This window comes from Phyllopteryx taeniolatus, chromosome 19, assembly GCF_024500385.1.
Source record: "Phyllopteryx taeniolatus isolate TA_2022b chromosome 19, UOR_Ptae_1.2, whole genome shotgun sequence".
NCBI lineage: Eukaryota > Metazoa > Chordata > Actinopteri > Syngnathiformes > Syngnathidae > Phyllopteryx > Phyllopteryx taeniolatus.
Window position 1 is genome coordinate 8,122,087 of NC_084520.1, and position 72,089 is coordinate 8,194,175.

At 40.4% G+C, this 72,089-nt stretch overlaps 3 protein-coding genes across 9 annotated transcripts in view; 1 reads left to right on the forward strand and 2 right to left on the reverse strand.

Moving 5' to 3' along the window:
- Positions 1–15,226: 15,226 nt before the first annotated feature.
- On the reverse strand, positions 15,227–37,689 carry si:dkey-121b10.7 (heparan sulfate glucosamine 3-O-sulfotransferase 6). The gene is made up of 2 exons (XM_061756439.1): positions 36,952–37,689; positions 15,227–16,557 (listed from the first exon to the last, which is right to left on the reverse strand). The coding sequence occupies exons 1-2, from the start codon at positions 37,407–37,409 to the stop codon at positions 15,930–15,932; spliced, it is 1,086 nt and encodes a 361-aa protein (XP_061612423.1). The 5' UTR covers positions 37,410–37,689; the 3' UTR covers positions 15,227–15,929.
- A 16,925-nt stretch (positions 37,690–54,614) lies between these two features.
- On the reverse strand, positions 54,615–56,818 carry neurl2 (neuralized E3 ubiquitin protein ligase 2). 2 transcript variants are annotated; one of them, XM_061756419.1, is made up of 3 exons: positions 55,847–56,818; positions 55,658–55,763; positions 54,615–54,893 (listed from the first exon to the last, which is right to left on the reverse strand). In XM_061756419.1, exons 1-3 carry the CDS (start codon positions 56,607–56,609, stop codon positions 54,761–54,763), a joined length of 1,002 nt encoding a protein of 333 aa, XP_061612403.1. In that variant the 5' UTR covers positions 56,610–56,818; the 3' UTR covers positions 54,615–54,760. The 2 variants fall into 2 exon arrangements, with proteins under 2 accessions (XP_061612403.1, XP_061612404.1); XM_061756420.1 differs by having other exon boundaries at positions 54,615–55,763.
- Positions 56,819–58,499: 1,681 nt separating this feature from the next.
- Positions 58,500–72,089, forward strand: part of tex2l (testis expressed 2, like) — a 16,679-nt gene continuing 3,089 nt past the window's right edge. For 2 of the 6 annotated variants that reach the window (XM_061756416.1, XM_061756417.1), the window contains exons 1-8: positions 58,650–58,841; positions 61,460–62,833; positions 65,739–65,939; positions 66,545–66,881; positions 68,313–68,581; positions 68,686–68,835; positions 69,005–69,104; positions 70,343–70,475. In XM_061756416.1, the coding sequence (XP_061612400.1) occupies positions 61,499–62,833; positions 65,739–65,939; positions 66,545–66,881; positions 68,313–68,581; positions 68,686–68,835; positions 69,005–69,104; positions 70,343–70,475 (2,525 nt within the window). In that variant the 5' untranslated portion in view covers positions 58,650–58,841; positions 61,460–61,498. The other 4 variants (XM_061756415.1, XM_061756414.1, XM_061756413.1 and 1 more) reach the window with 4 other exon arrangements.

A 72,089-nucleotide genomic window follows, 5' to 3' on the forward strand; every position in this document is an offset into this window, starting at 1 on the left:
AATAGTATAATACAGCTGAGTTACTTAAAGTAGGTGTGAAACTCTTCTTTTCTATCTGCATGACTGTGTTACTATTATATGTTCAGAACTTTATTCTGTTCTAGTAAACATTTGACATTTTTTATCGTTTTACACTTCAATTACAGTACATGCATTTTTTTTTTTTCAAGACAAAATCCTTCTAAATTCTCATGAGACAGGGTGATCTAATAAAATGTTCGATTGATCCCATTGAATAAGGTTATTTGGCTAGTTTGTGTAAGGCATTGCTATCATCCAAGAGTTATGTACTGTGTTTGTAGGAATCAAATACATGTGAATATTGTGATAACATGGGTTAGTCAAATCAAATGTCCTCTGTGACCATTTATGACTTACAAGCTCTCAAGCTTGCATCAGATCATTTAAATTTTCCTAATTTCGCATCGCTGTCGTTGACATTTCACCTCTACATGACAATTCTCTTGGAGGTCTCAACCCCTTGAAGACCACCTCTGTGTTTACCTCCAGCCATCAGCATGCTAAACGAACATCAAGCTTGTCAATGAAATGTCAATCAAGTTCAATTCAGTGTCTTCAGGAGCAGACAAAGACACGAGCAGAGGGAGCAGTTGGCGGTGCAAGTTGTTGCTGAGTGGGGACGTGCCGATCCCAAATCTCGTCTCTCAATGTGGGGCACGCCCGTTAGATCAGCTGCAAGCCTCGGAGAGCATATTTTAGTTCAGACGTACAGCATGGAGGGAATCTAAATAGCTCCATCAGGACAAGAGCAATGTCTATTAAGTAAAATTTCATGACCTGTATGTCACCGTTTCAGCTCCTGTTCGTGATTACTTACGTCTGTGGTGGAAGCAGACTTATACTTGGCTTGTGACTGTGTAACCTGGAGAATTGAACATGTGCTTCAACATTTTATTTATTTATTTTTTAAAACTGCTTTCTATGACTTGATAGTGACCACACCAGCAGCTTGCTGTCTTCATCGCTGTCTTCCATTAAACCTGCAGACATATACTATATTTGTATTAGAGGATTTACCCCCTCCCGCTCTTTGTATCGGTCATTTATTTTGACCCCAAAGTCGTTTTCCCCTTCATTGTCGGTGACGTCATGCTCTGGACCACCAAAGTTGGACTTCTGCTCCTTCACTCTGGCTACCTTTAGGAAAAATGCTGCTGCTGCTTTTTTTTTTCTCTGCATGGTTATTTCTCAACAGTGCTTGATAAATTTGTAAACAGGTCTGAGTGAGTGTCAGTGTAATGCTGATATCAACAACATAGTCACCTTGTAATTGATTTCCCACGGGCCTCAGTGATCAGATCGATACTGAGACTGCGATGTGCTTGTTATAAAATGCCAAAGCAGGCAAGGATACATTTATGTTTAAAAAAAACAAAAAAAAAAAACAACATGCATTAACTCTCCTGCAGGTGCACGCATGGATGCTTGTGGCACACAGACACCCAAATCACATACAGCTGCTTACCATCCTCGTAATTGTGGTTCCATCAATATCATATTACCCGTTCCTTTAGCTGCCTATTGATCAATCCTACAGCTGCTGGTCATGTGCTGGTTACGATATGCTCCATTACCTGAGCTCAGATTGGGAATAGTGGAAAGTATGCACGTGGGGTGGGTTTGGATGGCTGAGCCTGTTTGAGTGATTATGATACAGGCTGTACATTGATCCAAAAGACTGCCGAGTGTTCCTGGTGCAGATGGACACCTTATGGCATGAGGAGCATGTTATGGTTGAGTATATAGCGTAAGGTTGCACCAGTATGGATTTTTAAAGGCCGGCACTAAAAGTGAGGTTTTGGTGTATAAATTATCCATTCAAATATCAATAACAATTTCAGTTATAATTCACAATCAATACTTTACTATACAGTGTGTTGTAAATTTCGATTATTACATCTATCAGTACTGACAGCTACACTAGTGGGTAGCAAATAACAATTATAAATACCAATATACTTGTAACACTTTATCATTTAAAACACATTTATTTATAAGCTGCTTATTTGTAGTTACCACATAACATTCATAATAAGGCATTCATAATAAGACAACATTTCTAGAATGGCAGTTTGTATTTTATATCAATTTGTCTGTATATTAGCAGGCTACTTCCTGGTTCATGCAATATGACGTAAAGACGAGAAGACTGTACCATTTTTTTTTATTCTGGGCCGTGGAATGTAATTTTATTATGACCCAAGCAGCCGAATGAGAATTCAATTAAGTGAATAAATTGTAGAGGTGCAGTATTTCTTTTAGTTTGTACCTGTATGTCTGGATAATAGATCACAGGCGTACTTCCTGGCTCACAAAAAACGTAAGATGACGACATTTTTTTTAAATTCTGTGGTGACTCAAACGGAAATAACAGTTGAAATTCCTCCCAAAAAAGTGAAATCTCATGCAGTATCATATTTGTATTTGTCTCTTTGTCAAGCCCAGTGCAGACATACTGATAATTGGGCCAATTTTGAGCCCCTTAAGATCAAAGTCAGCAAAGGCCCGATTGTTGGATGTCTGGAATGATTATGCTGACCAATTATCCAGTGGGCTATGTTTAGGGTGATAATTATTTTATTTATTTATTAATTTTTTTCGGGCGGCACGGTGGACAAATGGTTAGAGCGTCTACCTCATATTTCTGAGGACCGGGGTTCAAATCCCGGCCCCGCCTGTGTGGAGTTTTTATGTTCTCCCCGTGCCTGCGTGGGTTTTCTCCGGGCACTCCGGTTTCCTCCCACATCCCAAAAACATGTGTGGTAGAGTGATTGAAGACTCTAAATTGCCCGTAGGTGTGAATGTGAGTGTGAGTGGTTGTTTGTTTGTATGTGTTTGTTTCACACTATCTTTATACTGGCCCGTTTCCTCTCTTTGTGGCAATCCCTTTCTTCCTTGACAATCGCGCCATGTTTTTGTGGTTCAATAAAGACTAATACAGTCCTGCATATTGTATGTGGAGCCTTAAAACCCGATACAGGGTCGCAGTTTTTCTGTTGTAGCACATCTGTAGATAGTTCTCACTCGCTTGGTGGCTAATTTATGTTGCGATGGTCCATTTCGGCGGACCGTAGTTGGATGGCTTCTTTCGGTTTTGTAGACAGAACATTCTGTGGTTGGGGTAAAAGTTAAATGTTTGGCTGTGCCCGGTCCAGGGTGTACCCCAACTCTCCCGTAAATTCAGCTAGTATAGGCTTCAATGGGTTCTTTCTTTCTTTGTTGTTTGTTTAGGTTTTTTGCATAATGTTGCTTACAAATCACTCAATCAACTAAGAACAATCCAAGGGAGGAGCTGAGGTTCATGCCATCATATTCCCACTTTGGTTTTAGAGATAGTTGCGGGGCAGAAAGAGGACTCTGGCTTGAATTCATTGCTTCCTCAAGGGAGAAAAAGACTATCTTCTGTTTCAAAATATGTAAGTTAAAAAAAACAACCTTGATTTACATCTGGAAAGACTAAATCAGCGATTGACTCTTCCTGTGTGTCCCCATCATCTAATTTACTCATTTGAACTCGTACAAATTGTCTTGCAATAGGCCCCACTTCTTCACGACCTTGCACATGATAAGTGTGGTAAACATTTCATTGCCCCCATTACAGAAGGATGTAGTTTGGTACTATGGGAACGTAACAATCAAGAGTTTGTGCTGTAATTGGAGCATCATTTAGCTCAGGGGTGGGCAAATAACTTCCCAATGGGGTCATGCGAGAAATTGGAATGGTTGCCAAAGGCCATGCCTACATGGTAACCTTAGTTGTTCCTCATTAATTAAATGTACTGTATTTATATAAAGCATTAAATTGTATTGTTTTAATAAGATGCTACTTATGTAGGTAGGTATATGTTGTTACAATTAGGGAATCAAAATGGGAAACTAAGCAGTCAAGCAGTATTTTTACTAGACTGCGAGGACTGGTCAGAGACTGGGTCGGGTCGGATGTGGCTCGCAGGTCGTACTTTGCCCATGGCTGATTTAGCTCATAATGTAGACCTGCCCCCAGTAGAGAACAGACCTCTACTAAGGCCAAACATGCTTAAACATATCTGTATGACTTGTTTAATTCTGCAAGGCTGTTCAATTCTACCCCATAGGTCTAGCGCTACCTGGTGGATCTGGTTGGTCAATGCACGACCCGGCCCCAATGCAAGTGGATCATAACGGGGGGAAGGGAGAATACATTATTATATGCACATCTTTATTTTGGATCCTTCCCAAAATGTAATGGACTAGGAACATGTTGCGCCCCTCCATGAAGTTAAAGTTGAAAATTGATAATGTCGTTCTTGCGTACGCTGCAAGCAAACAAAATCCTCTTGCGCTCGTGCTTTGGGAGTTTGGCTGACAACTGTAAGTAAAACCTGAAGCAAAGACAAGGCGTAGGGAATGGGAAAGCCCTACTAAATAACAACACAGTTTTTATTTTTGGCAAAATAAAAATAGATTTGCAGCTTTTTTTCTTTATGGTTTGTGTTTCAGCTCAAACCAAGCATCGGTCCATCTGCCTCAGAGTAACAGGCATAGTGGGGAAAATAAGTATTTGCTCATTATGGTTGAAAAACAATGTTATAATTGTGGCAGATGAGTACTAATTATGACTACATTGTCAGTGAATTCATATGATTATTTTATTTTATTTTTTAAATAAAAACTCTTCGATTAGAGACGTGGATGATGACCACATCTGTTTGTAGTTAGTATAGGGATCTTCTATTTCAGCCCATGTGTTTCCTGTCATGGAGTGAAAGGAAAAGAAAGATGGAAAATGTGTGTGGCCAGCAATTTCTATTTTTTTCTTGGGAACGTCTTGTCTCCTGTCTCCCCTCTGATGTTCACGCGTGACCTGGACACTGAACTAATTCACGCTTCTTCTGCCCCTAAATTCAGTCCAATTGCTGTCGATCCCATGTTTTTGATCTCATTCATCACACTTCTGTCTTTTACTTTCACCATACATCCATTTGTATGTGCTCTCAGTGTCAGAAACTGTAAATCTTGGCATGTTCTGTGCCCATGATGAAACACTGTAAATCTCAGACCTGCTTGCAGCCTCTCAATAAAGTGTCCCGTTGCTAAATAATGAAACTTTGGGATGTGATCTGGTATTCTGTTAGGTCCTGGAGGGATGAGATGGGATATTGTTCCTATCTCTGGCTCCAATGAGGGAATTAAGTGTAGCCTGGCTTCCAGCACTACGCAAGAAGAGGACATTGTCCAATCTACTGGGGGCATTGCCGAAGATAATAAAGCTTGATGGTATTTTCTCATACTGACCGATAATATTTTCTCAGACTGAACTATTAAAAGTCAGGGAGGACAGTGAGTCACCATAAGAAAACATTGACCATTAAGTAAACTTTTTTTGGCAGTCCAATGGGTTATTTGCTACTGATTCAACATTGCAGATGGATGTGTGATTTTCTTCATTTTTTTAATAATGAGAATCACTTTGTGAAGTATTTTAAATATCAAATGTGCCATGCAAATAATTGCTGACTGATTTTGATGAAATGTATTGCATACATGAATAATAATATCAACAACAATAATAATAATCCTAATAATTTCATAAAATGGACTCTCATGGTGCTTAAAATATCATTGCATCATTTCATGTGATTAATGTTGCCCACTCAGCATCCATTGAAGCCTGGTCATCCTGGACGTTGGATCCCGTTGGATCTGTGATTCCTTCCAAGGTTTCTTCCTCCCCCTGCCAAAATTTGTTTTTTGCTGAGTTTTTCCTTGGCTGAATGGGAGTTTTTGACCAGGAGATGTCATTTATTTTTTGTGAAGTGTGGGCTTCTGAAACCCTGTGAGACTCTTTAGTGATTAGGGTTTATACAGTATACTGTAAATTCACTTCACTTGTCAGTAAAATGGCAACAAAATAGTATTTACCAAGATTATAGTAATGATAGCCAAAATCCTTAAAATATTTACATTCTTATAAAATCTGTTGGAGGAATTTTGTCACTAAACCAGTCGGTGCATTTGGATCAATTCACAATGTTGCAAATCAATTCTCATATACCCACTATAGAACAAAACAAAACACAAGTCACAATAATGTGGAAAAGAATTTGGGGTGGGGGAATTTTGAATAGGAATATTTGAACTTCCTCTGTGTCATTCTGTTAGCTTCTGAAAAGCGATCACGTACCTGAAGAGTTCCTCCTCACTGGGTGGAAGGGGAAACTTCGTCCCAGCTAAGTGAGTCCTCGGAGAGGGACTGGCGACAGAGGAGAGGAGACTTGACTCCCCTGACATCTGTTATGTGGAGTGGCATCTAATTTAGCCTCTGCTGCAGAGGGCAAAACAAAGGACGGGAGGTGAAGGGAAGCATACAATTAGGACAAGGAAGGAAGGAAGGGTCTTTATCTGTGTTTGTGTTGAAGTCCCTTTTAAACACTTGGGAAATTTAATACAAGGATGTTAGGTTACCTTTAGGATGAAATGAGTGAGAGCTGCTTTAAAATGAGATTGAGAGACAAATAAGTGTGACGAATAAACAATATATTTCTTTTAGAATGGCCCTCAGTAGAGCAACGGCCTCAACTCAATCCAGATAATCTTAATTCAGACAATTCCCTTCAAAGAAATTCACCTTCTGCATGTGCCAGAATTTTGTCAGTATGATTCATGCATTATTCACTGAGAAACTAAGTAAAATTTTCAAGAATGACCTGTGTCAAATGTAAACTCATTCACTGCCAGCTTTCCCAGTTAACATGGATATTTGACTTCTAAAGCTGTCAATGGCAGTGAATGTGTTAACTAATAATAATAATAATAATTTAAAAAACTGATTACACATTTATCTCGAATCCCTCCACATACTATGAGTAAAATTCATAGTTAACTTTGACTTTAGCAAATATTTTTTTGTCAACCGGTTCTGCGAATTGTATTTTATCAGTTAAGCTAGTGGTTCTCAAACTTTTTACACCAAGTACAACTGAAAAATTAGATTTAGCTCTCCAAGTACCACCATAATGACTAACATTCAAATACAGTAGAGGTGTAAGCCAAAGTGTTCATCAAAAATGAAACAGAGGTTTTATTCCTCTTATTTTATTCCTAAAAATTACAGCTGTATTTAATTATTGTAAGGCAACTGTGACATCATACACAGTTTGAACATTAATATTGGACTTAAAAATAAGTGAAAAAAATCCTACTTCATTCAATTGAAATGTATTGCACATAAGTTACATTTAAAAAAAACCTAAATGTTTAAAAGAAAAAAGAGTTGGTAAATATTAAATGCAAATTTATTGCATTATACAACCCCTATTCCAATGAAGTTGGGACGTTGTGTTAAACATAAATAAAAACAGAATACAATGATTTCCAAATCATGTTCAACCTATATTTAATTGAATACACTACAAAGACAAGCTATTTAATATTCAAACTGATAAACTTGATTGTTTTTAGCAAATAATCATTACCTGAGAATTTTATGGCTGCAACACGTTACAAAAAAGCTGGGACATGGTCATGTTTACCACTATGTTACATCACCTTTTCTTTTAACAACATTCAATAAATGTTTGGGAACTGAGGACACTAATTGTTGAAGCTTTGTAGGTGGAATTCTTTCCCATTCTTGCTTGATGTACAGCTTCAGCTCTTCAACAGTCCGGAGTCTCTGTTGTCGTATTTTACGCTTCATATTGCGCCACACATTTTCAATGGGAGACAGGTCTGGACTGCAGGCAGGCCATTCTAGTACCCGCACTCTTTTACTACGAAGCAATGCTGTTGTAACACGTGCAGAATGTGGTTTGGCATTGTCTTGCTGAAATAAGCAGGGGCATCAATGAAAATGACGTTGCTTGGATGGCAGCATATGTTTCTCCAAAACCTGTATGTACCTTTCAGCATTAATGTGTCTTCACAGATGTGTACGTTACCCATGCCATTGACACTAACACAACCCCATACCATCACAGATGCTGGCTTTTGAACTTTGCGTCCATAACAATCCCGATGGCTCTTTTCCTCTTTGGCCCGGAGGACACGACGTCCACAATTTCCAAAAACAATTTGACCACAGAACACTTTTCCACTTTGCATCGGTCCATCTTAGATGAGCTCGGGCCAGAGAAGCCGGCGGCGTTTCTGGGTGTTGTTGATAAATGCTTTTGCTGTGCATAGTAGAGTTTCAAGTTGCACTTACGGATGTAGCGCAAAACTGTATTTACTGACATTGGTTTTCTGAATTGTTCCTGAGCCCATGTAGTGATATTCTTTACACATTGATGTCGGTTTTTGATGCAGTGCCGCCTGAGGGATCGAAGGTCACGGCCTTAAACTGTTCGACTATTTTCTCACGCACTTGTTCACAAAGAGTTGAACCTTGCCCCATCTTTGCTTGTGAATGACTGAGCAGTTCAGGGAAGCTCCTTTTATACCCAATCATGGCACCCACCTGTTCCCAATTAGCCTGTTCACCTGTGGGATGTTCCAAACAGGTGTTTGCTTAGCATTCCTCAACTTTCTCAGTCTTTTTTGCCACATGTCCCAGCTTTTTTGTTGCAGGCATAAAATTCTAAGTTAATGATTATTTGCTAAAAACAATAAAGTTTGTCATTTTGAACATTAAATATCTTGTCTTTGTAGTGTAATCAATTAAATATAGGTTCAACATGATTTGCAAATCATTGTATTCAGTTTTTATTTATGTTTAACACAATGTCCCAACTTCATAGGAATTGGGGTTGTACTTAAAAGTTCAATAAAACTGAACAGTATTTTGAAAATGTGCTGCACTTGAAATGTAAAAAATGTACTGGACTGCATATGAAAAATAAAGAAATGTACTGGAGCATAAAAATACACATGCTGTCTCCATACCGTAGTTATAAATTTCCTTTTAATTCGTTTGATTTTATTTCCTATTTCAAATGTTGTAAATGTTTTATTTCATTCAGTGATTGTTTTCACGTACCACAATGGAGAGCCCATGTACCACTAACGTTCCTTGTACCACACTTTGAGAATCACTGAGTTAAGCAACATGAGCCAACATAATTCTCAAAGACAATGTTTCATTCATTTTATTCCATGTAATTCTACTATAATGACAATCCCCCAAAGAACAACAACAACAAATGTGGTGGTAAATTCTATTCTCTTGGTATTACACAGTATTATATTTCTATTTAAGTGTTTTTGATGGAACAAGATATATATATTTTGGAGTTACAGTATTTTGCTTCCCATATTTAACTTTGAGCTCTGAAACCTTCTGTATGTGTCTTACTTTCTGCAAATGTTCCCTGTGTTTTTAAATTGAACTCATTACCATAGTTCAATATTAAAGAAAGCTCCTCACTGTCCTGGATATAGGACTCCTACCCTGTCCAAGAACTTGCTATGCACTTGCCATGCACTTTAGGGGTCAAAGTTCATCCATAGATATCCACCACAGAGGTCAGCTTCATTAGGTGTTAATGATCCTCCCTGAGGGCAAGTTGTCGGCCGTGCTCCCTTCACTCCTCGGCCGACTCAGCCCTTTTTACATATTAGATGACAACCTGTTTCCAAGCATCAATAACATATTGAACCTATTCTTCAAATCAGCTTTTCTTTTTGTTCGCCTGGCCGCTTTTCTCTCCTTTCCCTGAAACGTAAATTAACCGAACCACCGAACACGTTGCAGCCGAAGCAACACGAATCCTCATTTGAACTGGCGCTCGGGTACGCTGCAATCAACGAGAGGGCCCGTTCATTTACCAAGCTGTCAGCAGGAGAGCGCTCAAATGGAAAGTAGAATATACAAGCATGCAGCACAGGGATTTGGATGTATTCCCAGTAATTATTGTATCATTTGAGTCTCCATTGCCGCCTTGATCTGCCAGGTTGAGAGGAAACGTCGGTGCAAATCTTCGACCCTTTGCAGGCGGGAATTTGCTCCAGAAGCCAGAACCAATCGCACAAAGTAAACCAGTTTGACTTTGAAACCAATTAAAATTGTGCCTGTTAAAGTAGAGTCGGACGCATAATTAAACCAATCTCATGCTGTGTAATTTGCTAGCCATTCAGGAAGCTATAATGAATAGACAGCAGCAGGATTGAGGGATTAAAGGTTTTTGAAGTTATGGACCTGAATTGATTCCAATTCCACTTGTGAGCTGAGATGGAAGCTAGGCAATGCCTTCGGATGAGAATTTGAGCTGATGACTCAAGCCCTTCCATTACTGTCTCGGCAACACAGATACATGTTGTCATGCGTGTTTGCCAACAATCCCACCATGATGAAAGAATTGTTTCAATCTGTCCATGATTCCAAATATTCGGCTTCAAGAGGTTTATCCTTAAATTGGATGATTTGAATGTGTGAGCCGGAATGTTCGCAGTAGAAAATAAGCAAAATTATGGCTTTAGGGCAGGTGTGGGTGAATTTTTACGCTCAAGGGACAAAGGCACATTTCATTTTTAACACAGAAAGATGGGCCAGGTCATTTATACATGAGTATAAGAAAAAAAAAAATCGAAAATGTGTATTTAAAATATTTCATTTTAATCACAAAATAATAATCATGTCTCACATAATCACTTAACCAATTATTTATAAAGTAGTAATAAATAAAAATGTTGAATGTATATGTTACATTGTTTATTTTACTAAAAGTGGTGACAGATATGACTTACGAGTTCTTCAAGACACAAGCCGTCGTTTGGCCAACCTTCTGCTTTGACCTGTGAGCAAGAATATTAAATACGAGCCTTGTATAGTGGCAGCGAACTCAGTTTGACTCACTTCACAACACGCAACAGTTTGGTGGAGAGTGAGCAATTCTTGTAAAAAAAGGTTTCAAGCTTTTTTTAATGTCACTCGCATTTGAAGTTTACTGTCAAACTGGACATAAAATAAAGATAATTAAATGTATTTAAAACAACCACATAAGCTAGCTAGCTTAATGCGACGACATAATGGGAAATGCCATGGATGGTGAATGAATAGCATCGGTGTCGAAGTGGTATAGCCCTTAAAGCAACAAATATTTGAACACAAACAGTGGAGCAACAATAATTAATAATGATAAAGACATTCTCATTTAGCAATTTTTTTTTAATACCACCTTGGTTTTATACTGTATGTCTCCCATGCTGAAACAGCCCTTATTATATTAAAGTCCTTTTTTCCAAAAGTTGCTGATGGTTTCAAATTTCAGGCATTCATTGTAAAACCAATCCTTATTGACAGAGCAAATGGTGGTGGCCCACTGAAGTACACTTTTTGCATAACGATAAAGACAAAAAGTGTGACAAAATTTAAATTTCATGTGCCAAAGTAAGGTTGTCAATCGGACTTTAGTATTTTACTGTTCGTCGTCATGGGCAACAAGGACCTTGCTATTGATCCATCCATACAAAGACCTTTTGATAGGCAGTTGTTATAATTAATTAAATGCTGTTTTACAGAGTGATACATTATTTTTTAGCTGACTGAAATCCTATGACAGTCAACAATAATGTCCTGTAAAAGGTTATGCAATTTCCTCCATAATCCTTAATCATTCATGGCATATTAGGTCAATACATATCGCCGCTGACAATTGGATATTACCTTTCCCAGTTTGAAAATAACTCCCTATGAGGTGTTAATGGGGGGGTCAAATGACCATAGGTGAACCCTCATGGTGGAATGCTTCATAACCTCTGACCTGTTGGGCAGGCCACTGGGCCTGATCGTGACCTCCACGGAGAGTGGCCAGTGTCAGAACGGAACGGTGCACAGTTGTTCAACTCCTGTTGTTTGGGCCGTGAGCATGCATTCGATGAACCCTGGGACTTTTTCAACGATGTACTTTTTAAACCCTTTTGTCCCAAATGGATTTTAAAGAGATGTCCTCACATCGACACCTTTGCAAGCTGTCAAGTGCATGCCGAAGCGACAGGTGGTGCTGTAACCCCAAGTTGTAAGAACACTTCAACCAATCAGAAATTTTGAAGGAAGTCATTTTCTGTAAAAGGCTCAATAACAACCATGGAAATTTGAGGAAAAGTGGAATCACATGTTTGAGGTTATGAGTGAGGGCAGCTACGGGCAAGTGGTTAGGAAATACGGCACGAAAGCGAAAGGCAACAGGCTCAATTTCCCCGACCGGGATAGGGCAAATATACTATAAATCCTATTAATCTTTTTCATTAATAAAATGCTTTTATGTGACACTCAAATAAAAGTTGATGATTGTTTAACAAAAAAAAAACATGCTGATGTGCAGCAAATTGTATCTAAATACATATTGTTATGGGCAATGGCATTTGTCTCAACATGCTTCATCTAATAACTTTAATTTACTAGATCATTTCCTTACTGTTCCGTCTATCTAAATAGTTGCATATTGTTAAACCCCAGTGTGATGGATGCTGCCCACCTTGAGTGTTGCATGCACACACACGTATAAACACACACACACACACACACACACACACACACACACACACACATACAGGAGTTTCCGTGAAGCATCAACAAAGCAGCTATTAGGAATGAAGCCAGGGCTTTATGGTAGAAAGGGCCTGTTCTGCAGACCTGCAACTCAACCTTCTTGTTTACATATCGATATAGTCAGGCCGATGATGAATGAGGGATTTGCTGCTTTCTCGTGGCAATCTTTCATTGATGGGAAACCCTCTGGAGTCCACGTGGACCCCTTAGTTCCTCTGTCCCTGAACCTTAATTTTTCATCTTAATTATACATTTTGGACAATTCATTGCTTCCAATTTCATGGTTTCTTCCATTTAACTCTTTGTTTCCATACACGCACGCGCACACATGCACACACTTTACTTTTAAAAAGTAAATATCTTTTAACTGTTATGTACTGTTTCATTGATTACACTACTGTAATTACAAACATACTGATATGATGAAAATGTTAAATTCTATTTACACTAGCTGCAAATGCATTTTTCAAATCTAGCATATACATTTGCAGCAAAATTTTCTGATAAAATACTGAAAGTACATTTAAAAAAACCTGTTCACTATGACGTGCAAAGGGACTCAAAGTTGGCATTTAGAAAGTCTTGGTGTGTGTAATTCAAGCAATTTGTGATTATAAAGGATTTGATTGTATCACTCATTTGTAATAAAGAGCAGTAAAGTAGTGGTACCAAGTACCACCTCCAAAAATACTACAACATTACAATACAGAAATGGAGTAGGCCCAAGTCTTCATAAAAACAAACATTGTGCTTCAGTATAAAAAAATTAAAACAAAGTGTAATTAAATGATGATTTAATGAAAATATACTGCAAGTTAAATAGATTGTACCGAAACACGTTTGCAACAAACAGTTCTTAAGAAATAAATGTATAAACATAAATATATAAATTACATAAACATTTAATTCAGTGATTCTTTCGTGTACCACTCGGGTTCTCATACCACATTTTGAGAACCACTGATATAACAGTGCATGAATGTAGGTGAGATGCCAGAGTGACCATGAAAATATTCAAATAAAAAAAATCTACATCAATCGCCTGCGGTTTAGGCCCTGAATCGATCTCATGTGTGCAAGATATATCAAGTGTTAAATAATATTCCACAAATGTAAAATAGCAACCTATGGTTGACCCTTGAGCTAAATCAAAGTGACAGTTAGATGTAGTACATATAAGCACAACCTCACTGCCTATAAACTAAACAGGAACTTATTGATCCACGCCGTGTCCCTGCAGTGGAGGTCCACGCTCTGCTGCAATTTTAATGCGTCAAGTGTGGAGGGTTTTCTATTTGTCTGTGAAGATAAAGAATGCATTTGTGTGTGTGTGTGCAGCCCGCGCAACGCGACTCCATTAACCAGTTGGGGGTATTGGTCTGCAGTTTATGATGAGCAGGCTCACAGGTCAAACAGGTCAAGGGAAGGGGGAGCGGGGTGAAGATGTCAAAGATCGCCGTCCCCTGTAAGGTCTCCAATCAGCTCGCCGAATTGATTGCTGAGACATCAGAAAGGCGCTGGCCAAATGTTAACCTCAAATTTAGCACCGCCTCTTTCCCTGCACACTTGTGCAAGCTACTGACTGACCACTCATTTATAGAGGTATGCAATATTTTCATTGGCTGATCAGGGAGTCTAAGCAGTTTATAAAGTAAAACGAGCTCCCCTAAGAGACATGAGAAATATACTCTTATTATTAGCGTTTTTATGATGTCTCCTGATTGTAAAGTGTTATGTTTGGTGACATCGTGCTGATGTCTTCAGAGAAAAACAGAAAGGCTACCAAAAAAAGCATCGTACATTAGTATTATCGCTTTTTGTTCTTGTTATATTTTTTCATGGTGCCTTTTTGTCATTTTTTTGTCACATTACATTTTTTTCCCTCAAAATATTACTTCTTTTTCTTGTATTTTTTTACTTTTCAATGTGGCTCTAATACTCCTATTATAATCTTTTTTATTTTGTTTTTGGGGGAGGTGGGGGGGGGGGGGGGGTGTTGCAGTAAGGCTGATTCAAAATGAATGAACCCAAATTAATGATGCTGACCCAATGGAAGATAATGTTTAATACCATTACGATATTGTGATATTGTCCGTCCTCAATAAAGTTTACCATCTTTGTTAATTTTTGGATCGGTATCAATTTTGATTTGGTTCAGAACAAAATATTTGTGGTGTTGTTGTTTTACGGTTCTCCATAATTAACAACAACATCTTTACAATTAAATGTTCTTCTCGAGTAATCATAGAATAATAATAGAAAAAAAGCAGCCATACATGCTGAATGAATATGAGAAAATAAAGAGGGGTCACCAACATGGTGCCCGCAGGCCCTAGGTAGCCCCCAAGGAACACATAAGGCGCCTGTGGGCCAGTTAAAAAAAATAGCTCACCTTTATGGGACATTTTCTGAGGAACCTCGTAGAAGTGATAATTTGAAAATGTATGCTCTTGCAGAGATTCATAGATAAAGTTGCGCGTATTAATATTTGTTTCCTACCTTTTTAAATCATTGATAATTTTTGTAGACATCATTAACATGGTGTTTTCAAAAAGATGAATATCATAAACTCAACATAACATGATATTAAAGGTAATTTGAGCAAATTTATTTCAGAAGTGTGTATTAAACTGATAGCCCTTTGCAATTATTATTACCAAAAAAGTATCCGTCAGTTTCAAAAAGGTTGCTTGTTCACCTCGGATATAAAGCATAGTTGGAAAATAACACAAAACACAATTAAGAATAAACATTTTAGTCACCTTGTTCAACATAATTCCAAATACAAAAAATCATTTCAACAATATCTTGTCATCTTATAAATTAGGATCTCAGAAATATACAGTTGAATGTGAGTATGAAATCTTTCAAATTTGAGATACTCTTGCAACAAAAACAACACTTTGCTCTTCTTTCCACCACATCTCCCTGTGCTTAAATCTTTAAAACTGAAAGGACAGTACAGGAAATGGGTTTGCATGGGAAGGAAATAGAAATACCGTTTACTGCATATACGAGGTGCATCAGAAAATTTCCAGGACTGTCATCGCAAAAGATACACAGTATTTCAAATCCAAACTACAAGTTACACATTTATCCCTTTGAGGTGATCCCGCTTGAGTAACTTTCCGAGCCTTTTAATGCCACGCCTTCATACACTCCTCGAAGGATTCTTCCGTAGATCCTTGTGTTTGAAATATGTCATTTGTGACACCAGTCCTGGGACTTTTCTGACGCACCTCGTGCTACAGTATATCATAATCTGATCATAGCACTTGAACTAAACTGAAAACTACTGACCACACAAAACTGACCATTTATTTAGTTTTATTGTTGGATTTTTAAAACAAAAGAAATGATTGCAAGGCCTGTTTTGCACAGTAAAAACTTTGGTAATGCAGGTTGTCTCTCGCCGCTGTCAACTTTCAAAAAAGCTTTGGTGTCAAGCTGTGCCGTCCCAGCCAAAGTTCTGACCCGTCATTTGATAGAATTTGAGGTTAAAAGGTCTGTAAAAGTCTCTGAGTCGGAGCAGGATGTCTGCGGGGATCTGCGGATGGGGCCTGCCCTTTGACTTCCCCAGGCACCGTGGCCTGCTGCTCCCCTCTGGCTTCTTCAGGCAGGGGAAGCCTTTGGTCTGGTTGAAATAGAAGTGCTTGTCAGTCACCACGCGCTTGAGTCCCAGGAAATCCTGGACGCGGCCCATCTCGCCCGCGGGGTCCGTCACCAGGCGCTCGCCGCTGACGAACAGGAAGCTGGAAAGCGGGAAGTAGCGCAGCCAGTTCTCCAGGTGTTTGGCATAGATGCCGATACGCACCGCGCTCCAAGAGGTGTCGATGAGGCCTGTGGTGGCGTTGCGGAAGGCCAAGTTCTTGAAGGACGGGAGCCCCGGTGACTTGGACACGGTCTGCGTGTAGTCGGAAACGGCGCGGGTCACGGGATCCCGCACCACCACGATCAGCTTGGTGTGGCGGCTCATGGCGAAGACGCGACGAGGGGCTTCCTTTGTGATAAAGTAACTGGGGGTCTTCTCCATGGTGATCTGACCATCCAGTGTACGGGGCATCAGATTCCTGAGAAGAGAGGGGGGAAAAATGCAATGAATAGGAATGTTTCCATAGGCGCATGCTTTATCTTTTAAAAATCTTAATCTCATTAGGTGAGACTCAAACCTCAGATGCTTTTTGGGCTCCTTGATTGTTATGCTTTGCTATTAGTGGTCTTAATGTGTGATTATGTGTCTGACAATGATGGCGTGACCATATCAGCGCCAACTGTGAGGGGAGCCTGTAAACGCCAACTGTAGGTAACCACAAGACGACTCATTTCCTTGCATCTTGCTCTTCAACTCACATTTGTACCGAAATGCCTGTCAAATCGCTGCTTTTGGATTCTCATAGCACTAACATTTGAATTCCCTGTGTTCCACTTTGTGGGTTAAAAGCGCTTTGTTGTCGTCAGCTTTCTTACTTTGGGTGAGTCATGAGTCAATTAGCTTCTTTCTTGTTCAATAAATTTAGGGCCCCAGATGAAGGGTTAAATTCCCGCAGTCACCAAAAAGTCTGCAGATGCAGAGTGGGATTCATTAGGAAGTGACTGCATCTAGCCACTGATCTCCAAGATAACAGCTACAATTGCAGAGCTCCAGTAACCTTTTGCACACAAAACATGCACTGGAAACTGGAAATATTTTTAGTCATTACAGTAAGCTGTCTTTTAATTTTCGATTGTTGGTCAGCTGGGATAGGCTCCAGCTCACCTGGGATTGTAATGAAGGCAAGCGCTAGAGAAATTGGATGGATATTAACAGTGGTTAACCTTATTTTCACACTTGCTTGAGTTAGGTTCGTGTGTGACTTTAAAAATGCATCGACAGTTAATAAAGGTTTTATGATGCAGACCGCTTTATTTCTTTCATTCTTGTGCACTCAGCGGCTGCTCAGTTTTATTTAACACTGTCAGAGAGGTATTTATTAAACAATGTTTATTTTTGGTTGTAGTTTACGGTGGTGTAGAACTGCACCGCTATATCGTGAATTGCATTTCTCATATTTCCGTTGCCTTATTTAATGACATGAGAGGGACAGAATATTAAAATCATCACTCAGTGCAGTTCTACCTCTCTGCAATACACTTAAACATAAAAAGGTAGCCTTGACTTTTATAGCTTGGGAACATACCTCTACCTTTTTGGTTCTGGAAAGGCAGTTGGATAATTAGCCCCATGTGGCACATTATTGTAGATACCTACCGTTTTCTCGACAGTGTATAACTGTCTACTACTGTAATACCACTCTGGCAATGCCATTATCTTTGTAAACACATTTGTTTTGATAAAGCTCATAAATTTGAATGTGCAGGTGTTCCTCGGGTTGTGGCAAGTGAGTGTATTTTAGCAATGAATAATGAAATAACTGGGCAAAAAGGATGAATGCTTGTGAAGATTTGCAGTGCCTACAGTATCGGAGGTTATCCAAGGATAATCTCACCGTGCGCCATGTGTTCTCATTAAATCTTGGCTATTGCTTTTGGCTCTCTGCTTATTATTGTTCTAGTCCTTTCTTGAGTATTCAAGGTTTCAGCGTGTTGACATATTTCTTGATTCATCACCTGTATAGTTGACAATTCAAGTTCAGAGGACATATTACCTTAAAAAGATGGGAATGACGTGCCAAAGCAGATTGTATGAAACAAGGGAAATGGGAGGGAATGGGATTGTGAAAAACCTGATTGACTCCTATTTTTCATGCAGATGCTAGTGTAGTGGTAAAAATGGAATGTCGTAACCCCCACTGTGAGCAGCATCCTGCCAACTTTCCTCATGCAAAAGGAGGGGATTTTTGTTCATCTCAGAGACATCTGACGGTAAGAGACATCTCAGCAGGGAGCAGTGCCAGGGTTACAACTGAGAAAGATCTCTCAGCGAATTTCAAAGTTTACCCCTCCCTCTGGAGCAAGCATACTTGGATGGTTTGGGCTTTGCGGTTGGTTTCTAAGTGAAAGGCTTATAGCGCTGTGAGCTTTGGAGATGATCCTCAGTTGTACGATGTTATCGCAAGGCGACACCAAACACACGACTTATGGTTTTCATAAGACATAAGATGAGTTATATTACATGGGCTGGTGCTAAATAAAATCAGACAGCATATCCCAAAATAGAATATATAGAAAAGTTCAGCAAAAAAAAAAAAAAAAAAAACAGTTTCCAAAGCGGCTGGTATAAAAATGTATGAGGAGGACGTATTTCTAGAACTTGAGGCCAATGTGTGAGCAGCAGCCTCTCACGCTGAGGCCACTTTAGTGAAACTGTGGTTCACAGATTTATTTCAGGGACCGCGTGACGTGAGTGGTGATAGAAGCTGGATCCAAAACATTTGACAACACTTTTTTTTGGGGAGGAAACTCCAACCGAGGAACCTCTTTCTATTTTTTTTCCGTCTTTTTTTTTCCACTAGTAGGTACTGCCCCATCTACTAGTGCCTTTGACACGTTCTCCATTGACCGTCGGCAATTTCCCAATACATGTTGGAACTTTATTTTAGATAGCACGTTTTCGGTTCATCACATTGAAAGACACATTTGTGTTGTGAGCCCTGCGATTTTCTCCAGGGTGTTAAGTCTGCTTTTTGCCCGATGTCAGCTCGGATGGGCTCTAATACATCGTGATCCTGAACAGGATAAGTGATTTAGAAAATGGATGGATGGATTGTGTTTTGTGAACTTTAAAACACTTAATTTCCATTGGGCAAAGAAAGAATACATTTTTCAAACAAAGGTACTTAGTTTTTGTTTTAATACATTTTTTTAGTTTAAAAAGTACATATATTTCCTTGTGAATTAATCCTAATTACAAAGTTCAAACATTTACATGTCATTTGTGCAAATCTTTATAGAAATGCAGCTAGAGGAATTAAAATTCTCTTTTTGACATTTGCAAACTGTTTGCAACTATTCCTCCCTGTCTGAGAATGCAAATAGTAGAGTCGATTTGTTTTTTCCTAGTGTCACCTCAGACCAGGAAGTGGTCTGCTAAAAACTAACAAACAAAAACATCTTTCCCCCCACTTTTGTTCGAGGAATTTATGATCATTTTGGCAAATGGAAAGACACCCAAATAAAAACAGATTTTTTTTGTGGTCTTTATTATAGTTTTGGCAGTTGGGACTCATGCTGCAACCATTCCCCATGCCATAGAATTAAAAGTGCTATTGACCAGTCATCTTACGCCATACTACATAAACCAGGAAGTAGCCTGCTAACATAAGGATTAATATAAATAATAATATTAACACCCACTTTAGTTATCAAGTATGATTATTGCCTGGTAAAGGAATAATGAACGCGGATAATATAGAAGATTGTACTGTGTTGTATAATTTGCTGGGATGGAAAAAAATGTTTTGAGTGGACTGGCACTGATGGGTACTCCTTGTGTTGTAAACAGTACAAGAACTGTCTCTTAGCAAACATCCATGTTGCCTTGAAAAAAAAAAAAAAAAAAAAAAAAAAACTTGCACAGTCCACTGACCTCAAGTAGATCTGAAAGCAACCACTAGCCTGCAATCACGAAGGAAGCTCACACAGCGATGGAGCGTAAGAAGAATTTTGGAGTGGTGGTTAGCAACAAATACACGATGGAGGCAGAGCAAAAAGAGACAGTGGCAGGAAAAGAAGAAAGGAGAGTCAGGGAATAAAATCAGAAGTCACTCATCAAACTGGGGAAACTATCTTCTAAAGATGTTTTTTAGGGGGACCAAGCCAAGACTGATTAACCAATTTCTCAAAAATTTGGGTAACCAGGAAGTTACGTTCCCCTTTGTGTTGGGATCTGGTGCTCAATTACTATGCAGATTATCTGGGCATACATGTGTACGCACGCACGCCAGCACCCAACCCATGTGTGTGGGCTTAAGGTTTATTAGGGCCCATTTATAGGGCAGCGGGCGAGCAGGTTGCTGTTTACCACTTGTATATGAACATGTGAGTGAGGTATGCTGCTGTTAATATACAGCTACCCCTAATGTATACTGAAACATCAATAGAAAGGAATCTCTGTGGAAATTGACCAACATCCCAGAACAAATTGTGGTCAGAATCAATGGTTCAATTTTATAGAAATATGAATACACAGTATAGAGACTGGTTTTCTTTCCCGCTATGTTGGTATCTTTTATTACTTTGTTTCCACCTTCGGGCATACGCATTTAAATTGTGTTTGTACGCAACATAACAAAAGCCAACACATGGGCACACAACAACTATCTGAACATGCAGTCCACAGGATGGATCCACATCTGGGAGCAATGAAGTTCAGACCCACACAAAGTGTGTGTGTGTGCGTGTGCATGTTCGTGTGCGTGTGTATGCGCGCATGTGTGTCTGTATGTGTGTGTGTGTGTGTGTGTGTGAGTGAGAGAGAGCTATTTGGGGCAAATGAGGGAAGTGTTTCTGACTTAAGAAGTTTTTGTCCGCTCCTGACGTTCCGAGTCCTGAAAGCTGTGATCTGTGGTGACACTGCCTGGCCGGTGGCCAGACCCCCAGACCCTCTTTATCCCCTCCACCCTGCTCTGCTATGAAAAATGGACTCCTCCATCCTGAATTTCAGAGTCAGATGGTAGTGATTCAGAGGGCCAAACCACAGGGTATAATCACTGAGGATAATTTAATGCAACTTGTCATCATGTGCAGTTTTCTTTCTTACATGCTCAAACATGCAAGCTCTCTTTCCTTTTCTCGTTCCTTCACTTTATAGAACCGATTCAGCCTTTTTCAGAATCCAAGACTCCATCCATCCTTCCAATGGAATATACTGGATATGTGCAAAAATATCAATATTCTTAACCACTTAAGACTGCGTGTGTTCAAAGATGTGTAAAAGCAGCTCTCTGTAGCTCACTGAAGTGCAGAGGGAGACGTTTGTCATTACTGAGGGCAAATACAGGCCTGTAGATCTCCTGTGGGCTGATGAGAAGTCAGCAGAGACTGTAATCTACTCCGCAAAAATGAGGGTAGTTTGTTGCCTCACATTGCGTTTAAGGACTTGAACTGAAGAAGACTTGGCTGGGTAATATGTCCTTCCAGTAGACCTCAATTTGATTTGATTTGAGTTTTTTTTATAAAGAGTGCGGTTTTATTTTCCCTCAAGTTATCTGACAGTTTTAAAACTCAGCATGCAAGCTCATCTTGCAGAAAATCCTGAGGGAAACTTAAAAACAATATCATCCATATTACTATATGCACGTGTGTGCTACACAATTTTGCAAACCTAAGGTTACTATTGGCAGACACTCCGGTGTAGTGAAAAGTATTTTTGCCGTAGAGGTTTTGCATCACTGGGGTAGGTCGGTGGGAAAGGAGCGGAAAAATGTGCGTAAGTGAGAGGGAAACTAGACAAGTACAAGGCCTGGAAGCCACAAGTGATTGAGAGGTGGTCAGTCAGGGTCCTCAGAGAAACCACAACAACCTGAAAGACGCAGGAAGTCACCCTTTGTATTCATTTCAGTACACGTTTTTGTTTAATATGTTTGATATTACGCTGCTAACAACTTGGCAACTTATCCGCATCCGTGCGTGTAACTCAATTTGATAATGTGATTTTCTCGGTATGTTAACAAGTGAACGAATCGATGACAGCAACGTCAAAACATGTTAAAATGACTGAAAACCCTGTTAAATGCACTGGCAAGTCGTTGGCGATGCCGTTCAAGTAAAGAAACACTGCACTCGTGCAGTCTAACTGCTTGTCCTTGCAGCTCTTATCTGGAACCATCTTTTGGATATTCTAGAATGAGATGTTCGCAAGTTAGCTTTAGACACAAATCACAAACAAGAATGCACAACTTTAAATCCTTTTAAATGTAAACACTGAACAGTAAACCTGCACATTATATTTCTGGCTCGGCATTTACAAATTTCTGTAGTTGGATTTTTTTTATCTATCCATCCATCCATCCATCCATTTTCTGAGCCGCTTTCCCTCACTAGGGTCGCGGGCGTGCTGGACCCTATCCCAGCTATTATCGGGCTGGAGGATTTATTTATTTATTTATTTTTGTTTGGTGGGGGGGACCTATCCTCCATTATTTGCTGAAAACGTAACCTACTTGCTGTTTTCATGCTTAGGTCAAAGCAATAACAGTATTGCTTTAGCGCCACCTGGTGGTAGCTTGCTGTCAAGGAAACAATTTGAAGTGAGTTTAGGAACTTAATTTAGACAAAAGTAGTCCTAGACGCATTTTCATGGCATTTAAAGGCAGTTACAAATTCTTTGAGGGGGTTGTAAATTACTCGCAGGTTTTCGCTATTTGTGGCAGGGAATCGTATCCTATCCCCCACAAATAGTGGGGGAGTCACTATACCTGCAAACAAGCAAGCTGTTTAACCAGGGAGGAAAACTATTGAGGCCAATACTGTACTCAACACAAATATTGAGCTCTTTCGTAACTATATGGACCATTGACTAATGTATATTCACAAGACTTTTGTCCAATATTAAAGAAAAAAAGGTTAAAATGTGTTTGTAATATGTAAAATTGTTCTGATATGTTTCATTCTCATTTTTTATTTTTATTATTCATAATAATTATAACTAACCAATTTTGTTTTTTAAATCTTCGTATTTACAATAAATCAACTAACTAAATATTTAAAGAGATAAATGTATTAAAAAATGAATAACTATATGTTCCAAATATTGCAGGGACTTAATAATGCCAATGCTCATCGGGCCGGATTAAAGAACGAAGTGGGCCGTATGTGGCCCGTGAGCCATGCTTTGCCCACCGCTGATCGAGACCATTCCCACCACTCCTTGAATGTGGCCATCGTTTCGTTTTAGTCATTAACACAAAGCTAATTCATGCGATCTCAAATGTATTACTTTTTGTGTAAATTCTCACAAAAAGAAGCTCGGTAGTGCTACATAAAACAAAGTGTGGGTGTTTATTAACTAGCTGCGTGTATTATCATCCCTGCCACCCTATAAATTCTTGTGCATTAAGCTGCTGAAAGCTGATATATTCAATTTTATTTTGGAAAATATTTTCCACTCACAGAATCATGTTGACTCTTGTGATTATCTGCGCCCCCCAGATTGTTTTCACCTGTTTCGTATTACTTTTCCCATTGTATTTAAGTCTGTGTGATGGCCCGTCTCTGTGCCAGCTCGCCCGTTCCTCTTTGCCGGTGCATTCCAGCCGACTTTCTCTGTTTCCTGTTCTCGCCTGCATAATTGCCCGCCTTGGTGAACGTTTTTAGTTTTGGCCAATCTTTGTTAGGACACCCTGTGTTTGGATGTTGTCTGTCTGGAATCTCCAGTTAGCTTACAGTTCTTGTTTTTGCTTTTTTCTGACACTTTCTTCCTAAGACTCTGCATCCCTGATACTTTTCTCACCAAGATGTAACAGTTGCAAAACATATCTCTTGAAACATACATGTGTGCTCTTGAGTTAATCATTAATAAATCACAGGACCACCACTGTGTATCCTTTAATGAAGTGTAGTGCCAAATAGTTGTCTTGCATACATCACTTTACACTTAACGTGTTGAACACGTGTTGACTGTTTAATGAGGCCACTGGAAGGCCATGTGAGCAAGTTAATGTTAATGTTCATTATTAGCATGTTTGCATGTCACCACTGATTGCTCGCCTTATCGAATGGGAAAATCTGCAGCCTTGTTCCTGTCGGGCCCACATGTGGCCCACTTGTCTGGCTTTATCTCGAAGCTGCTTGGGGCCCCAGGGCCCCGCCCTGCCTTCAGTGCCCTCTCCTAAACACAGGATGGACGGGATGAAGATGGGGTGGAGAGATGAGCAAATTACAGATTCTCTTTACTTCCTGACCCCACTGATGTCATAGTGTCCTCGCCACAGTACCATAATTGGGCTGTTAAAATGGAAATCTGCGGTGTACTGTGATATCCCTCTGGATGAGTCCTGTGGAATATACACAAATAACATATTTCATCCATTAAGAAAAGTGATGACATTTTTTAAACGGGTGTGGTTTCAAACCATGTGTCAAGATTGGTCGCCAGTATTAGATTGATTACACTTCCATACCCTTTACTCATTAATACAGCTTTTGTGTCACCGAGGCATGTTCGTGTCTTCCAGTAAACATAATTATTGTGTTCCCGGAGAGGCTCGAACTCACAACCTTGGGATGTTTCAGCAGACGGAAGTATCGAGCGTTGAACGTTTGAACCCCGGAGCACTTAAAAGGCACCATCCTGTCCTTTATTATGTCTACTGGATTAAGTACCAGGCAAAAGTTTTAGGCCACCACTCTTTGTTGTTTTAATGATATATTTTACTGAAGTTATCATCCATCCATTTTCTATACCAGTAGCGGGTGAGCTGGAGCCTATCCCTATCCCAAACGCTGGCCTGCCACTGCTAAAACGAAATGACTCATGGTTGCAATGAAATGATAGTGGTCAGGTCAGTTAAAAATTCAACAAAACGTGCTGTAACGTTTTATCTTTGCAAAGGCAAGAGAAAAACAAATATTTCCTCTAATAAAACTAGTCCTCTAAATGAGCATATGCATGGGACGCCGGCACACATACACACCTCAGACAAACTTGAATCGACTCACTGTGAAACTGTCTGGCAACTCCCCAGGAGCCGGCCAATAAGAGCGCTCGATACTGTCTGATCTTGACAAGTCACTTCCTAGCAGTTTCCAGCCGCTGCTCCCTGTGGTGTTTTTGGTTCATTGTTCACAGCGTCTTTGAAAGGAAATCACAGCCTGCTTGTAGGACTGGAAACAGCTTTTCAGTCATTTGCTATTAATATGCTACTGCGCAGTCTTTTTTTTTTTAGGCTATATTTACACTATGTTCCCAGCAGAATATGTCGTGAGACAACGCGAGATGACGGGATGGGCAAACGTGACAGGCCATGATTGACGCGGATGCCTGACGAGTCACAGGGTGAATGCGAAACATAGTTGGCCGTCGTAAATCGGGGTGAACGGAGCTAAACTTGACTGTACAAAATAGCGGATATCAAAACTTGGAGGCAATCCGTAGTGGGACGGGAAGCATATGTATTTCCTAGCGTTCCGCGGTCCTTTCAAGTTGTGTCCCATCCGACCGCATTTGGTGTGCATTTGTCTCAATTTGCCACCGTTCACACCGCAAGCGAGGGTATATACTGTTTTGTCACGTTCAATCACGCTATTTCTCCGCGTGGACTGGTTTATGAGCCTAGCACAAGTCTGCGTTCTATTATGATCTGACACTGCGCGCGGTCTGGGAGGGTCTGTCGCATAAATAGAAAAGTGCCCACACTTGTCGCCTACAACTCCTCCAAAGCAAAGCCATGTTACCTAGAATGCCAGCTGTGGTATAACTTTTTATAATGCCCAATGTGGAATGAGAGGGCGCTCACATTGTCTGGCAATGCACTGTGTAGTGTGTATGTGAATAACAGGCTGTTTTGCATATGTTGGTAGAAGAGATTAGTGAATTAGTTGTTGACAGAAAACGAATATGATCAAACATTTATTGAGCAGCAGTATGTGCCCCCTAGCACTGATGCCAACGCTGGAGCCGTGCCTCGCAGGGGAGCTTCATTCGACTCTGCCAGGGCCACAAACAAACTTTAAAGATGCCCGGCATCCACGTTTCATTGGTGCAAAACCTTGACAGAATGTGAGAAATGTGAGGCACCCCATTAGGTTGTGATAGGACAGGAGGAAATGTATTGGCATCATTGTTAAATCATGAAGCAAACCGCATTGCACCTTTGAGCGCCCGGGACTCAACAGACCCGTCCCCCCACGGCTGGTCGCGATTACTGTGATAGACTGAAAGAAATCTTAGAAAGACTTAAATACGGTGAAAAACTTGGAACAAACAGGGCTGCCGTGGCCACCGGGACCATAGTGTAAAAGTAGAGAATTGAGTGGGAATTTGAAGAAAGTAATAACAAATAATAGATGACTTGGACCACTTTCAGCAAAATACGACATTTTAATGGTGAAATGTAGTGTAATAAAAGTATTTTCAGTACAGGATGTCTATCATGTTTGTCATGTTATAGCCAGAATCCCTTTTGATGCTCATGTTCCAGTACAATTTCCTACAAGATTGTGTTGTGTTTTGGAATGAGGTGAACCATTAACGGTTTCTGGTTATTTCCCATCTCTGTGTCTTGTTCTGCGTGTCCTCACCGTTGAGCGCAGGCTGTCTTCCCGGCATAATTAATCTCATTTCCCCTCCAAATGAGTGCCAGCATCACTGACAGTTAGCTGATTCTTCACTGTGTGTTTACGTCAGCGAGACACGCGGTGCTCGGCAAGAGTTTTAACACACACAGATCTAGAGGAGGTGTGTGTTATAGCAAACACTTTCAGGATAAAGGCTAGTTTTCACCCCCCTTTCTCACCCCTCTTTACATGGTAGTCAGACATTAAACAGAGGTGGACACCAGTGACAGCTACACACACATACTGTATACACACAATCAATGATTACCTGCCTCTCCAGACAGAATAGTGACGTAAACATAGGGTCCAACAAAACAAAACAGCGGTAACTTTGAAGTTAATGGGAACATTTGAGTGCATTTTCAAGTCTTTTTAATCTTTTACCTGCAATGGTTAACATAATGGAAGTGGAGTGTGAGTTGGCAGCATGAGAAAACTTCCAAAAACAATGTTGTTGCTCAGGCTTGATCCCAACAGTGTTACCACATAATTAAAATTGGGAGGATTTCGTTCCATCGCCGCATAACTGGAATGAATTATAGACGTTATAATTGATGGATTTAAACCTATAATTAACATTTCCTTGCTACTTGTTTGTCACATTTTCTGTTTACAAACATCACAGAGCCACAAGAGGTGATGATTAAGCTATCACGCTTTCATTGTATTTGAGTCCTGCAATGTTGCAGATTTTACATGCAAAATATATAGTGTGAGTCAAAGGTGGTGAGGAGTTGAAACAATATTTTGCATAAAAGTGTCCCCTTTCAGGGGATGGGCACAGAGCGCCAAGGAGGCAGAAACGATATTTGTTTTTGTTTAGGTTTCCTGTCAAGATTCTGTTTTTCTTGCAAAGATGCAAAGACCATGCATGCATATTGCAGTCTTTGGAGGAATCGTTTGCTTTGGTATTTGGGACTGAGCATCACCTTTTGGAAGCGCTCTGTTTTTATTCTTCTGACAAACGAATCACCTTTTTGGTTACCAAATTTTGCAAGCATGTGTAACCAGGTAAATTGTATGTATTTTAAGGGTCACACACACACACACACACACACAAAGACGCACAGGCTTTTGAAATCTGTAAGACACGAACGTTAAAATGTGACATGTAACATTGCCTGTACACTTAATAAAGGTGGAAAAAGATGTTTTTTTTACGACGCCAATGATTAAAACAACTTGTAAGTTGTCTATTGTCAAAAAACAGACAGTGTTCAACTTGAGTTACCTTCACTATAGAACCTGATATAGATATTAATTTAAAATTAATCAAGGACTCGGTCAGACTTCATTTCTATTGCACTTTTCATACATTAAAATGCTTTGGATAATAACAGCAAGGGAAGCAAACAAACCCAATGTCACCCACACATGAAAACAGATGCACACATTCACGCAGAATTGGTCTCACCCACCCCCTCTCTCACGCATAGAATACAATGTGAGAGCACCGAGAGGAAGGGAACTGAAGCGCTATCTTACTGTCAGCAATTTGCAATGGTTGGATTAAATAAGTAAATAAATAAATAAATATACAGTTAAAAATAATATTAACGATAATTTAATAATTCAAAGAGATGTAAATGAAATAATTAAAAGCAAAGTTAAAATGGTGGTGTTTTAGTATTTGTAAAATAAGCAACTAAAATGATACACTAAAAATGATAGGTAAAATAAAAGTATCGAAAGAGAGAGAGAAGAAAATATATGAAATTAAGAGGAAAGAGTAAATACAGATTATAAGATATAATCAAAAGCCAGGCTAAAAAAAAAAGTTTGAAGTTTGCCTTTAAAAATGGCCATACTAGCTACACTGTTCTCAGAGCTTCAGGAAGGATGTTCCATAAGTATGGAGCATAATCATAAAAGAATGAATTTGTGTTCTTACATCAGTTACTCTTCTATCTGAAGACCTGAGAGTTCTGGACAGCTCATAATTTAAAAGCATATATGAGAAGTAAGCTGCACTTAGACCATGAAGAGTTTTAAAAACCAATAAAAGGATTTGAAAATCAATTCTGAAGCACACAGGTAACCAGTACAGAGACTTTAAAATCGTAATGTGAGCTCTCTTTCTGGTCTTTGTCAGGACTCGTGCAGCTGAGTTCTGGAGTAGCTGGAGTGGTACAATATTCTTTTTTTTCTTCTTTTTTTTGGAAGATCAGAAGGAAGAGTGTTGCAATAATCAATTCAGCAAGTGCTACAAGCATGAATTAGTGTCCCTGTGTGGGCTTTGGAAAGAAATGAATTCACTTTGCCAATGTTTTTCAGATGATAAAAGGCATTCTTGATGTTATGTCTGATGTGGTGTTCAAAGGTTAAAAAAAAAACAAACAGTCTGCACTTAAGATAAATACATCGGAAGCTGACACATTTCAGAAAAGTAATCTGTCATCTTTCACACCGGAATAAAATTGACGGATTAAAACGTGGACAGAAATAGAAGATACAGCATTGAAAACATTGAACAGACTGTAATTGTGACTCATATGTGACTCCCAGTGATCGTAAACGTGCTTCACGTTGTCACCATTGCCGACCATCTGACACCATTATCACTGACGGGATGAGACCTGGCCCACCGGGAAGGAGAAAGGTCGACCAATGACGGCGTGTCAAAATATTGACGATTGAAGACGCGGCCTTTCTCCATCCAGGGGTGGAATCTATACATGTCACACACCACTTTATCTTGTCATGCTTGATTATACCTGAGTTTTTCCCCAGATTCATTTGTATCAAGTCATTTGCCAATCTAATGATATACCAGTGAAGAGCTGTATTTAAAATTTGGAATCGGTTTTACTTGACACAGTGAGAGAGGTATTCATTTAAGAATTGAGACTGCGTCCTTTCAAAATAACAAATACGCAAATGTCATATTTCATCCATTTTAGAGAAGTGAAATGTATTTTACTCTGCGTTTTTCAATCATAAATCATATTAGCATCCGGCATTAGCACTACAATGGATTGCAATACAAGAGCTTTTTAAAAAACAGTCATTGCGGTATTTGTTTAACGACATGTTGATTTATTATTGTTATTGTGGCTATTTTTTTACGCTATTGGGCTCGACGAGAGGGGCAACAGCTCTCAGTATCATGTAGTGCAGTTCTAAACCACTACACGCTCCACAAACAATAACCATATTGTTAGCTTAATAGCTCCCTAACATTGTCAATCAAAATTGAGAGTTATATTCTTTCAATCTTTGATACAGTGCTATAAGATTTTGCAGTTGTTTCTTTTTTTTTTTTTTTTTTGACCGGTGAGCGCATTTATTTCCATTCAAATTGTAAGTGCATGTAGCACTGATTGCTTCTGACATGCATCCTGCAAAAAGTATTTCCTTCAAGCATTGATGCAGCTTAAAAAGCATCGAACCCCCCCCCCCCCTCCCCTCCGCCTTTCCATCTTCTGCACAAAGCCTTCTTTCTTTCAGCATAACGTATACATTGCTCTTTTTTTCCACTTCAGAAAAACTGGAAAAAAAAGAGAGTGCACTAAGAGGAATTCAACCAAATATTCCCTTGTGATTGCTCGAAAATTTACAGACAGGAAATAAAACCTGGGCATTCCTAGCTAAGTAGCGCATCTTGCTCCCTGCTGAATTACGCAACCTACCTTCCTTAGAGACTACACAAGAAATACGGGGGCAGAAGATGAGTTGATAAGCAGACAGATTTAGAGACACTGACCTAACAAGAAAGAGAACTTGTCCATTGGCTTTAAATTGCACAGTTTGAGTGGCCTTACCAAGCCGATAAATCCACTCTGGCGACACCCCGACCTTGAGGTGTAAATGTCAACGGTGAAGAAGAGTAACAGCCCCTTGTCAACAAGATTGAATATTCAGAAGTTAATACATTTCTTCTGTAATGGTGTGATAAAAGAAGAGAGGAGAAGAATCAATAGAATGGGGGGGTTATCTGTGATCAACATGGCAAAATGGCAACTATATGCTGTATCTGTGTAATATTTACAGTGACAACGAGCAGCAGCGACACCGTTACTGAGGTGTGTGTGATTTCTCTCTCACACACACACACACACACACACACACACACACACACAGGCATACACATGAAACCTTCACTCTCCATCAGGAAACCACAGAATCACTTCCAGTCGATGGCAAATCCAAGGCTTTTCCACATATAAGCATTTGTTCTAAAACAATTTGCCAAATGCTTCCTTTAAGGATGTCCATGTGTTTAACTTGGTTAGCAGCTGAGCACGGGGGCCAAGGCTCGCTCATTGGGGCTCAAAGAAGTAGACAGCACTTTGAAAGTGGAGGGAATCAACGTTTAAGTGATACTTTCCAGCTTCGCTTTCACATGATTTTTGTTGGCCTGGCTGCTTAAAATTGATATGGAAGTCGCTGCGTACTTAACGTGTCATTATGCTAAACGAATAACAACACATGATATCTGGATGTTGTATGCGGTGGAACAAAGGATAGTGGAGCAATGGGTTGTAAGGTTTTGAGTGAAAGGAAAGCATGAAAAGGAGAAGAAATGAAAGAGAGGAGCCCTTTGACCTTCAAAAATCACTTTATTGGTTCCAAAGCTGAAATCAGGAGAGAAGGGGACATGGAATGAAAGGCTGGCAAATACTAGGGAATGACATTGACTTTGAACCACCAATAAAATGTCAAAGGTCTCCTTTTTATCCCTTTCCTTTAACTTCCTTTCATTGCGCTTTTTTTTTTCATTTTTAGGAAATAAAAATGTTTTTTCTCCTCCAATAGGGACGACGGGCAAAGGGAAAGAAAGGATGGCAAAGGAAGCGAAAGACATGTAACAAATCACGATGAAAGGGCAGGATGGGAGAAAGAAAATAAGCAAAGGGAATAAAAGAAGGGACAAGGAAATGATCCATCCCTCAATCCATTTTCTATGGCGCTTGTGTCATCAGGCTTGCGGGTGAGCTGGAGCCTATCCCAGCTGACTTGGGGCGAGAGGCAGCGTGCACCCTGGACTGGTCCCAAGTCAATGCCAGGGCACATATAGACAAACATCCATTTTTGATGGAAGTAGAAATGAATGGGGGGAGGAATGGAAAGAAAAATGAAATGGAAAGGGGAGGACATAGTGATAGTAATTCGTGAATTATGAAATGATTGAGTGGATTAAAAAAAATATATATATGATTTTGGAAAAATATATGCCTTTACACTTCCAAAAGGTATGTTCATTATAATCTCATGGACCTTGTTCCTCCCTTTCTCTTATATTGTATTATCACTTTGCTGTGAGACAGCGTTAGATGTCTGTGGTTGGGGAAGGCGCCAGTTGCATGAGGCAGATGAAAACTGCCTCACTTCCCCAACTTGCAACTAAATCTCGACATCATATTGTTGAATGAAAGCTCAATAAAGGGGGGAGATGAGATAAGACACAATTGTGTCAGAGTATGTCAAAACTGCATTAGTATAATTCAGATCCCATCATTGTGCACTACAAGGTGAAGGGTCGGGGGAAGGGAGCACCTAATGCTCCAGAAGGCTGAGGGCCTAAACCCTGTCATCCCCCGTGCATGATGTCCCCGAGCTGTCCGTGTTAATGCCTGACCTGTCATTAGGTGGGTCCAATTCACACAGTGTTGACGCGTGCTGTCGGCGGATTAGAAAGCGAACTAAAACACTGCTTTCGTCACGAGAGCGAGGGGACAAATAACGAGCTGAATAAAAGAGTACAAGGGACGCAGTTTGACATCAACGGGAAACCATAAAAGGAACATTTAAGGTCTTGTTACCGTTAACCCTTTCTAGGGCTTAGTTACCATCATAAAACCTTATCCGTAATTGCAAGTGTTTCATCTTAAGTGGTTATAAAACAGAAGACATGCATAAATATGACAAATTAAAGGTTCAAATCAATATTTGCAAAAGACAGTGGTTTGATTAACTGCAGACTATCATGCCAATTTTGCAGTGAGCCAAAGTTTAGCTATAACTTCCTCTGACCTCAACTCCACAGCATTGAACGGCAATGTAGCACGGAGAAGAGGGAGAATTTATGATGTTGATGACGTTACCGTAAATCTGACGTTTGTGCGTCTCTAAATTTTCTTAGCTGTGTGTCTGGCAGCAAATCTAAGAGAAAATTTATAACATTATGTGAGAGTTATTGGCCCACGGCGTGTACTGTATACAGCATGAGGGCATATTTAGTCAATTAGCTTAACTTATGATGACTAAAATAAGAAGTCAATTTTGTATAGTTACATTTGATCCAACTACAGAATGAATAATTTGGAAATCCTAACCTCTTACTATAAATGCATTGGCTGCTTTTAGATAAGCGGCGTTGTTGTCAAAAACAAAACGTATACTAAACGTACATTATACCAATCACACAACACAGACCGTATGTCATAATGCTAATTAGAAATCACTTCAGGGAAATGGGGCACTCTAATGTGACAAAGTAATAAAAAGAATAGACATGCATGGCAGTATATTGCCATGACGACCACTATTCCCTTGGGCATCCTATAATTGTTCCATACTGTATGTACATAGAGCTTATATAAGAGGTACAGTTAGTATCAGGTTTCAAAAATGAGTTGTTTGTGAATAATATTGACTCTATAATGACAAATTAGAAAGATATGATAGAAAGATACTGAAGATAGATGGCTAGATAGACATACTACATCGTTTGTTGAAGTACTGTTACAGCCCTCCTTCCATTTTCTATACCATCTGGGTTTTGGGTGGCTATCCCAGCTTTATTTTATTAATTTATTTATTGATTGATTTATCCGTCCAGGTAAGGCAGTTGAGAACAGATTCTCATTTGCAATGCCAGCCTGGCTGCAGACAGCAGAGAAAGATACAACTTTGGGCAAAAGGCGGGACACATTGGAACAGAAGTGCTAAGCACTACTCCACCGTGGTGCCCTCGTGCTGTTACAAAACCGCAAAACTTGAACGGAATCCAAATAAAACTGTAACTTGTATTCTGCAAACAAAGCTGACCTTATATCTCACTGGGTTTCTACATGGTCAAATACAATAATAAGGTAAAGTTTAAAATGTCATTTATTCATGCATGTAGAGAAAATAAGGAAGCTGAGAATAACACTGCACCATTTTTTTAATTATTATTTTTTTTTGTACTGAAGGAAAAAAGAGAAAATGACAACATGCTGTACGGTATTGAATCTTCACGTACAAACCATCCACTCAATTAAAAGCAGCGAGAGTCCATTTACTAGTCCACAAATGAACTACTCACACCATTCAAACGCTCTCATCAGAAATGCATTAGACGAGCAGCAATGTGAACCCCAACCTCCTCCTTTTTATTGCACCACCATTCTGAAAAGTGCTAAAAACCAAAACAAACCAACCCTTGTGCACACACACGCTTTCATCCACTGATCCATCTGAGGCTCACCCAGGCCTGATCATTACACGGGTGTATTGATCCATCCTTGCATCTTGATCCACTCCTTTCTTTATTACATCCACATTTTTCCTCTCCATCTTCATGTGTTTATATTCAAGGCCCACTCTCCATTTTGCCTCTTTTAAAAATTGGGTTTCAATTTAATTCGGTCATTGTTTGCATGCGTCCCTTCTAACAGGAAATCATAATATTGCCATTATGCGTTTCAGCCCAGTTGACTGAAGAGCATTTGCAGCGTGTACAACAACCCCATCCTCCCTCCTCTGTGATCACACTAGCCTTGGTGATGAAGGCCACCCCTGGGGGACCAACACAGTCACTTTGGGAAGCAGCGTGTCAGCTCAATAAACAGCAATTTATTGGCCGGGGACTGAATACACTGCCATCCTCAGAAGCTCTTAGCAGAGCGTCTTGGCTGAGCAAGATGAATTAGTTCACGTCTGTGCAAAAGCATGATTATGAATCAGTGGAGACTTGTTCGGAAATCATCAGTGCTCAATACAGATTGATTTGATCTATTAATGCCGCTATTAAGTGCATTCACGGAAAGCAATGGCTGGATTGTAAAAGATGCCTCTTAATCCGCCAGATTGATGATAAAATATTATTCGTCATGCCCGAAAACACTTTGTTTTACTGGATGTTTGTTTCATGGGCCCGTCATACCAAAACTTGGCCATACAGGATTTCACTGCACTCAAACAGAAAAAAAAAATCCATATGAAAATCCTCAGAAAACAAAGTAAGCTCAGTTGAATCACCACACTTTTCCAGCTGCATCTCGGATCATACATTGTCCAAAATATGTCATCCGGTATTAAACATCCCCTTTACAATGAGTGCTCATCATCTCATTATTGTTTTCTCATAGTGCCTTTTATTTTGCATGATAGCATGACCTTTATGTTTTTTAACTGTTAAATTCTGTATGAAATTATGATCAAATTAGCCTGTCTTGACATTATTTGGCTTCATACAATACGCCTAGATGTTAGTTTATAATTAAGTCACATACACTGCCAGGAATATGGGTCCAGTTTGGCTACACTCGGGATTAATTATTGGTCTCCAAGGTAACTGTTTGAACCTTTCCTCTGTCAAAAAGGTCACAGGTGTATCTCCAATCTGTACCCAATTTACAATAGTGTGGTAGTAGTGCTTTTAACAGCAGTGTTGTTTCGGGACCAGTAGCAAGATATTGCGTCACTAAAGGTACAATGGTCTACAAAACTGGGCCATTTTTTTTGGCGACCAGTCAAGCAAAACACAACGATTGGGTTTTGCAACTTGCACTTTGCATGTCAATGTGTGCACAAATGTTATATAATACTGGTCTACTTTTGGCTGGTCACAGATTCAAATCCACGTAGTATCTATACAGTATGTGCATTATTGTAAGTTCACAGGCAATTTAATTGGTCAAATATGTGTCTTAAGCACTTTTTTTTTAACCAAACATATTGTCAGAATTTAGATAAGTTTTAATATTATTTTTGGGACTATGTATTGAGACTACTATTTAGGGAACCATGCAAGTGACACAAGATTGCATCACTAAAGGTACAATGATTTACACCACCCATCTGTCCATTTTCCGAACTGCTTATCCTCACTAGGGTCGCGGGTGTGCTGGCCCCTATTCCAGCTGACTTTGGGCGAGAGGCGGGGGTACACCCTGAACTGGTCGCCAGCCAATCCTAGGGCACATACAAACAAACAACCATTTGCACATTCACACCTAGGGGCAATTTAGAGTCTTCAATGAACCTACCATGCATGTTTTTGGGATGTGGGAGGAAACCGGAGTATCCGGAGAAAACCCACACAGACACGGGGAGTACATGCGAACCCCACACAGGCGAGGCCGGATTTGAAACAGTCCTCGGAACTGTGAGGCAGATGTGCTAACCAGTCATTCACCATGCTGCCTGATTTACACCAGTGATTCTTAAAGTGTGGTATGGGTACCACTAGTACTCCCTCTAGTGGTATGTAAAAGAATCACTGTGCAATTAGAATTCAGTTGTATTTAACTTTGAAGTTAAATACATTTGCTTTTAATCTTTAACATTGTGTGTTTTATATAAAAATATATATTTAGGTATGTTTTTTTAATTAAACTTTTATATGCAAGTACATTTTTAAATTTTAATGTTCCCTTCACAGTGGCTTCCATCCATCCATCCATCCATCCATTCTCAACATCGCTTATCCTTTTCAGGGTTGTGGGGTGCCGAATGCAGCTTACTTCGGGCAAAAGGCAGACTACACCCTGAACTGGTCGTCAGTCAGTCGCAGGGCACATAGAGAGACAGACACCCATTCAGACTCACATGCACAGCACCGCTGAGTGGGAACTGAACCCACCACACTGGCTGCATCAAAGTCAGTCGAATGTACCGTTACACCATCAGTGACTTACAATAATATTAAATGTACGTTTTATGACAGATAGATAATCATCCCGGGAGGGAAATGTAATTACCACAGCAGCAATATTCACAGTACACATACACTCATGAATAATATAGCAACCAACAAAGTTAGAATGTACACAATATTATCCATAAATGCATTTAATTGGTCAAGAGTCTTTAGCACCAAAAACAACTCCTCAAAATGTGTACCTTTCCCTGCAAAGCAAGATTTAAATTTGTGAATGATCTCTGCTGTTGCTTCCACTCTAAGATATTATTGGAAAATAAATGTCTAGATGACATTCCTCCTTTCTATTGTGTGGCATACTACTTGATAGGTGATTTTTAAATGTTTTTTATTTATTCATTCTGATGTCGTTTGTGCCATTTGGTGCGCTATCTGATCTTACTTGTACCAGTCCAGTCCCTTATCATAGAAGCGGTCAAAGAAGTGAGGCTCGGCTCCGACTGCTCTCACGTCCGGATGGATGCGCAGGAACTCCAGGAGAGCCCTCGTTCCTCCCTTCTTCACCCCGATGATGATGGCCTGAGGAAACTTTTTGCTCCCAAAGTTGTTCGCTATGGAGATGCTATTATTATTTGTGCTGAAAGCAAAGTCCGAGAACTGGTCCCGGGCAAAGGACGCACCGGCTTGCTTCGGTAATGTCTTTTGTGCGTCGTTTTGGACATTTTTGTTTTTGTGGTGAGTCTGCTGGTCATACACGGGTCTGGGCAAGGACTCGCAGAATCCGTTAAGGCAGTAGAAGAGATACACGAAGAGGATGATCATTGTCAAGAAGACGGACAGCTTGGACTGCACCTTGAGGTGTCCGAAGTTGAACGCAGCTCTCCATCTACTACATCCCATGAGTCTTCATAGTTATGTTTTGATTTTTAAAAGGCACGTTTTCAAAGACGAAAGAAGAAAACATCCACGCTGAACGGCGGCAAGCGGCGGCGAAGTTGCGCAGCGTGCGTCAAAACGCGCTCCCATTGTCTTCCTCTCCGGAACGATCACGTCAAGACAAGCACCTGAGTCCTCACGGGGAGGATTGGCAGGTGTGCGTGTCCGGCACGAATCCTACTCCAGTCCCGCGTGTCTCTGTGGGGGAAACACTCATCGGCTCGTCCCGAGTGACTGCCACTTCCACGCCCTCGCCATCAAAACGCACGCCCCTCCATCGTCGTGGCAGACGCCTCCTCACGTTAGCAGAAGCCCTCATAGTTGAATGTTTTCCAAGCCATTTGACACAAATGCTCTTCATTGTACAAGTAAAACATTGAGTAGCGCGATTTTCTCCAATTTCCACACTTCATCATCACATCCACCACTGGCAAAGCTGCATTAGCTGACTTTTCTTTTTTTAAATCCGATTTATGGGCCACCTGCTGATTGCGAGCCACCGTGAAACACATTTAACCTTTGCACTCCTGCCAAACTGGGACACACAGGTGCCATCGGGTTTTAGCTCCTTTCTCCAATAAGTGTTTGTCAACCTACAGTGATCCAGACCATCATCAGCTTTCTATTAGCGTTCTCGTTTTGTGCAAACTGCAAAAGCAACAGTGGAACCTCAAAAGGGCCCAGAAGTGGTACAATTTGGAAACATTTCTGGACAGATGTGCGTCAAAAGTCAAACGTAACTCAATTCAAACCATCCTCATTATGTCAACTGAGGCCAACATCAAGCAGGGGTGTGCAAACTTTAGTCCTCAAGGGCCACATTTGATTTTTAAAACGGGGTCACCGGCATGCTGCCCACAGGACCAGATAGTCACGTAAGTAGCCCGGACCGGTTCTAAAACTAGCTCACCTTTATGGGACATTGTGATTTCCTAGGAATGTTGTAAAATTGATCATTGTAAAATGTAAACACTTATTTATTTATACATTTATAGAAATAAAGTGGGTATATTTATACCATATTTGTTTCCTACCTTAAGTCTTTAACTATTGTAGAGGAAGGAAGTAAGCATATGCTCACTGTCCACAACATTAAGAAGACATACACAAAAATCTGCAACATTAGAGTTAAAAAGTTGACAATCACGTTTACCTGAAACATTCAGCGCAGAATGATCCGACGGAGTTCTGCCATTGACGCTGCTAATTGGCACCGTAACAAAATAGACACTATTTGTGTTTCAGTGTGGATCCCAATTTATTGGCAACTTCAAGCATACGTGAGGTTCGACATGACAGTACATCCGTACAGATGTCACACCAGAGGGGGTGCAAGCAGCCCCAATCGACCCGGCCTCCTCCAACCTGGCAGTATGTCAATTTCCTGGAGTCATTAAACGGAGGCGACATCATTTATCCTTCTGTAGTCACCACGTGCTCTGTCATATTGATCAGGTGCCATGTTGGGAAAACAGTCAGAGCCATGCCACTTTCTTGGTCTGTCATGAACTTCTTGAGTTTAATTCTTGTCAGACTTCTTGTAGTGATCTTTGTAATGTGCTAATATATATTTTAAGACAGATTTGAGCCATTAAACACCATGTGATGCCAAAGTGCCTTAAGTATAGCCTTAAGTATATTTTCAATTTTGCATTTGTTTGGTTATTCAGCCCCTAACCAACTTAATCTGAGTTTGGGAGCAAGCAGTAGTTAACAATGACTATAGTGTGCAACTTCAGCCTCCCGTTAGTGGAGGAGAGAAGAATGTAGCATTGGCACTATGTAGCTGTCCAATATTGTGTGTGTTTCTTTCTTTTCAGCATATTTAAGACATGAAGAAAACATTTTTGTTTGGTTTTCAGATTTAAATAATATATATCAGTTTGGAGATAAAGCAGTGTCAGATTAAAAAAAACAAAACAAAAAACGCTTATACAACGCTGTTTGTGGCTTGTCAGAACATGTCCTACATGCACCTGAGTGCAGCAAACTTTTTGTGTAACCATTTCCTGTTTCAATCTTCGAAAGTAGTGAGTTTAATCTTTTAGGGTTACAACAGCTTGTCACTGGGGTGGTACTCTCATATGTAATGCTTACCCTTGCTACTTGACTGTTTGTATATTAACCTTAGAGTGTGATAAAAGGACTCCTATTGTATTCCTGTTTCTGACCTAAAAGTGGAAAAAACAGCTTTCTCAGCAATATGTCAAAATATGATTTGTGTAGGTATCAGTCATATGTACTGTACAGTCGAATTTTAATGCTGAGTGACATTAGAAGCCTCCCCTCAACCACACACACACACACACACACACACACACACACTGTAAACACACCTGCAACTGTAACCAACATCTTCTGTGCTGAATGCCTGTCCACCTGTGTCAGGTATTCGGCTGTGGGAAAGTAGACAGTTGTACAAAGCTCAGCATACGCACTTGTGCTCTGTAATCCTCCCAAAAATTCACTTTGACGGCTGCTTCAAAGACGGCGTCAGTATCGGGGCCTTGAACGTCACACACTGTACTTAAAACAAACAAATGATGTGTCGTGAAATGCTCTTGCATGGTCGGCCTACTGGTGGCATGATTAGAGAAATGTTAAGCGACATGCATATTTGTTGTTTTGTGGATAGAATTGTGTACCTTTTCAGACTTTTTTGGGGGGTGGGGTGGGGTTTGTGTCCTCATGGCACTAAATCACTCACACTTTCATGTCTTATCCATGTTTCCATCGAGCGGTACGGTTCAGTTCGACTCAGCTTGTTGGGGTTTGGATCTTTAATCACTACTTTGTGATTGCAATAGCTACTTCTGTTATAAACACTGGGACATCCTTCTAGTGTGACAGTGTAACCCATCAATTAAGTTTAAAAAAAAAAAAAAAGATTCCAATCAAGAAATAGACAGTGTGAAATTCCTCTTGGAATAACTGTTTATACAGTAAAACCCCGCATATTTCAGGTTTGGCACTCGTGAGTTCACCTATTCATGGATTTTCTTGGAATGTATCCTCTATTATTTGCAACAACAAAAAAATCACTGATTTAGCTATTTGCTATTGCTACTATTAAAGCAGATGTACTACTGAAGTGCTGCTCTTCAAATGGCCTGTTAGCTCACCTGCATGGAATGTACGCACACGCACACACTTGTCACCCACGCTTGTCACCACACCTCCCCAAACTATCATTATTAAAGGTCAGCACGGATTACGGGCTGAATGCTATCATGTTTTATTGTTATTATTATTTATTTATTTATTTATTTATTTAATTATTTAATTAAATTCACCCTAGTCAGGTGGAGGGATACAGTCATCACCAAACCGGTTCGGGAAACAATGTTTATTCCAGGGATGTGAAAAAATTGCCATAAAGTAGCCTATTTTAATGCTGAAGGCCGCATATGGGCAGGAAAAAAAACAAAAAAACCCTCAACTAAACTAAAATACATTTATTATGGCTGGGTAGCCATGTTACAGATTCATTGAACTGATTGTATTAATTATGTTATGGATATGTTATGTTTTCATGTTACTGTAATGGATTACATAAAAACTACTTTACAGATTTCCATGAAACTCTGCAGGAGGGTGCAGCATTAAAAATGAATTTTGGCACTCATTGGAAAATGGATAGATGGATGGATATTTGACATTTTCCTTTATAACTCATTGAATAATGTCTCTAATTCCAAAATGGAGGAATATGCAGGTGTGTATCTACGTCATTTGGTCATGGTGTTAGTTCATACTCTAGTTCCTAACACCAAATTGCTTTTGCTGTAGCATAATTGGCCTTGAGGACAAAATAACAACTCGTCTGTGGTATTGAACCACCACTACCTCATTTCACACCGGGGATGTCATCATGAAAACAAACCTCTGAATATGGTAATTTTAAGACAATATATATGTCTGTATATGTTACAGACAGGAAAACGTATACAGCCGCAGATTCGGCTAAGAGACGCTTTATGCTGTGTGAAGGCCAGCTGTAAGGCCACACACTCCCATCCATAACTGCAGGGCAGAGTTCTGTGGCAAGCCGGGTAAGTATAGGGCACGCCAACACTGTGCATTACCGCATGGGTGTGGCCTAAAAGCTTGCAACAAGAAACATCTCTCCTGGAAAAAAATAAAACAAAATAAAACTGCCAAGCATGCCAACACAGGACTGTCAAACCATTCTGTGGCTTAACTGTTTACCAAAGTCACAACAGAGAGGCGGGGCGAGGGGAAAGCAGGATCCGTGCTTATCCATCACTGGTGCATTTTTTATTTTTTTGCATCTTTATTTTAAAGATGAGGTTCAATTCCATTAAAAAGAGCTCTGTCCACATAAAAATACATTTGCATGCTGTTAAGTACATGCCAAAGCAACAGGTGGCGTCCAACCCCTGAGCATGAGACCATATTAGCGAATCAGAAGCATTTGCTGAAATGGAAACAGTGGTGATTTCAGGTATATATATAATGTATATGAAATTTGCTCTCAGTGTTTGTAGTTGTTATTCATTTTATGTGTCAATTATTTAATAAAAAATATCTTTTCTTGGCATTCTGTTTTTGTTTTTTTGTTTTTTTGGGGGGGGGGCGTTATCCTTCTGGCCCGGGGCCCTAGATAGTCTACAAAGAGCATTGCCCTCACTTATGCTCTCACTGTAAAAGGATTTGGATTAAATTCCATAATGTGCTGTTGATGCGTGTTGACGGAATACAGACCAATCATGTTTCCAGTTTGTAGACACAACAAAACACCTTTTATCTCCTCACATCTGACGTGGTGTTGCGATAGGTCTCTAAGTGGTGGCTTTTTCATTGCTCATTGATGTACCCAAAATATGTGAGATATGTGGGGAGTTGGAAAAGCTTTCCAGGAAGAACAAGACCAGAGTAATTGCTGAGATTAATGTCTCAGAGCTTCAACTGCGGCTCGTTTTACAAAGCGAAAGCAGATCTCACCTTCTTAGACTGTAGATGGCTACCACAGGCTGTAGTCCACAGATCTTGTTCCTTTGTGCTAAGATAATGTTTTTGATGGCGAGCGTTCCCTGAATTTGTGTGCGAAACTACGCTAACCTCAGACTGCAATTCATAGCTGCCTCTTTAGTCTGTGCTCGAACCAAATTGATTAAAAATGGAGAGGGCAACTACTTCTATGGTCTTTATGTTAAGCTGCAAATGTTGACTTGTAGATTGCAAGCACTTTTTGAATCTTTGTGCAGCGCAATGCTAATACCTAAAACTGGTGATCTCAGCTATCTGCTGAGATTGGTGCTATGCTCCACTAATGGCAATCATTTATGTTTTTCCACACTGTAGATGGCTGCTAGGATTTTTGTGATGAGCTAAGCTAATGCTTTCAGAATGTAGATGACAACCGTTTCTTTTTTTTGTTTTTTTGTCTTGGTGCTAAACTAACTCTCTTTCGCTGTAAATAGCAGCAGCTAATAGAATCTTTATGATAAATAAGATAAAGCTCTCAGACAGCTATTTTTTTTTTGGGGAGTTCTTTACCTTTGCTCAGACTGTAAATGACAACCACTGTTAAGCTAAACTCCAGCTACCTACTGACTCTGAGTTGAGCTAAAATAACGTTCCTAGATTATTTCAGAGAACTGTTTTCTCAGGTCTTTTTGACAATCAACTGTGTGATTTTTATGCTATTAAAATAGACCTCTAATCTTTTAGATTAGGAGTGTTAAATTCATTTTGATCGTTATGAATTTCCCCTCAATTTCATTATTATACAGTATACATTTTTAACAAATTGAATTTAAAATCATAAGTCATGGAAAATAGTGACAAACAAATATTTAAGTACAAGTATACAGCTATTGTTGAATTTAATGTTAAGAAGGGATTTGGTGAAAACAAATGTTTGTAATACATGTAAAAGGGGAAGGTGAAGAGAAATGGCAGAATTTCTGCCAAATAATAAAAAAAATCTATTTATCAAGAAATACGTAGAGGACACAATTCACTTGCTTAAGTGGGCCACAAAAAAATGATCTGTCTGCCGAGCCTTGAGCTTGACATCTGTAATGTAGATGGTAACCAATTTTGGGGTATTTATGCTAAGCAAAGCTAGCTAGCTCTTTTCATGTTGAAGAGAACCAATTTCATGCTAAGCTAAATTAGCCATCTCAATGTGCATATGGCAATCACTTTTGGGGTCTTTGTTCTAAGTTAAGATAGCCCTCCCAACATGTATACAGTGACCACTTTTAGAGTTTTTGTTGTGCTAAGCTAAGCCTCCCATACTGTAGATGACCATGATTGGCTCCTGTGCTGGAAGTCCTGCTGACAGCCATTAAAGTTTTTGGTCAATTGACAAACACGTCTACACTGAATTAATAAGACCACCCTGTCCTGTCAAATATTGGAGACACTCAGCCTCCAGGTTATGTGATTTCTCTATGCTGGATCCACATGTGTGTGTTTTCTTGCCTGTTGGCTTTCCTTCTCGGCCTTCCATTTTCCTCTGAGCCAAATCCGAACCTTTCAACAAGAATTTTGGACGACATGCTCCGGCTACTATGCGATTTACTGCGCCTAGTATAACCCAGTGATTCCATGATCTATAGTCATGATGTCATTCATGCAATAAAGACTGCTCTATAATCATTCTAGTCCATTCTCACTGCTACAAAATCCTGCAGAGGAGCATGATATGTCAAGGCAAGGCAAAGCAGTAACTATAAAGAGCGGGTAGACAGAGCAAAAGGCCAAAATAAAGACTGATGCTAGCTTCATTATTTTCTTAAAGTTAGACGCAAAGCAGCTAGACGCCGTTATCCATTACAGTACTATTTAAGATGCAGAGATCAATGAGGCCTTAGAAAAACATAAATGCGTGTCTGAAGGAACGACAGGTAGCCTAAACAAACCTCGTCTAACCCCCTGAAACACACGCAGGCTGTCATGGCATATCACAGTCGCACGTATGTCGCAGTCGAAAAGCTCCTGATTAAATAGTTTTGCGGAGTGTGTCGCACCGCCTCAATGAGCTCAGCAGCTTTGAAGCAAGTCGCTTGGTTGGTTGGCTCTTATCGTGTCTCGGGACTGAAGATAACGTGGTTAGACACCGCTCCGGGATCGTGTTTACAAACAGTCACCATAAGAGCTGTCAGGAGGCATCCATGTTGGCTCAAGTCACACAGAGAGGATTGGGCAGATGTTGCTGCAACCGTGCATGGGCTTCGACCTAAAGCTGGCAGACAAGCTGCTTTGAAGCATGTGGTGTAAACTGTGTGTCAACTCATATTTCTTATTCTTGTTAACTTATTCATGTTTATAGTGCCAGCCCTCACGGATGACAAAAATATCCCTAAAACTTCAGATGCTCTATTCGCAATATAAAAATCGAACCTTCCTATCGGAAAGTTGTATCAAAAAGGAGAAAGACCTTGGTCAGTAATTCTCAACTGTTGGGGTCGGGACCCAAAATTGGGTTGCGGACTGGTAATGTAAAAATTACAGAGCATGCTCGGTTTATGACCGTATCGACATCGCAACAAGGCAAGCAAACCAGGCAATGGCCTCGGGGCCCGAGCTGAATGGCGCCCTGAGAGGCGGCTGACATTGGTTCTTATCAATGACCTCCCACAGGCGTCATCTTTTTGGGTTTTTCGGAAAATGATGCTTCCGCATGGCTGGTCCAGGATGAGTGGAACAGACTACAGCTGAAACAACCAAGTATTTGGCCAAAAATCCACTTAAAAAGGGCCAAAAACTGCCCGAGGCTAATGCAAGGCAATGCCAGGAATAGAAACAACATGGAATTCATGAACCATTGTGGTGGATTTCACAAATGCGGAGCAGTGTGGTCACTTCAAAGAGTGTCCAGACTTTGTTTTTGATGGTTATTGTCCGGGGTGTGCCTTGCCTTTCGCCCCAAATCAGCTAAGATATGCTCCAGCCCACCCGGGACCCTTTTGAGGACAGGCGCTATACAAAATGGATGCGTGGAATGTAACCAAAATATTAGAAACACCTTTTAGTGTGATGAAGTACAAGTTCCACTCAACTACTTCTAATTACCACTAAATAACATTTCCCCCTCTGTTCCTTACCTACATAGCACTATTTGGAGCTAAAAACATCATAAAATGGTCCTTCCCAAAAAGTATCACTGTGTGAATAATTCCCAACTCTCACACAGTCACGTTTTGGTGCCATTTCCTGATAAGTCACCTTTTTCAGTGGCAACTTCGCTGAGAACTGATGACTTCGAGTTATATGCAAGTAAATGCTTTAAAATATTTTGAGAGGAATACACATCATGTTTTAAGTGTATAATACAGAACAATGGACGAATAATACATTTCTATATACTGTAATTTTGGTGAATGGAACCCTTTAAAACCAACTTTGATTTAGATTAATATAAAATACTTAATTGTTAAACAACACGTTTAGTTTCAATTCAGTAGATATCTCCAATACTTTACCAGAAGAAAAATAATAATTATTAGTGTATATAGTTACACGTAAAGAGCTTAAAATCTAACTTTAAATGAAAAAAAGAACTTCCATAGAAATCTAACCTAAAACAAAGAGGAGCTACATAGGATGAATTGGAATGTTTTGTGTTCAGTGCAATATAAATAATGGCAGTTCAAAATATTTGCAGTTGTATATATATATATATATTATATATTATATATGATATATTATATATATTATATATTATATATTATATATTATATATTATATATTATATATTATATATTATATATTATAATAAAAAAGTATCAGGAATATCACATAACATTTTTTTCCTCCCATGTATTTATTGGTTTATTGAACAGGGACAATGCACATTAATAAACACTGAATGCGCCAGAGTCAGCAAAAAGGCTTGTCCCCATCCGTAGTGCCTGGCCATATGTTAAATCATCATACTAAAACAAGAATATAATTTGAATAAAAGGTTATTCAACATTTGTAAACATACAGAGCAATTATGAAAAGTAAAGAGATTATTAATGTGAATGGAAAAAACATTTTGATGATTTCTTATGATTATTATATGTAATAATTTACGTGTAAAGTTCTAAAGAGTAAAGTTGACATTCAATTCTGGGTACAAATAATGATAATAAGAAGGACAATATGAACTCCATTGTCCTGATATAAAATCCAAAGTCCAAAAGAAATGTAGTCAGAAATGCCGTTCTATCGGCATGAAAGTAAAATAGTGTCTCTTGGGAATCGGCAAGTGCAAGTTACACCCCATATGTATATGGTGAGCCTAATCAAATCTCATGAATGGTGAAAGGTGTCGATACTTTGCTGTCTTTGCAGCCTCCTCGTTGACATATTGAGCGGCACTTCAATGCTCTGCAACTGTGCGTGTGTATGTGATGTATGGCAAACCATTGGGGGGGGGGGGGCTTGCCTGGGTCCAGTATGTAGCACGTTGGGGTGTTCAGCCCGCAGGGCCCACATGCCAGGACTGCAAGATGGATGCTTGAGCTTTGCTCTGTGTCCAGAGGATTTAGCCCTAATTTAGCCCAGATGCTAAGTGACGCTCGTCATGCTGGCTGTGTAGCTGCCTGTGGCGTGTGCACAGTTAGGTTTGAACTTTTTTGACCACTAATTTGTCACCCATGGGGAGGATGACTGATGTAACTTAAGCACTTTTCAGACAACTTCTCCATTGTTCTTAAAATAAGCTCTAAAATTATAAATCCAAGCAGACATTTGATTGTTTTGGTGCCAATTGTGCTTGAGTCTCAATGAAAACATGTCAAATGGATTAACGAAACTATTATGTTGGCATATTTATCATTTACTTAATGAGGATAAGCGGTATAGAAAATGGATGTAGCGATAGAATGAGTATTTGAGCACACCAATCTGACCACAGTTCTTGTTGATCTCCTTGTGGTTACCCAATTTGCAAATACTGTAGAACAAAATCTGCCACAAATCATTACTACTGTACTGTGCATTTGTACATCACTCACATATTGGAAAACATGTTTATGGCAGGCCTTTAAAGAGAAAATAGATTAAAATGTTGCATTTATGATTCATTGTGACAATGTTGTTTTTCAAGTGGTGGTACTCTCGAATTTCTAGTTCTCATGGAGATTGGGTAAACGCAGGCATAAAGCTGGCAATCCCAAGCTTGCAAGGCATCAAATGTCAAAACACAGATAGAAAGATACCTTTTGCTATCAAATTATACATGTACTATATGTATTTATTTGTTTGTAAAACATTTATTTATATTAAGTCAGTAAACAAGTAATCATTAAAATACACAAAATCCCACAGAAGGGTTTTGCACCTCTGCTAGTTATATACAGTATATGTTTATATTTTTTGTAAGTAGTTTACATTTTAGAAACAATCTGTTAACCGTGACTCCTTTTGCACTAGTGCTCATAATTGCAACATTATCGTTGTCCGTGGCGCTAGTGGCCATCCATCCATCCACACACAGGCAAACACACACGTTAGCAAAGTCAACAGCACCCTTGTTATTTCACTGCTAAATTACATCTACTGACAACTACTAACTGTAAGATGTACATCATCAAATGATATCCTTTCTTAGGGTTTCAGATTGAAGTGAACTAATGAGGGAGACAAAGGGTACACTCACTCACACATTCAAACCAAAGCAAATTTATTCTCAGACTATTCGGATGTTTTTGGGTCTGTCAGACAGGAAACCACCAAAATGCCATTTCATTTAAACAATTGCATCTAGAACAGAGCTTCACTGTCTGAAAACAAAACAGTGTGCATGTGTGTGTCTGTGTTTGCACCACAATTTGGCCTGAAGCACGCTAACAACAATGTTGTCACAACACCTGCTTTTGGCCCGGAGGCAATGACTAATGGGATAACTTTAAGTAATCATTTTATCTAATCTAGAGTTTACGCAGTGCATATCCAAACACTGAAGGTGAAAAGTTTTCTATTTGAATACAACAAATCAAATAAATAAATAAATAATGATTCTTCTTCTTATTTCGACGCAATACCCCTCGTGCGTATTTCCTTAAGCCCATTTTCCCCTTCTGAAATATATTATTTTGATGACTTTGTCAATCTTTTTTTTTTTTTTTTTTTAACCTGAATTTTGTATTTGACAGAGACGTACAGCATGCTAGGTTAATTGACAACTTTAAATAGCCCGTAGGTGTGAATGTGAGTGCGAATTATTGTTTGTTTATGTGTGCCCTATGATTGGCTGGCAACCAGTTCAGGGTGTACCCCGCCTCCCGTCCGAAGATAGCTGGGATAGGCTCCAGCAAGCCCGCGACCCTTGTGAGGAGAAGCGGCTCAGAAAATGGATGGATGGATACAGTGGCATGAAAAAGTATTTGCCCTCTTGTCATATTTTTTGCATAGTTCCCCCCACTTTAATGTTTGAGATCATCAAAAAATCGTGATTTTATTTATGAAAGGGGGGGAAAAAATCAACACTACCTGGCCCTGTATGAAAAATGTATTGCTCCCTTGATAAATCATGAATTAACTGTTGTTAATCACATTTGTGGGGAAAGCTGAGTTCATTTTCACTGACCACTCCCAAGCCTGATCACGTCCAGACCTGTTCAATCAAGAAATCACTTAAATAGCACCTGTCTGACAAAACGAACTCGGCCATACAATCTCAAAAAGCTGCAACAAAATGCCACGATCCAAAGAAATCCATCCATCCATTTTCAACACCGCTTATCCTGGTTTGGGTCGCGGGACGCTGGAGCCTATCCCAGCTGACTTCGGGCGAAAGGCGGACTAAACCCTGAACTGGTCGCCAGTCAGTCGCAGGGCACATATAGACACAGACAACCATTCACACTCACAATCACACCGTCACTGAGTGGGAACTGAACCCACGCTGCCTGCACCAAAGTCAGGCGAGTGTACCACTACACCATCAGTGACTCCAAAGAAATCCAAACAAACAAACAAACAAAAAAAAAGCATATGAATTGATTCCCCAGACATTCTATATTCTATGGATTGACGAGACGAAAGATGAACGTTTTGGAAAGTGTGTGTCTCGTTACATTCTGGTGTAATTTAGGGCTACACGATGTATTGCTTTGAGCATGGTACAACCGTACTGTGAATAGCTTAACAGAATGCAAAACATTAGCGAAATAAGAGGTAAAACTTTCTTGCTTCAAGTTACACTATATTGCCAAATGTATTTGGTCACCTGCCTTGACTCACTTATGAATTTAAGTGACATCCCATTCCTAATCCCTAGGGTGACACCAACCTGATAGAACACCTTTGGGATGAATTACAGTGCTGACTGAGAGCCAGGGCTTCTCGTCCAACATCAGTGTGTGACCTCACAAATGCGCTTGAGGAAGAATGGTCAAGAATTCCCTACACACACCCCTGAAGCTTGTGGGAAGCCTTTTCAGAAGAGCTGAAGCTGTTATAGCTGTGTAAAAGGTGGACCGATGTCATATTAAACTGTATTGATTAAGAACGGAATGTCACTTCAGATCATATGTGAGTCAAGGCAGGTGAGTGATTACATTTGGAAGCATCGTGTATTTAAAATGTCACTTAAAACAAAATAATTAAACAACGAATGTCTGCTACCCAAGTGCGAGCATACAGTCTAGCATACAGTGATAAGAAAAGCTAAACTTGCTAATAAACTTTCCTTGGTGGAGGTTTACATTATAATTAACAGAGGATTCACTACTACTATATAATAATAATAGTAATAATGCATTAAACTGTGACAGTAATGGTGAGATTTCCATGATTTGAATAACATTTTGTTGATTGTATTATACAAATCAAACATGAAACTCTCTTTTGAAAGCATCTTTTGGTAGTGAGGGCATCCTACACAAGGATTCTGTTTGGCCCCTGAAGACATGGAAAGTAATTGCGCATTCTTTTCCGTTAATCTATTATAAACACTGTACATACACTGCATAAACCAACCATTTAAAATTACCCTAACCCATGAGTGGTCTCACTAAGCCACACTGAGGCTGTAATTCATTAGAATACCTTGGCCTGCTGACTGTAATGTACACACTGATTGAAGTTCTTGTTTGTGCGAGTGCAATGCCCGCCTTGAGTAATGGTGCAATCCAAGAGGAACAGCATTTTAAAGAAGCCAATTGTGCCTGAGACCTAATTGAGTGCAGTTTCTGCAAGAGAAAGCGTGACACCAGTGAACACATCAACAAAACTTCAAAAGTAGCGGTTCTTGTGTGCTATATCCAAGAATACAGCCATATGTTGTCTGCCAAACACTCTTCTGAGACTGTGTGTGCGTGCGTGTGTGTGTGTGTGTTGCCTGTATAATGACAGTCTTCACTCTGTAACCAGGCGGCCCGACTACTCAAAATCTCAGTGTCACTGCCAAGCCACCACCGCAAGGAATGCGGCCTGCAGCTGAGCCAGAAAGCGCCACTCATGCAACCAGCGTTCACATTCAATCATGCAAACATGGACAGCACATGAAGTGTGTAAGTAGTGTGTTTCATACAAGGACAGAGTTTAGAATCACACTCTCCACTTAGTTGGACACTGTACTCTTCTGTTCGCCCAAAGCTACTGAAGAGAAGGTGATGTAAAAGGAGAATAGCTTCCTCTAGAGGACAATTGGAAAACAGCTCTCAAATTACAAAACTGTAACAGTAGTTTATTTGGTCTACTGTACTTCATATGACATCATATGAACATCAGGGTGTACATAAAGTCTCTTTACAATTTAATACATGTATTACCCCCCCACCCTGTAATACAACTCTATATGGGCACAATTTAGGCATCCTGTATCCAACACTGTCTCCATAAATTTCTCATGCCATTGGCCCAATTGACAGACAGACTGACAGTGCATGTCTTCCATTCTTAACAATGTAATTTTGCTGACTCTGCGTATCTGATTTTGTTTCAATAAACCTGCGTTTTCTTGAGGAATCATTTTTAAGGGTTCATTTAACCAAACATATTTCATCAACAACGTAGCTGAAATACATAATTGTGAGATGATTTAAAAATGTTGATAACCACTGAGTATATTCAACAAATCTGATTAACATAGCTCATCAATTGCTTCTGTAATACACATTTTAAATTGTAAAGAGACATTGTGGACAGCATGTTCAATGGCAGATACTATTAAGATTGCTCAGTATATTCTGTGCAATGCAAAGTATTTCTCTTCAAACAATGAAAAACGGATGCAAAATTTGCACGCTACCTACAACTGAATACATTTGCAGTGCACAGCTCCATTCACACAAACATTACATAAATTAAGGCCTTCCTGACCTTGAAGGCTGTGAGGGTCTTCATCAGTTTGGTCACACTGTCCTCTCTGATGGTCTCGGTGAAAGCAGGCCATGGGACGAGTGGACGAACATGGACCGACTTGTGAACAGTAGATGGTTGCAGTTAGAGCACACATACATACCTACAGAAAACATGACATTTAAAAAATTGTACATAAAACAGGGCCGCGGGTGGGCTGGACCATATCCCAGCTAATTATGGATGAGAGGCAGGATATACTGTACCTTGGACTGGACGTCAGTCAATTGCAGGACACACATTGACAAGCAACCATTCACACAGTCACATTCACAATATAGTCTTTAATGAACCTATATGCGAACATGCATGTTTTTGGAATGTGAGAGGAAGCCAGAGTACAGAACCTTAGAATTGTGAGCCAAATATGATAACCACTGCTGCACTGTGCATCCCAGTCAAATCCAATATATATAAAAAAATATTATTACATCATTAATCCAATACAACAGGGATGAATGATTACATAAATGACAGTGGTAAGTATTTGTCTCCTCATTTACAAAATGTGTCAATATAACCAAATAAACATGAAGTAGGCATAAAAATACCCATTTTTTTTCCCCATTTGTTGGCCTGCATGTACACTAATCCGAAATGAAGGCATGTTACACTACATCTCACTTCATCGTGTCACACTGCAGGCTCACCTGGTTTGAAATAATACCCAAACAAATTACAGAACGACATGCTGTTGGTGTACTAATTGGTTCAAAAATAATAAGAGGATGTGTCTGACTGTTTAGAATAGATTTTAAAACTGCTGTTTCCCGTTTTGCTTTCTCTCGTGGGATTAGACGGGACCTCCTCCCACTGCATTAAGCTTTATGGACGCTAGATAGCAATGTTTGACAATATGAGCGTGACTTTCTTTTTAAAATTGCTAACCATAACATTCACCATCCATCCATTTTCTGAGCTGCTTTTCCTCACTAGGGTCGCGGGCGTGCTGGAGCCTATCCCAGCTGTCATCGGGCAGGAGGCGGGGTACACCCTGAACTGGTTGCCAGCCAATCGCAGGGCACATAGAAACAAACAACCATTCACACACACAGTCATGCCTATGGGCAATTTAGAGTCTCCAATTAATGCATGTTTTTGGGATGTGGGATATTATTTATTTTAAGAATTAATATCTCACAAAAAAAATAACTTTATAAATGTAGCTCTTGGACTGCATGTGTACCTAATATTGTGGTTATGGACAAATGTTCAAAACACTTTACAAATTGTTATTTCTGTGTGTATAAGACAAAAGGCATGTACCATCCATCCGTCCCTTTTCATAAGTGTTTGTCTTTAGGGTGAGGCTGAGCTGGATTGTGTGAGAAGAATGGTGCACCCAATCGCAGACGGTTCACACTTCCATTCACACCTATGAAAAATTTAGAGCCAATTAATCTAACACATGTAGCGTATGTTTTAATGTAGGAGCCGCAGTACCCGCAGAAAACCCACACAAGCCTGGGGAGAACAAACTTCCACACAGGAAGGCTGAGATGTGAAACCAACACAGTACGACTTGTGAGGCAAGCATAATAATAATAATAATTAATAATTAAAAAAAAAACATGGCCTTAATTATCCAAAGGGGGATACACAGATTTCTCAATATCAATCTAACCACTAGGCCACACGGCCTTATATGAACCAGTATGAGACAAGTTATTACTAATATAGTATAATACGGCGGCACTGTGGCACGGTGGCCGACTGGTTAGAGCGTCAGCCTCACAGTTCTGAGGTGCGGGGTTCAATCCCCGTCCCCGCCTGTGTGGAGTTTGCATGTTCTCCCCGTGCCTGCGTGGGTTTTCTCCGGGCACTCCGGTTTCCTCCCACATCCCAAAAACATGCATTAATTGGAGACTCTAAATTGCCCGTAGGCATGACTGTTGAGTGCGAATGGTTGTTGGTTCCTATGTGCCCTGCAATTGGCTGGCAACCTGTTCAGGGTGTACCCCGCCTCCTGCCCGATGACAGCTGGGATTGGCTCCAGCGCGCCCGCGACCCTAGTGAGGAGAAGCGGCTCAGTAAATGGATGGATGGACGGCGGCACTGTGGACGACTGGTTAGAGCGTCAGCCTCACAGTTCTGAGGACCGTGGTTCAATCCCCGGCCCCGCCTGTGTGGATTTTGCATGTTCTCCCTGTGCCTGCGTGGGTTTTCTCCGGGCTCTCCGGTTTCCTCCCACATCCCAAAAACATCAATTGGAGACTCTAAATTGCCCGTAGGTGTGTATGTGAGTGCGAATGGTTGTTTGTTTGTATGTGCCCTGCGATTGGCTGGCAACCAGTTCAGGGTGTACCCCGCCTCCTGCCTGATGATAGCTGGGATAGGCTCCAGCACGCCCACGACCCTAGTGGGGAGAAGCGGCTCAGAAAATGGATGGATAGTATAATACTAGCTAAATGCTAATACAATATTAGCATTTAGCGAAATGCTAATACAATATTAGCATTTAGCGAAATGCTAATAACAATATTAGCATTTCGCTAAATGATAATACAATATTAGCATTTAGCTAGTCCCTGACGGTGTAGTGGTACATTTGCCTGACTTTGGTCCAGGCAGTGAGGGTTCAGTTACCATTCAGTGATGAGATGAATGTGAGTGTGAGGTTGTCTTTCTATACGTGCCCTGCAAGTGATTGCTGAGCAGTCTAGGGTGTAGTCTGCCTTTTGCCCAAAGTCAGCTGGGGTAACCTCCAGCTCCCTCTGTCCCTGAACAGGATAAGTGGTACAGAAAATGGATGGATGGATAACACTTAACTTATGGGACTGCCATCATAGTAAACACAAATTACCTACCTTAGGGACTCAAAACAAAAACTGTTCAGCAAAAGAGGCAAAATGTTCTTTTATTAGGCAACTTTGGTGAATGGGTGTGACCTGAGCACACTATAGAAGCCACACCATATATAATGTCTTTCAGACACAACTTGGATTGATTCAGTCTTCAATGTGGGGCGCTTAGTTCCCCCTGAATCTTCATTTCTCGCTTACCAAGACCTTTTGGACAATTCCGTGTCCAACTGTGCCATACAATGCGCAAAGCAAGGTCAATAAAGGCATGGTTGGATGAGTTTGGCATGGCAGACGTGGAACTGTGTGAAGGTATGAACTGGAACAGAGATGGTCTAGGATGAGTCATGATTGATGAGTAATGGATGAACAGACAAATGTTCTTCAGACACAAATCTTGTAGAAAGTGGAAGCTGTTGTAGCTGGAAAGGGAACCAAACTACAGAAGGCTATATTTCCATATAGACCTTTTCATCACCTGTTCTGTTTTTCAGATTAATAACACAGATTTTCTCTTTTGTCGGAGAACTGGATCATGCCCAATATAGTTGACCTTAGCTAGCAGGCTAGCAATCATGTTTGACCAATTACTCAAAAGACAACCTGACCAACTATTTAAAGATATTTATAGATAGAAACGACTTGCACAACCCCGATGGTGGAGGTTTGGTTGGTAGGTCCATTTTGAAGTGGATACTCCACCCTATTTACTTGATTTATCCTTCTCACAACAGGCTGGACTACTTTAGATTTTTTTGAAGGAACTTGAAAAGAACAAAACATTTGAGGGTATATCTGGCGGCGCAACACCAAACACAACACGTTTTGTCATTGTTTCAGTTCAGGTTATCACTTTTCTGCCACCTGGTATTATCTTGGAACGCATTGTTTACAAAATTGTGTTTAGTGTGTGGTCTCTTATTATGTGGTTGAGTATCCTAATTAAACACAATTATTAATTAATCACCTCTTCACCATGGTGACAATATCTAAACAATCCCATTTCACTTTATTCTGTTCTCGCAAGTCAGAAAGTTCTTCGATGTCTCCGCCTGTTAAGGATGTTCAAGTTCTCACTCGTACTTGCAGAGGTGCTTCAGTGCCTCTGGTAGCTCCAGCCAGTCAATTGCCATTCTGTGGACAATGTGCTTCTGGATGGACTTCCTGCACAGTGTCTGCAAGGAGGAGACTGAAAAGAGGACAATTTAGAAAAGTAGTAATAAGAATAGAGCAACAAAATTTCTGCTCACTGCATGCCAGAGTGACACTCACATCCATACTCCACCTGCACAATCCTGACACACTTAGTAGCAGCAAATACATCCACTACAGCATAAACAGGCTCTATGGTGGGGATGCCTCTTGCAGAAGCACCCATGTCCTCCCCATTGATGACGATATGCATGTCACCTAGATCAGGGCCTTTCGGTACATACAGAACTCCTATCCGGCTGCGTCTGGCTGTAGGCGGCAAAGTGTTGGTCTTGTACAAGTCGTCCAGAATGTGGCTGAAGCGTCCAGGCCGGCTGCGGCCAACAAGCTTGTCTCTGGGGATCCAAACATTCTCAATGTGCAAATGAGAGTCTGTGAAAAAAGTCTTTGGTTTGCTGTTGTCGTCGTTGTTGTTTTCAGCCTCCTCTCGTCCGGGTCTCTGACCCCCAGCTAGTCCCTCTCTAAGGTCTTGGCCACCTTCTCCTGGATCCACTTCCTCCGTGACCTTGTTGTGGTTACGAGTAATGGCGAACACCCAGCTGTCACCCAGGTCTGTCAGGTCTGGGATTGAGTATTCAGGGACCACCTCCAAGTCTCTAGGGTCCCTGGCGGTCAGACCGATCCGGAGGTGGCCGCACCAGCCTAGCTCCTTGTCCTCAATCTCGATGAGGAAAATCTCTCCGGGTTTTAAGGGTTGTTTGCTAAAGCACACTCCATTGGCAAAGCTCTCCACCCGCGTTGCCTGGGTCCCTGAGGAGTCCAGCTGCACATTCGTCCCATGGATAGGGTGGAATTCCATGAACTGGTCTGGAAAAGCTTCCATCTCTTGTTACACCTTCACCCTAAGGCTGGTAATGGAAGTGACTAGCCAGCTGAAGAGCATAGCGCTATTATTGAAAATTTGCAAGTAACTGTAGTAACAGACTTTTAGTGGATTGTGGTCATTCTAGAAACAAAAGTTCGGCAATAGGGACAGCAACACCAGCATTCAGCCTTTCACCCACTTAGGAAGCTTCTGGCGGGGCTATTTTTGAAAAGATGACAACAGATGGCAAGGTATGTGTGTATCTCTCTCTCTCTCTCTCTCTCTCTCTCTCTCTCTCTCTCTCTCTCTCTCTCTCTCTCTGTGTGTGTGTGTGTGTGTTGGTGTAATGAGGGGGTGGCCGACATTTACATGGCTGCTGCAGTCGCTCACATAAGTCTCATGCGGCGGAGCAATAAAACCCCTTGGGTACTTCATGCTCATTTACTTTAGAGTTATTTTCTTCGTTAAACACCATCCTGAAGTAATAACTTGGTAATAAAACAAATCACCAAATGCCATTGAGATATGTTTAATCTGTCTTTCCAATCAGTGCTCTAAATATAGGTCTGGTTTAGACTCTTAAGTAATAGAGCAACTAAAGTAGTATAGTCACACAAGGAAATCTGTGAAGGTTTATTTCAATGCAGTAATATTTATTGTCTGAGATGATGACTTAACTCTTAATTGGGGAAAGAGTGGATTCTTCAGATATTCATTATGAGGGACATAAAGCAGTGATTCTCAAAGTGTACCAATAGTGGTATGCAGGCTCTCCTTCAGTGGTACGTGAAATAATGATTTTATTAGCATTTGTTTTGCATTTGTATTGAGTAGGTGAAATTTTATTTAACCTTTATATGCGATACATTTTAACTGAATCATTGAGTAGTTTTTATTTTCCTATATTTAAGTCTAGTGTTAATGTTCAAACTGTGCATCATGTTACAGTGGCTTACAAAATTATTCAACATACTTTTTCAGAGTTTTTTTTTTTTTAAATGTATTTTTTTAGGTGGTACTTTGTAAATTTCAGATCCGCGGACGCAAGGTAACGAAACCTTGATCAGATGGCGATTATGTTTTAGCAATGATGATGAATATATACAGTATAACCACAATGTCATCAGTAGAGAGCTGTCTGTTTGCTAGCAGGCTCCTTCCTGCTTCATGCTTCATGGCATTATAATTCTTGGGGTGAAAAATTCCATTGACGTCATAGTGACAAATGTATCTGCACCTTTTTTTGATCAGATTTCCACTAAAATTAACTGTTCTTTACTGGCCCCATATCCATCCATCTATCCATCCATCCATCCATCCATCCATCCATCCATCCATCCATCCATCCATCTATTCTCTATACGCTTATCCACAATCATTAGGGTCGTAGGTGAGCTACAGCCTATCCTCATTGACTTTGGGTGAGAGGCGGGGTACATCATGGACTGGTCACCAGCCAATTGCAGGGCACATATAGACAATACTGTATGTCTGTCCTGCCAGACAGCCAAGGGCACCACAAATTTCGTTTGAAATATTTCTCTTTTTTATTTCACGTTTATGCCATGGCAAAATCTTACTCCACTGGTCCATAGTTTAACATAGGATGTAATTATCATTCATTTACCCACAGTGCTGCATTGAGATGTTAAATATAAAGATTCCCTCACTAAATACTACGTGTCCTTCATCCATCTTGGAACATCTCCAGTCAGTGATGCATGGTTGTCTCCCTGCTCATCACTTGACACTGTTTCTCATCCTGTCATATCTGGGGTTTACTGGGGTTTTCTTTATGTAGGCCAAGATGAAGGGCGGAACCAGAGGAAAGGCGTTGCAACTGGATAGACTCATGAAGACTGGTACAGTATCCTTTCTGTGCACATTGGTTGGGCGGGTTTCCTTGTGTGCTTCTGTTGTGACTGCATGCCCTACCCTTAATCTGGATTATCATGCCGAGCAGCCATGCTCTTCATAATCAGTTGGTGAGCTGTGATTCTCGGCAGCATATGACACATCTGGATAGAGGCGGTCAGAAGAGAGGAGGTGTGTATGTGAGTGCATGAGAGAGAGAGCGAGAGAGAGATGGTGGAGGAGAGTGTTCACTCACTCCTCCTTACTCTGTAGCCCTTGCACACACAAATGAATGATGGATTTATCTGAAGACCACTGTGGCCATCCCGCTGATCCCATGCATCTTCTTATATTTGTATTGCAGATCATCGCTCAGGACAGCAAACAAATCTAGGGGTAAGGCTTGAATGGTTGACGGCGTGTTCAGGTTAGATAATTTTTCATATTATTATCATTGGCGGCACGGTGGCCGACTGGTTAGAGCATCTGCCTCACAGTTCTGCGGACCGGGGTTCAATCCCCGGCCCCACCTGTGTGGTGTTTGTATATTCTCCCCGTGCCTGCGTGGGTTTTCTCCGGGCACTCCGGTTTCCTCCCACACCCCAAAAACATGCATGGTAGGTTAATTGACAACTCTAAATTGCCCGTAGGTGTGAATGTGTGTCCGAATGTTTGTTTGTTTATATATGCCCTGCGATTGGCTGGCAACCAGTTCAGGGTGTACCCCGCCTCCTGCCCGATGATAGCTGGGATAGGCTGCAGCACGCCCGCGACCCTAGTGAGGAGAAGCGGCTCAGAAAATGGATGGATGGATGGTTTATTATCATTCGCGGCAATTTACTAAATCATGAGAGTGCAGTTTGGAGTCGAGGCAGTGCGCCAAATTATTCAACAAATACGGAATGTAGTGTCTCCTCAAACTGGATGATTATTATGAACATTTATATTTCATAGCCGTCATCATGATTCAAGTTTCAAAATTCAAATTGCAGGGAATACTGAACTTTTACACTAACACCGGTGAACAACACAGGTTTTCCTGAAGCCTAGATCACAAACTGACAGTCTTTTTATGATTGCTTTATAATATTCATGTAGTTGTAGTGTACCTGTATATATGTGCTTTTCATTATCACCTAATCTCAGTTTTCACTGGAAAAAACTATATTTGCAAGGCTTTCTTGCTATTTTAATTCAAATTACTATGTGATTTAATTGTGTTAAATTACCAATACCCAAAAATGAATGTAACATCCCAACTCTAATTTGAGTCATCATCAAATCATTTAGTGACCTCGACTGCCCTGTCCAAAATCTGTGCAAATGTAAGAATGTGACTTTGGGTCACAGAGATGAGCTATCTTGGAAACCTACCATGCCAAATGTTGTCTTATCTATAAACCATGCCAGTGAGATTTTTCAGATTTCACAGCTAAACCCTGAATTCATGTTAATCGGAGATTGTAACCGTTCACGTCTGATGAGGTTCACCGAAACTGTACTTTACCGATTTAAATGTACCTTGCATGTCAATGTAGCAACATTTTAGTTATTTTTTTTAAGTAAACTTCATATTTCACAAAGCCAGTGAAATGTGTACATACAAGTGTTTGTATATTAAAAAGAAATGTGTGAACTTTCTCTCCATGCCTTTGCTTGCCTTTTTTTTCTTTTTTTGTAAAATAAAAAGTGCATTACCTCAACCAAAAGCAGATGATTCTCAAACCATAATATTTTTACATATTTAAGTTTTGTGTTGCTGCTCATGATATTTTTCAACAAGTCAAACTTATGTCCGATTCAAGCAGTTTTGAGCAGTTTGGGGCCAAATGCTATAAATTACACACCATCATGCTAATTTGCCAGTGACATTTTTTCTGAATGAAGTTCATTTGCATGCTAATTTTTTCCCCAAATTACCAAGTCGAGCAGTGTTAGACTGAACGACAAGAAAATTTGTCTTCTGCGGCCCATAAATTTCTGACCAAAATTTCACTGGAATCCATGAAAGGGGAGAACTTTCAATCAGAAACCCTTGCCATTCGTAGAGTCCCTGTCGCAGGAAATGTGAACATTCTGGTGCCCGTCTCCCACTCCGTGTGAAAATCTATTATGAAGGTCTAATGTCTGGATGTGTGATTCTCCAAGGTTTTATCTCTCTGCCATGGGTGTGAGCAGATTAGTCACAATCCACCATCTGCTGTGGAATTGGGTGAGATCGTGCCACACAGACCTGTAATATTGTTACATAAACCTGATTGGTCCAAAGAAGGTTTTAACTCACATAAAGAGCAAGGGTATGAAAATAGAAGTCCAAGCTCAGCCGATACACACTACTGATTATAACTCTTGGTCGTACGATGATGATTGATATAGTTCTTACGTGTCGTTCAGGGCTTGCACTTTTCATCCCTTTGTTACGTTAAAAAAAGACAACAGAGATACACTAAACACTACCGCTTAACCATTAAATGGATTTTGTGTTATTGTAACATAAGATGAAAGTCAGCCCTCAAAATCTTGTTGAAAGTCAGTTGCAGAGCAATAATTTTCTTCCATTTTCAGTTTCTGTAGGTATCCTTGTCCAAATAGTGTCCAGTACGTGTCTTTTGATGTCACATATGTGTGCACAAGCTTCACATCTAATCAAACCCCAAAAGTTATGATATCCATGCCACACTTGCTCTTATTTATTCAACATTGAGGCTTGAACGCTTGTCTGGTCTATTTTTGCCTGCGTCTGAAACACACTCAGATGTGGAGCAACAGCTTTGGGAGAGGCGCTGACTTGGCACCGAGGCACTCACTAGACTCAAGCGCACATGCAAGCAACTTCATGCTCCAGAGCTCATATGACGTTCACACACTAACACCTAATTGTCAAGATGCAAGCGTTTTTTGTACAAATTAGGCATAAGGATAGAATGGATGCCTCGCTTATCCCTTGTCTGCTTGTATTTGTTTTGCCTCAGAGGCTTAATTTCGCTGACTATATTCTGTTTATTCTGTTTCAGTGACATTTAGATGCCTTGACTTTGTGATGTAGTCACGGAATGGCAGAGAGTGGAAACAATTGGGCGCAAGGATGCGAGGAGGATGCAAGCGGAGGTGGCAGACCCCTCCTGGATACCCACAGTCCAGACGTTGTCCCAAACTCACTTGGGACAAAGCGGCATCTCCCTCGAGGGATTGTTATCCAGCTGACGGGAACAGAGGGAGAGTGGAGCAGTCTTGATGAGAGTGAGCTCATCTTCTCGCTTGATCATGATGAGTACTATTCCTCGGTCTCTCAATCGAGTCAGAAGCAGATCTCCAGTGATGATGACAGAGGATCGCAGTCCCAAGCTTTCCATGTCCCACTTTCACCCTCGTCTCCTGGTTCTTTGGGTAATTTCTCCGCCACGAGCCCCACCTTCCTCTCCCCAGGCTCTTCCTCACCCACTCATCAGCCCTTGGCCAGTCTGGTAAAGTCGCTCTCTACAGAGCTGGAACTTAGAGAAAGCTCCACCCTCAGGCCAAAACCCCTTCTCAGCCTCGTGAAGTCGATCTCCACCGAGCTCTCCCGTTCTGAGCCGGAGGTGTCGCAGTCAAAATCAGATTCGCGCCTCAACCTCCACCTGTTGAAGCAGCTTACACAGCCCAAGAACAGAAGAAGCGGGGACTCTCGCACAGCACCCCCGTCTCCCAGCATGCTCTCTCCAACTGGAGAGGGCCTCAAAGGCGGCTTCTTCAAAATGGAACTAGAGGACACCAAGAGAAAACTCTCGGAGGCGGTCCATGAGCCACTGAGCAGCATGTTGAACAAAATCAGGAGAGAAGATAGCACAGGCAGCCCCAAACACCTGTGTAAGACCACCCAGGTAATTTCGAGAGGTTTGGGCCGGGAAGGTAGCACAGACACAGGAGTCTCAGAGTCTCCAGTCAGGAGTGGTGGCAGGACAGATGGTGATTTTTTCGACTGGCCTTCAGTTAGGTATCTTGGGAGAAGCCCCCGCAGATGTCCTGTGCATCACTGCAAACATCTCAGCGATGAAGAGCAAGGATTTTATTCAGATGGAGACACCATGCAGTTTTTTCCCATTGAAACTCACCAGCAGGCCAGGAAATCCGATAAGGTTGCATCTTTAAGGACATATCCGCTTTACGCAACCAATCCTCCACCATGTATGAGTTTATTCTGTGTGGCAATACTATCCTACGGTTATTTTACCCTACCTCTAAATCCATACTTTTCTGGCCTGGCTCTTGGGCTGGCAATGGGTTTCTTGCTCGGACTCTTGCTGATTAGAATGGGCTCTTCAAGGTCCCTTTGTTCAGCTTCTCCAAAGAGACCACACTTGGGAGAGGGGATTCTGAGAGGTTGCTCCACTGAATCCGACACCAACAAGGTAAATTGAGTCATTTTGGAATCTCAAACTGAGCTCAATCAGTTCTAGGATGCTGGTTAACTTCTGGTAGGTTCAAATTTCTAAACAATTTTCCTGTCAACAAGATCTGCACTGAATTTGACTGGAATCTCAGATTAGTGTTCGCTTCGGATAAGATCAGGTTGTTGCAGACTTGTCTGCCAAATTGGCAAACACGCGTAGCCTGAAAATCAAGATATGCCAGTTTTTGTGCTCCGCTACAGATGACTATGAAAATAGCGCCCAATAAGTTAATATTAAAATGGGAAAACAGTTAAAAACTCCACCTTAACTTTGATAACAAGTGTATAAGGACATCTTACTTCCTTGAATGTAAGTCTGTTTACTTCACCTACAGTATATTCTTCTTAATCTCTTATCACATTCTTATTCTAGCACCCTTTGTTGAGGCCAGTCCTGGAAGAAGTTTTGCAATCTGAGAAGAAAACTAAAGTTAATCCTAAAATGCTCGCTGAACTCTGTAAACAGTGCCATGAAAAAGTATTCTTCTCAAGTTTTTTTTCTTCAAACAAATGGTAATATCAGACAAAGATTAACCAAGTAAACATAAAATGCAGTTTTTAAATGGTGAATGTATTTATTAGGAAAAAAACTAGTCAAAGCTACCTGGCCTTGTGTGAAAAAGTAATTAGCCCCTTGTTAATTCATTAATTAACTCTGGCTAGTCAAATTTTTTTGAAAACCTGACTTTATTTTCACTGACCACACCCAAGCCTGATTACCTCCAGACCTATTCAAGAAATCCCTTAAATAGAACACGTTTGACAAAATGAATTCAGATGAAAGATCTCAAAAAGCTGCAACACTATGCCACGAGCCAAAGAAATACAAGGACAGATGAGAAATAATGTAATTGACCTCAGTCTAGAGAGGGGTTAGAAAGCCATTTCTAAAGCTTTGGGACTCTAGCATACCATGTTTAGAGCAATTATCCGCAATTATCCGCAAAAATGAAACAGTGGTAAACCTTCCCAGGAGTGGCCGGCCTACAAAAATGACACCAAGAGGACAGCAACGACTCATTCAGGAGGTCACAAAGGACGCCAGGACAACATCTAAAGAAAGTGTAGGCCCCCTTTCCTAAGTTAAGGTCAGTGTTCATGACTCCACAATAAGGAAGAGACTGGGAAAAAAATGGCGTCCATGGCAGATTTCTAAGGTGAAAACCACTGTTGACCAAAAAGAACATCAAGGCTCGTCTTTATTTAAAAAAAATAAAAAACAAAAAAATCTGAAGACGTTTGAGAGAATATTCTATGGACTGAGGAGATGAAAGTTGAACTTTTTGGAAGGTGCTTTTGTTACATGTGGTGTAAATTTAACACAGCATTTAAGAAAAAGAACAGCAAACCAACAGTCAAATATGGTGGTGTTACTGTGGCTTAGGTAATTCAGGACCTGGACAACTTGCTGTGATTGAAGAAACCATTCACTGCTCTTTACCAGAAAATCCTGAAGGAGAATATTCGGCCATCAGTTTATGACCTCAAGCTGAAGCACACTTGTGTTCTGCAGTAGGACAACAATCCAGAAGACACAAGCAAGTCAATTTCTTGCTTTAAAAAAAAAAAAAAAAAAAAAGGTTTTGGAGTGGCCTCGTCCAAGTCCGGACTTGAATCCAATTGAAATGCTGTGGCATGACCTTAAAAAGGCTGTTCATGCTCAATAACCCTCCAGCGTTGCTGAATTAAAACAATTCTGCAAGGAAGAGTGGGCCAAAAAAGGCTCATTGCCAGATATAAAAAAAAAAAAAACGCTTGATTTCAGTTGTTGGTACTGAGGATGACCCAACCAGTTATTAGGTTTATGAGGGGCATTACTTTTCATTCAGGGCCAGGTAGCTTTGAATAGTTTTTACGCAGTTAATTTGATAGTTGTTAAAAATTGCATTTATATGTTTACATGGGTCATTGTTGTGACATTTACATTTGAGTGATGATCTTAAACATTAAAGTGGGGAAACTATGCAAAAAAAAATAATAAAAAATTTGAGAAGGGGCGAATACTTTTTCACAGCTCTGTACATCACGGTGGTTCAATGTCTGAAGTTTGGTGCTTTAAAGGCAATTTTTTCTGCAAATTGAAAACCAAACTGTATGACTCCAGGGCTGTTCTACTTTGGAGGTTACATTGTATAAGTATTGCATAGCTTTCCAATTGTATGAAGTGGGTGGAGTTGGTGGAGAAAGCATGGCTCGATAATGTACGTGTATCATTACACAGTCCATAATTTACCTCTCAAATGTTCCTTTGAACACAATAAAAAACTAATATTGCAATTCCAAATTCCCCATCACAATAGTTTCAAATACTGCGTTGCTGACATTTAAACTGTACAGTTATTATAACAACAGTACTGATAATGAGCTTTCACTCACCCAAATTGCTTCTAAAACAGCAGTGTCAAGTGAAAGGTTATTCATGCACAATTGTTGTTCTTGTTCTTTCACAGATGAATATAAAAATACATTATGGCCATAATGCAATTAAAAGCAGTAATCTCTGGAGTCTCAGTCATAATTACAGTACTTCTACAGCAACTGGAGAGGACATACTGTAGCAGGAACCCATCCACTGTCATCTCCAGAGGCAATTTACAGCACATCCTGGAAAGGAAGAGACTGCAGTCTGTCAGTGTATAAAGCAGGTGGTGGTTTGCATGACCGGGATAAATATCATAGACCGTTTAGCCGTCCAAAGCATTAAACTACATTTTGGTAAGGTATTTTATAATTTAGGCTTCTGTTTTGGAGACACCTCAACCCATATGTCTGGCACAACCCTAACCCCTTTATGACCTAAAACAGGTTTGGCCAAACCTTTATGTTCATTGTTGTGCTGCACCTATTTGTATTGTATTTTCTAGGGTTGGATGAATGAGATTCATGATTACTGCCCAGAGACATATCACTCATCACAAACTCACTCCGTGTTTGCCACACTGGAAGGATCCTGTCTCCGACTCGACACTCCCCAGTCTAACATCAACCGCAGGGCCACGTACGATGAGAGAGTCAATGAGTCCACTTTCATAAAAATGCGCTCCTATCAGCTGGAAAAGAGCAAAGTAGGAATACTATTCAAACAATTTGTGCATAAAATAATGAAGGTTAAATGTTTCCCTTTTATGTTGTAGTATCTGAGACTATTTAAAATGATCTACAGTGTATTTTATGAATCCTAAAAGGGACATGATTGTCTATTGCAATTTTTATATGAATTAATCCAACAGACATTTCACTCAAAACCACAGATGGAATGCTAAAGGATACATCTGGGAATGATGAAATTCAATTGAACAGATGTTAGGAGTGTATAGTACTCTATTTCATCCTGGGCCAAAATAGTTGGGTTGGAAAAAGACTGTTTTTGGTTCCATTGATGCTTGCATTGACTGGTATATATTATGCAAACTTATTTAAGAATGTCTAACACTAAGATACCCTAACCACTTCATGGCTAAATAAAGTGTGTTTTTTTTGTTTTGTTTTGTTTTTTTGCACAATCTACCCCTTTAAGCACATTATCTAAGATAATTTATCTTCATTGCATGGATGGTATGTTTGTGAAGGGTTTTGAGTAGCTGCTAAATTCTCATGAGAACACATTGATTAAAATACAAATGTAAATGGGATATTTGAGTATATAATTCTCTTCATGTGTCTCCCAAAGGTATTCTTGCTGCCATCTGTGTTGGCTCGTAAGCGACTATGGAACCCCAAATATCCGATCTGCATCCAGCTGGCCAGTGATGTAAACTCCCAAGAGGAGGCTGGACAATGGTCGGAGGAGAGTCAGGATGAGGAGGAGGAGCCAAGAACCACACCCGCTAGTTCATGTCAGGGTTTTGCTGAACCCATCCATGACCCACCCACAACTCTTTACCTCTTTGGACGCACAGGGAGAGAGAAGGAGGAGTGGTTTCGTTATTTCCTGCTTGCATCCACTGATGCAGATCGAGAAAAGGACCAGGACAAATCAAGGCCTGGCAGATGTGTACCTCGATCGGGTAGGAGAATCATAGATGATGCATTAGTATATATGTGCGAATTATGGATTGCCTGCGCCAATTCTTAGCTTGTCAAAGACAATCCTATTTGTGAGAACGTACAGATCTCACAATTAGACACCGGAAAACAACTGTAGTGTTTATGCTACTTTGTCAGTGCCTCAGTTGCAAGTCACTAAGTCAGAATATTTGCGTTATATTGCACTTTTCAAAGAGACGACTCACAAAGTCTTCTTTAATGAACTGGGAGCTGGTTCAAGGACGACAGAACGTAATGTGGCTGAATCTATTGGGACAAAAGCTTAATAGCGGTATTCTGAACTAATTGGAGACGGTCTAATGACGATTGTTAAGACAGGTGAAGAGAGAATGGCAATAGTCATGATGTGAGGAGACTAAGGCATAAATGATCATTTCCAGTTCAAAATGAGATATGAATATTTTATTTAGGTGAAAAAAAGCAGGAAGGGGTTACAGTTTTAATATGTTAATGGTAAATACATTTAATTTGCTGATGACAGCTCCTAAGAGGAAAGTATGTATAGAGCAAAAAAACAAAAAAAAGAATGGCCCCTAAGATTGACCCTTGTGGTACACCGCAACAAAGGGAGACAGACAACCACAGAAAAAGTGATTTGATAGAACCAGTTAAGGGCCGTCCCCGAGATGGCAATTGCCTAACTCTATCAATGTAGATAAGATGGTCAGTGGTTTAAATTATATTACTCCCTTTTTAGCTGTTGTCTTTTAAGTGCATTTTGGCGCTATTAGCACTAGTAAAGCTCATGATTTTAATAACATAATTAAATATTATTAATAATCACAATAATGCCCTGCGACTGACTGGCGACCAGTTCAGGGTGTAGTCCGGCTTTCGCCCGAAGTCAGCTGGGATAGGCTCCAATGCCCCGCGACCCTAACCAGGATAAGTGGTGTTGAAAATGGATGGATGGATAACAATAATGTTCATGATAACAATAGTAGTGTGCATTATTTTTTTAAATATAAAAACGTACTTGATATATTTGATCCTGGATTGAGTTTAGTGTGAATTCAATGTACCATAGTCTGATTCATAATACAGATTTGTACTGACAGTCAAACACATTTTACATGACAATAATGAAGCCTAGAATCAGTGGGCCATGCAGATATATTTCCCATATCTTCTTCCAACTGAATGTCCTAGTGTCTTTTGACACCAGTCAGATAAAATGCTAAAGTGATGTTTGGTCTCCTGTGATTGAACTTCATTAGCAATGAGCAAATAAGTCTTTTAGGTTGGGGAAAAACCAACAACATTTTCCTTTGTGTTATTCCATCTTGGTTCGTGTTTGAGTGCATACTTGGCATAAGGCCTAAACAACGTTACTTCACTTCACATGCCACAAACCGTTATTTTAGCTAACTACATAAAATATTTCCCTCCAGGTGACCCAGTACTGTCGCAGGCTATCAGCAGCCACAGCGATATCCCATGCAGCAGAGGCTCCAGCAGAGTGGGCAGCAGTGAAGACGATGCCCCCTCCATGCCTGCAGTTGCTCTCAGTCAGCCCTCCTCCAGCAGCACCACCACCAGGGGCCTTTTACTGCTTGACTACGCCCGGTACATGTCTCGTCTTCTGACTACAGAAGACTTGCTCCCGTTCTCCAGCCCTGGAGTTGGCAGCACAGAGACAAGCCCCAAACTTAAAGGAAACGTAAGTCATGCTGAAGCAGAAGTGTGGCACTCATACTGGTAGGGAGACTTCAGGAGTAGATATTCTGCACTGAATCATCCCTGACTCATTTCTCACTTCCACAGTGTACCTGTGATCTGGTGGAGTACACTGGGAGGAGTCCATCTGTATGGCTCAACGCTCTGATTGGTCGAATCTTTTGGGACTTCTTGAGAGAGAAGCACTGGGCTGACATGGTTTCCCACAAGATCCAGAAGAAGCTCAGCACAATCAGGGTATTCAGTGTCGAATTCATGTACTGTGGTGGAAAAAATTTGGCTTTCCGCCTTCTATTATTATACTATTAACAGAGGATAATGTTGCATTATGTATAATAAATACACTGTACAAACAGTATTTCTATTTCCTTCACACCTGATGTTTACGTTTCATCTCATTTTACAGCTGCCTTACTTTATGAATGAACTGACCCTAACTGAGCTGGATATGGGCTGTTCTATCCCGCAAATCATATCTACTTCCCAGCCAGAGGTTAACCACAGAGGTGAGACTAGACACTGCTGTAAAATAACACACACATACACTCGTACATTTAAGTGCCACATAGGCCAAAATAATATTTAACTCTCACACACACAAAACAAAACGTCTCACACACACCAAAAAAAAAACTGTCATGCACTAAATAAAAAGTCTTGTGTATCAAATGTTTTTGGTGAGTGAGTTTTTATTTTATTTTAGAGTATTATGGCATGTGAAGTTTTTTAGGTGTGCAAGAGATTTTCATGGTGTGTGTGTGTGTGTGTGTGTGTGTGTTTATTTTCAGTGTGCGAGGTTTTTGCTGTTTGTGAGAGTTTTGTTTCTGTGGGTGAGGGGTTTTGTGTTTGCGAGAGAGGTTCTTTGGTGAGTGTGAGGTTTTTTGTTTTGTGTTGGAGGTTTTTCAGTGGTGTGAAGTTTTTTAGGTGAATGTGAGAGTGTTTTTCCTGAGTGCGATTTTGTCGTGTGAGAGGTTTTTGGTCAGTCTTTTTGGAGCGAGAGAGATGTTTTTCATATGAGTCTTTGTGAGAGAGTCTTTTTTGGTGAAAGAGAGTTTTTTTGTCGTGTGTAAGGGTTTTTTGTTGTGTGTTTTTTTTTGACAAGATTAAGAGTTTTTGCTGCATGAGAGGGTTTTTTTTTTGCTACTGAGAGTTTTTGGGTGTGTGTGAGGTTTTATTTTTTGAATGAGAGATTATTCGCCTGTGTGTGTGTGTGTGTCTGCATGTGTATGAGTTTTTTGGTGAGTATGAGAGTTTTGGGTATGTGTGTGTGAGGTTGCCTCAGACATACACGTTACTGATGCACATGCAACAAGCAGCTCTCGCCCATACGTTTGTGCTTAAATGACGACATAACAACAGATCAAGCATTGTAATCCTGTTGTAAATCTCACAGCTTCATGTGAGCTGCAAACATTTCGAGCATATTGGCTTGTGTGCGCCTGTTTTTAAATCAGTCAGTCTGGCACCCGACACTGATGAGGAGATGTGTAAGTGTCTGACCTTGTGATTTTGCCTGTAACACAACCGCCCTCCTATAAATTCAGTCTGTCCCTTTTTCTCAATCCAGATATGTCATTCCCACAGTCTAATTCCTTGTAATCTATCATGAATATTCAAGGCTCTATAATCACAATGAAAGCTGTTTAGTCTGCCCACTGTGAGTGTGCGCCCAGATTAGGTTTTAGGGATATTTGTCTTATTCAGAGGGCTCTGGCGATGACCCTTCTGCGCTTCCCACTTGCAGGCCTGTGGGTGGAGCTGCAGCTGGCCTACTATGGCACCCTGCAGATGACCCTGCAGACCAAATTCAACCTGTCGAAGTTGGGTAAAGAGGGCGGCCAGGACACAGATTGGTTGACTGAAACTGGAAATACACGGTTAGTAACTACATTTTTATGGGCAAAACTGATGTGCATGCATACGTGCATATCCATTCATCCAAAACAGGGGTGCACAAACTTGTGCTCAAGGGCTACATTAAATTTTTAAAACAAAAAGATGGGCCAGGTCACTCAGCGCTTAGGCGGCATTGTAAGGTTCTTAACTAATCAAAAAAAGTTATCACGAACACAACACTAAGATACAGTATGCGAGACAGTCAACAGCGTGGATGGGGCTGGCGAGACACAACAATGGAAGATGCTGGGTGAGGCTGCGATGATGGACAGCCAATCAGCTCACGGGATAAATCCACTCGTGCTCTCATTGGTCGATGTTGCGCCGGGAACCAGTCACGCGCCTTGTATGAGTGTACAGTACAGTACAGGCATGTACAAAGCCTCTGAGTCAACTCATCTCTTTGTTTGGCATGCAGGGAAACCTTCTCTTTCATGCATCAACATGAAACACGCATCTTTCTTCAATATGGCTGCTGATATAAAATTATATTTTCATTTTTCTTTTTTGATGAATTTTTCTTTTTTTTATGAATATTTTGGAGAAACCCGCGAAACACTGAACCCGCAAAACGTGAAGCGCGAAGTGGCGAGGGAACACTGTACTTTATATTAAGTGCTTTAATAATAAAATTATGACATTCCATTCTCATGCTTCCATTTTCCATCCATTCATTTTTGATATGGTTTATCCACACATCCTGGACTGGTTCCCAGTCAATCACAGGGCACATTTGGACAAACAACCATTCACACTCACATTCACACCTATGGACAATTTTTGTCTGAGAGTCAATTAAACTAAGAAGCATGTTTTTGGAAGGTAGGAGGAAGCCGGATTATCTGGAAAAAACCCACGCAAGCACTGCCCTGTTTTATTATTTATAATTAATTTAATCATAATTATGTGACCAATTGTTATATAAAATAATGAAAACATTGAAATATACATGTAAAAAGGTTAGTTTTACCAGTATGTTTTATTATTTAGAATGAACCACCTATCCAGTTAATGAGATATATGGATTGAAAAAACTGTATTAAAATCTATCCATCCATCCATTTTCTGAGCCGCTTATCCTCACAAGGGTCGCAGGAGTGCTGGAGCCTATCGCAGCGAACTGCGGGCAGGAGGTGGGGTACACCCTGAACTGGTTGCCAGCCAATCGCAGGGCACACATAAACAAACAACCATTCACACCCACATTCACTCCTACGGGCAATTTAGAGTCTTCAATCAACCTACCATGCATGTTTTTGGGATGTGGGAGGGAACCGAAGTGCCCGGAGAAAACCCACGCAGGGACGGGGAGAACATGCAAACTCCACACACCCCTAAACTGTACACTGCACTGATTAGCACAAACCCACTGTCACAGAAGCTCACTTGTGGATTAAAAGTCCAGCCAGCATTCGACATCCTCCGCAGTCATCAAGCCTTTTTAAGTCCCTCCCTGCAAACCAGACACTTCCACTTGTGTTTGTAAGCACTCCTGTTTGACAGGAGTGCAGTTTATATTTAGACTATAGTTGGCATGATTTAACCTTTTGTGTTTGTTTTTTTTACGAAGAAGAAGAATCAACTTTTATTGTCAT

Coding starts and splice junctions, on each gene's coding strand:
- si:dkey-121b10.7 (XM_061756439.1), bottom strand. CDS start 37,409: ATGGGATGTAGTAGATGGAGAGCTGCGTTCAACTTCGGACACCTCAAG. Junction 16,558..36,951: donor AAGGGACTGGACTGGTACAA/GTAAGATCAGAT, acceptor CTCTCTTCTCAG/GAATCTGATGCCCCGTACAC.
- neurl2 (XM_061756419.1), bottom strand. CDS start 56,609: ATGGAAGCTTTTCCAGACCAGTTCATGGAATTCCACCCTATCCATGGG. Junction 55,764..55,846: donor TGTGCAGGTGGAGTATGGAT/GTGAGTGTCACT, acceptor TCCTCTTTTCAG/TCTCCTCCTTGCAGACACTG. Junction 54,894..55,657: donor GCACTGAAGCACCTCTGCAA/GTACGAGTGAGA, acceptor TCTCTGTTCCAG/TTCATACCTTCACACAGTTC.